We start from the raw sequence: 72,089 nt of genomic DNA, 5'->3' as shown, positions 1-72,089 counted from the left end.
GGGGTTTACAGGCATCCTAGACCCCCTAAAGTCCAGAAAATGTTGTTGGACCAAAAATGGTGTCAGAGAGCTCTGAAAGGGGCATTAACCTGCATCCTAGACCACTGAAATTCACAAAAATATTTTTGGCACGAAAAATGCATCCTACACCCCTGAAAGTTCAGAAAATGTTGGCAGCTCAAGAAAAGGCCTTAAAATGCATGTTAGGCCTTCAAAAATGTTGAAAACTTTGGAGGCCCAAAAAAGGGGTTTACAGGCATCCTAGACCCCCTAAAGTCCAGAAAATGTTGTTGGACCAAAAATGGTGTCAGAGAGCTCTGAATGTCCCAAAAACATTTGCAGCCTGAAAGGGCATTAACCCGCATCCTAGACCTCTGAAATTCTAAAAAATATTTTGTGCACAAAAAATGTATCCTATACCCCTGAAACTCAGAATATGTTAGCAGCCCAAAGAAGGCCTTAAAATGCATTTTAGGCCTACAAAAATTTAGAAAACTTTGGAGGCCCAAAAAAGGCGTTTACAGGCATCCTAGACCCCCTAAAGTCCAGAAAATGTTGTGGGACTAAAAATGGTGTCAGAGAGCTCCGAATGTCCCAAAAACATGTGCAACCTGAAAGGGGCATTAACCCGCATCCTAGACCACTGAAATTCCCAAAAATATTTTGCCACTAAAAATGCATCCTACACCCCTGAACGTTCATAAAATGTTAGCAGCCCAAAAAAGGCATTAAAATGCATTTTAGGCCTGCAAAAATTTAGAAAACTTTGGAGGCCCAAAAAAGGGGTTTACAGGCATCCTAGACCCCCTAAAGACCAGAAAATGTTGGTGGATCAAAAACGGTGTCAGAGAGCTCCGATGTCAGAGAGCTCCGAATGTCCCAAAAACATGTGCAACCTGAAAGGGGCATTAACCCACATCCTAGACCTCTGAAATTCCCAAAAATATTTTGTGCACGAAAAATTCATACTTCACCCTTGAAAGTTCAGAATATGTTAGCAGCCCAAAAAAGGCATTAAAATGCATTTTAGGCCTGCAAAAATTTAGAAAACTTTGGAGGCCCAAAAAGGGGTTTACAGGCATCCTAGACCCCCTAAAGTCCAGAAAATGTTGTTGGACCAAAAATGGTGTCAGAGAGCTCTGAATGTCCCAAAAACATTTGCAGCCACTGAAATTCCCAAAAATATTTTTGGCACGAAAAATGCATCCTACACCCCTGAAAGTTGAGAAAATGTTGGCAGCTCAAGAAAAGGCCTTAAAGCACATGTTAGGCCTTCAAAAATGTTGAAAACTTTGGAGGCCCAAAAAAGGGGTTTACAGGCATCCTAGACCCCCTAAAGTCCAGAAAATGTTGTTGGACCAATATCGGTGTCAGAGAGCTATGAATGTCCCAAAAACATTTGCAGCCTGAAAGGGGCATTAACCCGCATCCTAGACCACTGAAATTTCCCAAAATATTTTTGGCATGAAAAATGCATGCTACACCCCTGAAAGTTCAGAAAACACCCCAGAAATGTTGCCAGCTCAAGAAAGGCCTTAAAATGCATCTTAGACCTGCAAAAATGTTGAAAACTTTGAAGACCCAAAAAAGGGGTTTACAGGCATCCTAGACCCCCTAAAGTCCAGAAAATGTTGTTGGACCAAAATCGGTGTCAGAGAGCTCTGAAAGGGGCATTAACCCGCATCCTAGACCACTGAAATTCCCAAACATATTTTTGGCACGAAAAATGCATCCTACACCCCTGAAAGTTCAGAAAATGTTGTCAGCTCAAGAAAAGGCCTTAAAATGCATGTTAGGCCTTCAAAATGTTGAAAACTTTGGAGGCCCAAAAAAGGGGTTTACAGGCATCCTAGACCCCCTAAAGTCCAGAAAATGTTGTTGAACCAAAAATGGTGTCAGAGAGCTCTGAATGTCCCAAAAACATCTGCAGCCTGAAAGGGGCATTAACCCGCATCCTAGACCTCTGAAATTCCTAAAAATATTTTGTGCACGAAAAATGCATCCTATACCCCTGAAACTCAGAATATGTTAGCAGCCCAAAGAAGGCCTTAAAATGCATTTTAGGCCTACAAAAATTTAGAAAACTTTGGAGGCCCAAAAAAGGGGTTTACAGGCATCCTAGACCTCCTAAAGTCCAGAAAATGTTGTTGGATCAAAAATGGTGTCAGAGAGCTCTGAATGTCCCAAAAACATTTGCAGCCTGAAAGGGGCATTAACCCACATCCTAGACCTCTGAAATTCCCAAAAATATTTTGTGCACGAAAAATTCATACTACACCCTTGAAAGTTCAGAATATGTTAGCAGCCCAAAAAAGGCATTAAAATGCATTTTAGGCCTGCAAAAATTTAGAAAACTTTGGAGGCCCAAAAAAGGGGTTTACAGGCATCCTAGACCCCCTAAAGTCCAGAAAATGTTGTTGGACCAAAAATGGTGTCAGAGAGCTCTGAATGTCCCAAAAACATTTGCAGCCTGAAAGGGGCATTAACACGCATCCTAGACCACTGAAATTTCCCAAAATATTTTTGCCATGAAAAATGCATGCTACACCCCTGAAAGTTCAGAAAACACCCCAGAAATGTTGCCAGGTCAAAAAAGGCCTTGAAATGCATCCTAGACCTCTGAAATTCCAAAAAATATTTTGTGCACGAAAAATTCATACTACACCCCTGAAAGTTCAGAATATGTTAGCAGCCCAAAGAAGGCCTTAAAATGCATTTTAGGCCTACAAAAATTTAGAAAACTTTGGAGGCCCAAAAAAGGCGTTTACGGGCATCCTAGACCCCCTAAAGTCCAGAAAATGTTGTGGGACCAAAAATAGTGTCAGAGAGCTCTGAATGTCCCAAAAACATTTGCAGCCTGAAAGGGGCATTAACCGGCATCCTTGACCTCTGAAATTCCCAAAAATATTTTTTTCACGAAAAATGTATACTACCCCTAAAAGTTCAGAATATGTTAGAAGCCCAAAAAATGCATTCAAATGCATTTTAGGCCTGCAAAAATTTAGAAAACTTTGGAGGCCCAAAAAAGGGGTTTACAGGCATCCTAGACCCCCTAAAGTCCAGAAAATGTTGTTGGACCAAAATCGGTGTCAGAGAGCTCCGAATGTCCCAAAAACATGTGCAACCTGAAAGGGGCATTAACCCGCATCCTAGACCACTGAAATTCCCAAAAATATATTTGCCATGAAAAATGCATCCTACACCCCTGCAAGTTCAGAAAATGTTGGCAGCTCAAGAAAAGGCCTTAAAATGCATGTTAGGCCTTCAAAAATGTTGAAAACTTTGGAGGCACAAAATAGGGGTTTACAGGCATCCTAGACCTCCTAAAGTCCAGAAAATGTTGTTGGATCAAAAACGGTGTCAGAGAGCTCTGAATGTCCCAAAAACATTTGCAGCCACTAAAATTCCCAAAAATATTTTTGGCACGAAAAATGCATCCTACACCCCTGAAAGTTGAGAAAATGTTGGCAGCTCAAGAAAAGGCCTTAAAACACATGTTAGGCCTTCAAAAATGTTGAAAACTTTGGAGGCCCAAAAAAGGGGTTTACATGCATTCTAGACCCCCTAAGGTCCAGAAAATCTTGTTGGACCAAAAACGGTGTCAGAGAGCTCTGAATGTCCCAAAAACATGTGCAACCTGAAAGGGGCATTAACTCGCATCCCAGACCACTGAAATTCCCAAAAATATTTTTGGCACTAAAAATACATCCTACACCCCTGAAAGTTCAGAAAATGTTTGCAGCTCAAGAAAAGGCCTTAAAATGCATGTTCGGCCTTCAAAAATGTTGAAAACTTTGGAGGCCCAAAAAAGGGGTTTACAGGCATCCTAGACCCCCTAAAGTCCAGAAAATGTTGTTGGACCAGAATCGGTGTCAGAGAGCTCTGAATGTCCCAAAAACATTTGCAGCCTGAAAGGGGCATTAACCCACATCCTAGACCACTGAAATGCCCAAAAATATTTTTGCCCTGAAAAATGCATCCTACACCCCTGCAGGTTCAGAAAATGTTGGCAACTCCAAAAAAGGCCTTAAAATGCATGTTAGGCCTTCAAAAACGTTGAAAACTTTGGAGGCCCAAAAAAGGGATTTACAGGCATCCTAGACCCCCTAACGTCCAGAAAATGTTGTTGGATCAAAAACGGTGTCAGAAAGCTCTGAATGTCCCAAAAACATTTGCAGCCTGAAAGGGGCATTAACCCGCATTCTAGACCTCTGAAATTCCCAAAAATATTTTGTGCACAGAAAATTCATACTACACCCCTGAAAATTCAGAATATGTTAGCAGCCCAAAAAAGGCATTAAAATGCATTTTAGGCCTGCAAAAAATTAGAAAACTTTGGAGGCCCAAAAAAGGGGTTTACAGGCATCCTAGACCCCCTAAAGTCCAGAAAATGTTGTTGGACCAAAAATGGTGTCAGAGAGCTCTGAATGTCCCAAAAACATTTGCAGCCTGAAAGGGGCATTAACCCGCATCCTAGACCTCTGAAATTCCCAAAAATATTTTGTGCACGAAAAATGCATCCTATACCCCTGAAACTCAGAATATGTTAGCAGCCCAAAGAAGGCCTTAAAATGCATTTTAGGTCTAAAAAAATTTAGAAAAATTTGGAGGCCCAAAAAAGGCGTTTACAGGCATCCTAGACCCCCTAAAGTGCAGAAAATGTTGTTGGACCAAAAATGGTGTCAGAGAGCTCTGAATGTCCCAAAAACATCTGCAGCCTGAAAGGGGCATTAACCCGCATCCTAGACCACTGAAATTTCCCAAAATATTTTTACCATGAAAAATGCATGCTACACCCCTGAAAGTTCAGAAAACACCCAAGAAATGTTGTGAGCTCAAAAAAGGCCTTAACATGCATCTTAGGTCTGCAAAAATGTTGAAAACTTTGGAGACCCAAAAAAGGGGTTTACAGGCATCCTAGACCCCCTAAAGTCCAGAAAATGTTGGTGGATCAAAAACGGTGTCAGAGAGCTCCGAATGTCCCAAAAACATGTGCAACCTGAAAGGGGCATTAACCCGCATCCTAGACCACTGAAATTCCCAAAAATATTTTTGGCAATAAAAATGCATCCTACACCCCTGAAAGTTCAGAATATGTTAGCAGCCCAAAGAAGGCCTTAAAATGCATTTTAGGCCTACAAAAATTTAGAAAACTTTGGAGGCCCAAAAAAGGCGTTTACGGGCATCCTAGACCCCCTAAAGACCAGAAAATGTTGGTGGATCAAAAATGGTGTCAGAGAGCTCCGAATGTCCCAAAAACATGTGCAACCTGAAAGGGGCATTAACCCGCATCCTAGACCACTGAAATTCCCAAAAATATTTTGCCACTAAAAATGCATCCTACACCCCTGAACGTTCATAAAATGTTAGCAGCCCAAAAAAGGCATTAAAATGCATTTTAGGCCTGCAAAAATTTAGAAAACTTTGGAGGCCCAAAAAAGGGGTTTACAGGCATCCTAGACCCCCTAAAGACCAGAAAATGTTGGTGGATCAAAAACGGTGTCAGAGAGCTCCGAATGTCCCAAAAACATGTGCAACCTGAAAGGGGCATTAACCCACATCCTAGACCTCTGAAATTCCCAAAAATATTTTGTGCACGAAAAATTCATACTACACCCTTGAAAGTTCAGAATATGTTAGCAGCCCAAAAAAGGCATTAAAATGCATTTTAGGCCTGCAAAAATTTAGAAAACTTTGGAGGCCCAAAAAGGGGTTTACAGGCATCCTAGACCCCCTAAAGTCCAGAAACTGTTGTTGGACCAAAAATGGTGTCAGAGAGCTCTGAATGTCCCAAAAATATTTGCAGCCTGAAAGGGGCATTAACCCGCATCCTAGACCTCTGAAATTCCCAAAAATATTTTGTGCACGAAAAATGCATCCTATACCCCTGAAAGTTCAGAAAATGTTGGCAGCTCAAGAAAAGGCCTTAAAACGCATGTTAGGCCTTCAAAAATGTTGAAAACTTTGGAGACCCACAAAAGGGGTTTACAGGCATACTAGACCCCCTAAGGTCCAGAAAATGTTGTTGGATCAAAAACGGTGTCAGAGAGCTCTGAATGTCCCAAAAATATTTGCAGCCTGAAAGGGGCATTAACCCGCATCCTAGACCTCTGAAATTCCCAAAAATATTTTGTGCACGAAAAATGCATCCTATACCCCTGAAAGCTCAGAAAATGTTGGCAGCTCAAGAAAAGGCCTTAAAATGCATGTTAGGCCTTCAAAAATGTTGAAAACTTTGAAGGCCCAAAAAAGAGGTTTACAGGCATCCTAGACCCCCTAAAGTTTTGAAAATGTTGTTGGACCAAAAATGGTGTCAGAGAGCTCTGAATGTCCCAAAAACATTTGCAGCCTGAAAGGGGCATTAACCCGCATCATAGACCTCTGAAATTCCCAATAATATTTTGTGCACGAAAAATTCATACTACACCCCTGAAAGTTCAAAATATGTTAGCAGCCCAAAAAAGGCATTAAAATGCATTTTAGGCCTACAAAAATTTAGAAAACTTTGGAGGCCCAAAAAAGGGGTTTACAGGCATCCTAGACCCCCTAAAGTCCAGAAAATGTTGTTGGACCAAAAATGATGTCCGTGAGCTCTGAATGTCCCAAAAACATTTGCAGCCTGAAAGGGGCATTAACCCGCATCCTAGACCTCTGAAATTCCCAATAATATTTTGTGCACGAAAAATTCATACTACACCCCTGAAAGTTCAAAATATGTTAGCAGCCCAAAAAAGGAATTAAAATGCATTTTAGGCCTACAAAAATTTAGAAAACTTTGGAGGCCCAAAAAAGGCGTTTACAGGCATCCTAGACCCCCTAAAGTCCAGAAAATGTTGTTGGACCAAAAATGGTGTCAGAGAGCTCTGAATGTCCCAAAAACATTTGCAGCCACTTAAATTCCCAAAAGTATTTTTGGCACAAAAAATGCATCCTACACCCCTGAAAGTTGAGAAAATGTTGGCAGCTCAAGAAAAGGCCTTAAAACGAATGTTAGGCCTTCAAAAATGTTGAAAACTTTGGAGGCCCAAAAAAGGGGTTTACAGGCATTCTAAACCCCCTAAGGTCCAGAAAATGTTGTTGGATCAAAAACGGTGTCAGAGAGCTCTGAATGTCCCAAAAACATTTGCAGCCTGAAAGGGGCATTAACCCACATCCTAGACCTCTGAAATTCCCAAAAATATTTGGTGCACGAAAAATGCATACTACACCCCTGAAAGTTGAGAAAATGTTGGCAGCTCAAGAAAATGTTGTTGGACCAAAAATGGTGTCAGAGAGCTCTGAATGTCCCAAAAATATTTGCAGCCTGAAAGGGGCATTAACCCGCATCCTAGACCTCTGAAATTCCCAAAAATATTTTGTGCACGAAAAATGCATCCTATACCCCTGAAAGCTCAGAAAATGTTGGCAGCTCAAGAAAAGGCCTTAAAATGCATGTTAGGCCTTCAAAAATGTTGAAAACTTTGGAGGCCCAAAAAAGGCGTTTACAGGCATCCTAGACCCCCTAAAGTCCAGAAAATGTTGTTGGACCAAAAATGGTGTCAGAGAGCTCTGAATGTCCCAAAAACATTTGCAGCCACTTAAATTCCCCAAAATATTTTTGGCACAAAAAATGCATCCTACACCCCTGAAAGTTGAGAAAATGTTGGCAGCTCAAGAAAAGGCCTTAAAACGAATGTTAGGCCTTCAAAAATGTTGAAAACTTTGGAGGCCCAAAAAAGGGGTTTACAGGCATTCTAAACCCCCTAAGGTCCAGAAAATGTTGTTGGATCAAAAACAGTGTCAGAGAGCTCTGAATGTCCCAAAAACATTTGCAGCCTGAAAGGGGCATTAACCCACATCCTAGACCTCTGAAATTCCCAAAAATATTTTGTGCACGAAAAATGCATCCTATACCCCTGAAAGCTCAGAAAATGTTGGCAGCTCAAGAAAAGGCCTTAAAATGCATGTTAGGCCTTCAAAAATGTTGAAAACTTTGGAGGCCCAAAAAAGGCGTTTACAGGCATCCTAGACCCCCTAAAGTCCAGAAAATGTTGTTGGACCAAAAATGGTGTCAGAGAGCTCTGAATGTCCCAAAAACATTTGCAGCCTGAAAGGGGCATTAACCCACATCCTAGACCTCTGAAATTCCCAAAAATATTTTGTGCACGAAAAATTCATACTACACCCTTGAAAGTTCAGAATATGTTAGCAGCCCAAAAAAGGCATTAAAATGCATTTTAGGCCTGCAAAAATTTAGAAAACTTTGGAGGCCCAAAAAGGGGTTTACAGGCATCCTAGACCCCCTAAAGTCCAGAAAATGTTGTTGGACCAAAAATGGTGTCAGAGAGCTCTGAATGTCCCAAAAATATTTGCAGCCTGAAAGGGGCATTAACCCGCATCCTAGACCTCTGAAATTCCCAAAAATATTTTGTGCACGAAAAATGCATCCTATACCCCTGAAAGCTCAGAAAATGTTGGCAGCTCAAGAAAAGGCCTTAAAATGCATGTTAGGCCTTCAAAAATGTTGAAAACTTTGGAGGCCCAAAAAAGGGGTTTACAGGCATTCTAAACCCCCTAAGGTCCAGAAAATGTTGTTGGATCAAAAACAGTGTCAGAGAGCTCTGAATGTCCCAAAAACATTTGCAGCCTGAAAGGGGCATTAACCCACATCCTAGACCTCTGAAATCCCCAAAAATATTTTGTGCACGAAAAATTCATACTACACCCTTGAAAGTTCAGAATATGTTAGCAGCCCAAAAAAGGCATTAAAATGCATTTTAGGCCTGCAAAAATTTAGAAAACTTTGGAGGCCCAAAAAGGGGTTTACAGGCATCCTAGACCCCCTAAAGTCCAGAAAATGTTGTTGGACCAAAAATGGTGTCAGAGAGCTCTGAATGTCCCAAAAACATTTGCAGCCTGAAAGGGGCATTAACCCGCATCCTAGACCTCTGAAATTCCAAAAAATATTTTGTGCACAAAAAATGTATACTATACCCCTGAAACTCAGAATATGTTAGCAGCCCAAAGAAGGCCTTAAAATGCATTTTAGGTCTAAAAAAATTTAGAAAAATTTGGAGGCCCAAAAAAGGCGTTTACAGGCATCCTAGACCCCCTAAAGTGCAGAAAATGTTGTTGGACCAAAAATGGTGTCAGAGAGCTCTGAATGTCCCAAAAACATCTGCAGCCTGAAAGGGGCATTAACCCGCATCCTAGACCACTGAAATTTCCCAAAATATTTTTACCATGAAAAATGCATGCTACACCCCTGAAAGTTCAGAAAACACCCAAGAAATGTTGTGAGCTCAAAAAAGGCCTTAACATGCATCTTAGGTCTGCAAAAATGTTGAAAACTTTGGAGACCCAAAAAAGGGGTTTACAGGCATCCTAGACCCCCTAAAGTCCAGAAAATGTTGGTGGATCAAAAACGGTGTCAGAGAGCTCCGAATGTCCCAAAAACATGTGCAACCTGAAAGGGGCATTAACCCGCATCCTAGACCACTGAAATTCCCAAAAATATTTTTGGCAATAAAAATGCATCCTACACCCCTGAAAGTTCAGAAAATGTTGGCAGCTCAAGAAAAGGCCTTAAAATGCATGTTAGGCCTTCAAAAATGTTGAAAACTTTGGAGGCACAAAATAGGGGTTTACAGGCATCCTAGACCTCCTAAAGTCCAGAAAATGTTGTTGGATCAAAAACGGTGTCAGAGAGCTCTGAATGTCCCAAAAACATTTGCAGCCTGAAAGGGGCATTAACCCACATCCTAGACCTCTGAAATTCCCAAAAATATTTTGTGCACGAAAAATTCATACTACACCCTTGAAAGTTTAGAATATGTTAGCAGCCCAAAAAAGGCATTAAAATGCATTTTAGGCCTGCAAAAATTTAGAAAACTTTGGATGCCCAAAAAAGGGGTTTACAGGCATCCTAGAACCCCTAAAGTCCAGAAAATGTTGTTGGACCAAAAATGGTGTCAGAGAGCTCTGAATGTCCCAAAAACATTTGCAGCCTGAAAGGGGCATTAACCCGCATCCTAGACCTCTAAAATTCCCAAAAATATTTTGTGCACGAAAAATTCATACTACACCCCTGAAAGTTCAGAATATGTTAGCAGCCCAAAGAAGGCCTTAAAATGCATTTTAGGCCTACAAAAATTTAGAAAACTTTGGAGGCCCAAAAAAGGCGTTTACGGGCATCCTAGACCCCCTAAAGACCAGAAAATGTTGGTGGATCAAAAATGGTGTCAGAGAGCTCCGAATGTCCCAAAAACATGTGCAACCTGAAAGGGGCATTAACCCGCATCCTAGACCACTGAAATTCCCAAAAATATTTTGCCACTAAAAATGCATCCTACACCCCTGAACGTTCATAAAATGTTAGCAGCCCAAAAAAGGCATTAAAATGCATTTTAGGCCTGCAAAAATTTAGAAAACTTTGGAGGCCCAAAAAAGGGGTTTACAGGCATCCTAGACCCCCTAAAGACCAGAAAATGTTGGTGGATCAAAAACGGTGTCAGAGAGCTCCGAATGTCCCAAAAACATGTGCAACCTGAAAGGGGCATTAACCCACATCCTAGACCTCTGAAATTCCCAAAAATATTTTGTGCACGAAAAATTCATACTACACCCTTGAAAGTTCAGAATATGTTAGCAGCCCAAAAAAGGCATTAAAATGCATTTTAGGCCTGCAAAAATTTAGAAAACTTTGGAGGCCCAAAAAGGGGTTTACAGGCATCCTAGACCCCCTAAAGTCCAGAAACTGTTGTTGGACCAAAAATGGTGTCAGAGAGCTCTGAATGTCCCAAAAATATTTGCAGCCTGAAAGGGGCATTAACCCGCATCCTAGACCTCTGAAATTCCCAAAAATATTTTGTGCACGAAAAATGCATCCTATACCCCTGAAAGTTCAGAAAATGTTGGCAGCTCAAGAAAAGGCCTTAAAACGCATGTTAGGCCTTCAAAAATGTTGAAAACTTTGGAGACCCACAAAAGGGGTTTACAGGCATACTAGACCCCCTAAGGTCCAGAAAATGTTGTTGGATCAAAAACGGTGTCAGAGAGCTCTGAATGTCCCAAAAATATTTGCAGCCTGAAAGGGGCATTAACCCGCATCCTAGACCTCTGAAATTCCCAAAAATATTTTGTGCACGAAAAATGCATCCTATACCCCTGAAAGCTCAGAAAATGTTGGCAGCTCAAGAAAAGGCCTTAAAATGCATGTTAGGCCTTCAAAAATGTTGAAAACTTTGAAGGCCCAAAAAAGAGGTTTACAGGCATCCTAGACCCCCTAAAGTTTTGAAAATGTTGTTGGACCAAAAATGGTGTCAGAGAGCTCTGAATGTCCCAAAAACATTTGCAGCCTGAAAGGGGCATTAACCCGCATCATAGACCTCTGAAATTCCCAATAATATTTTGTGCACGAAAAATTCATACTACACCCCTGAAAGTTCAAAATATGTTAGCAGCCCAAAAAAGGCATTAAAATGCATTTTAGGCCTACAAAAATTTAGAAAACTTTGGAGGCCCAAAAAAGGGGTTTACAGGCATCCTAGACCCCCTAAAGTCCAGAAAATGTTGTTGGACCAAAAATGATGTCCGTGAGCTCTGAATGTCCCAAAAACATTTGCAGCCTGAAAGGGGCATTAACCCGCATCCTAGACCTCTGAAATTCCCAATAATATTTTGTGCACGAAAAATTCATACTACACCCCTGAAAGTTCAAAATATGTTAGCAGCCCAAAAAAGGAATTAAAATGCATTTTAGGCCTACAAAAATTTAGAAAACTTTGGAGGCCCAAAAAAGGCGTTTACAGGCATCCTAGACCCCCTAAAGTCCAGAAAATGTTGTTGGACCAAAAATGGTGTCAGAGAGCTCTGAATGTCCCAAAAACATTTGCAGCCACTTAAATTCCCAAAAGTATTTTTGGCACAAAAAATGCATCCTACACCCCTGAAAGTTGAGAAAATGTTGGCAGCTCAAGAAAAGGCCTTAAAACGAATGTTAGGCCTTCAAAAATGTTGAAAACTTTGGAGGCCCAAAAAAGGGGTTTACAGGCATTCTAAACCCCCTAAGGTCCAGAAAATGTTGTTGGATCAAAAACGGTGTCAGAGAGCTCTGAATGTCCCAAAAACATTTGCAGCCTGAAAGGGGCATTAACCCACATCCTAGACCTCTGAAATTCCCAAAAATATTTTGTGCACGAAAAATGCATACTACACCCCTGAAAGTTGAGAAAATGTTGGCAGCTCAAGAAAATGTTGTTGGACCAAAAATGGTGTCAGAGAGCTCTGAATGTCCCAAAAATATTTGCAGCCTGAAAGGGGCATTAACCCGCATCCTAGACCTCTGAAATTCCCAAAAATATTTTGTGCACGAAAAATGCATCCTATACCCCTGAAAGCTCAGAAAATGTTGGCAGCTCAAGAAAAGGCCTTAAAATGCATGTTAGGCCTTCAAAAATGTTGAAAACTTTGGAGGCCCAAAAAAGGCGTTTACAGGCATCCTAGACCCCCTAAAGTCCAGAAAATGTTGTTGGACCAAAAATGGTGTCAGAGAGCTCTGAATGTCCCAAAAACATTTGCAGCCACTTAAATTCCCCAAAATATTTTTGGCACAAAAAATGCATCCTACACCCCTGAAAGTTGAGAAAATGTTGGCAGCTCAAGAAAAGGCCTTAAAACGAATGTTAGGCCTTCAAAAATGTTGAAAACTTTGGAGGCCCAAAAAAGGGGTTTACAGGCATTCTAAACCCCCTAAGGTCCAGAAAATGTTGTTGGATCAAAAACAGTGTCAGAGAGCTCTGAATGTCCCAAAAACATTTGCAGCCTGAAAGGGGCATTAACCCACATCCTAGACCTCTGAAATTCCCAAAAATATTTTGTGCACGAAAAATGCATCCTATACCCCTGAAAGCTCAGAAAATGTTGGCAGCTCAAGAAAAGGCCTTAAAATGCATGTTAGGCCTTCAAAAATGTTGAAAACTTTGGAGGCCCAAAAAAGGCGTTTACAGGCATCCTAGACCCCCTAAAGTCCAGAAAATGTTGTTGGACCAAAAATGGTGTCAGAGAGCTCTGAATGTCCCAAAAACATTTGCAGCCTGAAAGGGGCATTAACCCACATCCTAGACCTCTGAAATTCCCAAAAATATTTTGTGCACGAAAAATTCATACTACACCCTTGAAAGTTCAGAATATGTTAGCAGCCCAAAAAAGGCATTAAAATGCATTTTAGGCCTGCAAAAATTTAGAAAACTTTGGAGGCCCAAAAAGGGGTTTACAGGCATCCTAGACCCCCTAAAGTCCAGAAAATGTTGTTGGACCAAAAATGGTGTCAGAGAGCTCTGAATGTCCCAAAAATATTTGCAGCCTGAAAGGGGCATTAACCCGCATCCTAGACCTCTGAAATTCCCAAAAATATTTTGTGCACGAAAAATGCATCCTATACCCCTGAAAGCTCAGAAAATGTTGGCAGCTCAAGAAAAGGCCTTAAAATGCATGTTAGGCCTTCAAAAATGTTGAAAACTTTGGAGGCCCAAAAAAGGCGTTTACAGGCATCCTAGACCCCCTAAAGTCCAGAAAATGTTGTTGGACCAAAAATGGTGTCAGAGAGCTCTGAATGTCCCAAAAACATTTGCAGCCACTTAAATTCCCCAAAATATTTTTGGCACAAAAAATGCATCCTACACCCCTGAAAGTTGAGAAAATGTTGGCAGCTCAAGAAAAGGCCTTAAAACGAATGTTAGGCCTTCAAAAATGTTGAAAACTTTGGAGGCCCAAAAAAGGGGTTTACAGGCATTCTAAACCCCCTAAGGTCCAGAAAATGTTGTTGGATCAAAAACAGTGTCAGAGAGCTCTGAATGTCCCAAAAACATTTGCAGCCTGAAAGGGGCATTAACCCACATCCTAGACCTCTGAAATCCCCAAAAATATTTTGTGCACGAAAAATTCATACTACACCCTTGAAAGTTCAGAATATGTTAGCAGCCCAAAAAAGGCATTAAAATGCATTTTAGGCCTGCAAAAATTTAGAAAACTTTGGAGGCCCAAAAAGGGGTTTACAGGCATCCTAGACCCCCTAAAGTCCAGAAAATGTTGTTGGACCAAAAATGGTGTCAGAGAGCTCTGAATGTCCCAAAAACATTTGCAGCCTGAAAGGGGCATTAACCCGCATCCTAGACCTCTGAAATTCCAAAAAATATTTTGTGCACAAAAAATGTATACTATACCCCTGAAACTCAGAATATGTTAGCAGCCCAAAGAAGGCCTTAAAATGCATTTTATGCCTACAAAAATTTAGAAAACTTTGGAGGCCCAAAAAAGGCGTTTACAGGCATCCTAGACCCCCTAAAGTCCAGAAAATGTTGTGGGAGTAAAAATGGTGTCAGAGAGCTCCGAATGTCCCAAAAACATGTGCAACCTGAAAGGGGCATTAACCCGCATCCTAGACCACTGAAATTCCCAAAAATATTTTGCCACTAAAAATGCATCCTACACCCCTGAACGTTCATAAAATGTTAGCAGCCCAAAAAAGGCATTAAAATGCATTTTAGGCCTGCAAAAATTTAGAAAACTTTGGAGGCCCAAAAAAGGGGTTTACAGGCATCCTAGACCCCCTAAAGTCCAGAAAATGTTGTTGGACCAAAAATGGTGTCAGAGAGCTCTGAATGTCCCAAAAACATCTGCAGCCTGAAAGGGGCATTAACCCGCATCCTAGACCTCTGAAATTCCTAAAAATATTTTGTGCACGAAAAATGCATCCTATACCCCTGAAACTCAGAATATGTTAGCAGCCCAAAGAAGGCCTTAAAATGCATTTTAGGTCTAAAAAAATTTAGAAAAATTTGGAGGCCCAAAAAAGGCGTTTACAGGCATCCTAGACCCCCTAAAGTCCAGAAAATGTTGTGGGACCAAAAATGGTGTCAGGGAGCTCTGAAAGGGGCATTAACCTGCATCCTAGACCACTGAAATTCCCAAAAATATTTTTGGCAATAAAAATGCATCCTACACCCCTGAAAGTTCAGAAAATGTTGGCAGCTCAAGAAAAGGCCTTAAAATGCATGTTAGGCCTTCAAAAATGTTGAAAACTTTGGAGGCCCAAAAAAGGGGTTTACAGGCATCCTAGACCCCCTAAAGTCCAGAAAATGTTGTTGGACCAAAAATGGTGTCAGAGAGCTCTGAATGTCCCAAAAACATTTGCAGCCTGAAAGGGCATTAACCCGCATCCTAGACCTCTGAAATTCTAAAAAATATTTTGTGCACAAAAAATGTATCCTATACCCCTGAAACTCAGAATATGTTAGCAGCCCAAAGAAGGCCTTAAAATGCATTTTAGGCCTACAAAAATTTAGAAAACTTTGGAGGCCCAAAAAAGGCGTTTACAGGCATCCTAGACCCCCTAAAGTCCAGAAAATGTTGTGGGACTAAAAATGGTGTCAGAGAGCTCCGAATGTCCCAAAAACATGTGCAACCTGAAAGGGGCATTAACCCGCATCCTAGACCACTGAAATTCCCAAAAATATTTTGCCACTAAAAATGCATCCTACACCCCTGAACGTTCATAAAATGTTAGCAGCCCAAAAAAGGCATTAAAATGCATTTTAGGCCTGCAAAAATTTAGAAAACTTTGGAGGCCCAAAAAAGGGGTTTACAGGCATCCTAGACCCCCTAAAGACCAGAAAATGTTGGTGGATCAAAAACGGTGTCAGAGAGCTCCGAATGTCCCAAAAACATGTGCAACCTGAAAGGGGCATTAACCCACATCCTAGACCTCTGAAATTCCCAAAAATATTTTGTGCACGAAAAATTCATACTTCACCCTTGAAAGTTCAGAATATGTTAGCAGCCCAAAAAAGGCATTAAAATGCATTTTAGGCCTGCAAAAATTTAGAAAACTTTGGAGGCCCAAAAAGGGGTTTACAGGCATCCTAGACCCCCTAAAGTCCAGAAAATGTTGTTGGACCAAAAATGGTGTCAGAGAGCTCTGAATGTCCCAAAAACATTTGCAGCCACTGAAATTCCCAAAAATATTTTTGGCACGAAAAATGCATCCTACACCCCTGAAAGTTGAGAAAATGTTGGCAGCTCAAGAAAAGGCCTTAAAGCACATGTTAGGCCTTCAAAAATGTTGAAAACTTTGGAGGCCCAAAAAAGGGGTTTACAGGCATCCTAGACCCCCTAAAGTCCAGAAAATGTTGTTGGACCAATATCGGTGTCAGAGAGCTATGAATGTCCCAAAAACATTTGCAGCCTGAAAGGGGCATTAACCCGCATCCTAGACCACTGAAATTTCCCAAAATATTTTTGGCATGAAAAATGCATGCTACACCCCTGAAAGTTCAGAAAACACCCCAGAAATGTTGCCAGCTCAAGAAAGGCCTTAAAATGCATCTTAGACCTGCAAAAATGTTGAAAACTTTGAAGACCCAAAAAAGGGGTTTACAGGCATCCTAGACCCCCTAAAGTCCAGAAAATGTTGTTGGACCAAAATCGGTGTCAGAGAGCTCTGAAAGGGGCATTAACCCGCATCCTAGACCACTGAAATTCCCAAACATATTTTTGGCACGAAAAATGCATCCTACACCCCTGAAAGTTCAGAAAATGTTGTCAGCTCAAGAAAAGGCCTTAAAATGCATGTTAGGCCTTCAAAATGTTGAAAACTTTGGAGGCCCAAAAAAGGGGTTTACAGGCATCCTAGACCCCCTAAAGTCCAGAAAATGTTGTTGAACCAAAAATGGTGTCAGAGAGCTCTGAATGTCCCAAAAACATCTGCAGCCTGAAAGGGGCATTAACCCGCATCCTAGACCTCTGAAATTCCTAAAAATATTTTGTGCACGAAAAATGCATCCTATACCCCTGAAACTCAGAATATGTTAGCAGCCCAAAGAAGGCCTTAAAATGCATTTTAGGCCTACAAAAATTTAGAAAACTTTGGAGGCCCAAAAAAGGGGTTTACAGGCATCCTAGACCTCCTAAAGTCCAGAAAATGTTGTTGGATCAAAAATGGTGTCAGAGAGCTCTGAATGTCCCAAAAACATTTGCAGCCTGAAAGGGGCATTAACCCACATCCTAGACCTCTGAAATTCCCAAAAATATTTTGTGCACGAAAAATTCATACTACACCCTTGAAAGTTCAGAATATGTTAGCAGCCCAAAAAAGGCATTAAAATGCATTTTAGGCCTGCAAAAATTTAGAAAACTTTGGAGGCCCAAAAAAGGGGTTTACAGGCATCCTAGACCCCCTAAAGTCCAGAAAATGTTGTTGGACCAAAAATGGTGTCAGAGAGCTCTGAATGTCCCAAAAACATTTGCAGCCTGAAAGGGGCATTAACACGCATCCTAGACCACTGAAATTTCCCAAAATATTTTTGCCATGAAAAATGCATGCTACACCCCTGAAAGTTCAGAAAACACCCCAGAAATGTTGCCTGGTCAAAAAAGGACTTGAAATGCATCCTAGACCTCTGAAATTCCAAAAAATATTTTGTGCACGAAAAATTCATACTACACCCCTGAAAGTTCAGAATATGTTAGCAGCCCAAAGAAGGCCTTAAAATGCATTTTAGGCCTACAAAAATTTAGAAAACTTTGGAGGCCCAAAAAAGGCGTTTACGGGCATCCTAGACCCCCTAAAGTCCAGAAAATGTTGTGGGACCAAAAATAGTGTCAGAGAGCTCTGAATGTCCCAAAAACATTTGCAGCCTGAAAGGGGCATTAACCGGCATCCTTGACCTCTGAAATTCCCAAAAATATTTTTTTCACGAAAAATGTATACTACCCCTAAAAGTTCAGAATATGTTAGAAGCCCAAAAAATGCATTCAAATGCATTTTAGGCCTGCAAAAATTTAGAAAACTTTGGAGGCCCAAAAAAGGGGTTTACAGGCATCCTAGACCCCCTAAAGTCCAGAAAATGTTGTTGGACCAAAATCGGTGTCAGAGAGCTCCGAATGTCCCAAAAACATGTGCAACCTGAAAGGGGCATTAACCCGCATCCTAGACCACTGAAATTCCCAAAAATATATTTGCCATGAAAAATGCATCCTACACCCCTGCAAGTTCAGAAAATGTTGGCAGCTCAAGAAAAGGCCTTAAAATGCATGTTAGGCCTTCAAAAATGTTGAAAACTTTGGAGGCACAAAATAGGGGTTTACAGGCATCCTAGACCTCCTAAAGTCCAGAAAATGTTGTTGGATCAAAAACGGTGTCAGAGAGCTCTGAATGTCCCAAAAACATTTGCAGCCACTAAAATTCCCAAAAATATTTTTGGCACGAAAAATGCATCCTACACCCCTGAAAGTTGAGAAAATGTTGGCAGCTCAAGAAAAGGCCTTAAAACACATGTTAGGCCTTCAAAAATGTTGAAAACTTTGGAGGCCCAAAAAAGGGGTTTACATGCATTCTAGACCCCCTAAGGTCCAGAAAATCTTGTTGGACCAAAAACGGTGTCAGAGAGCTCTGAATGTCCCAAAAACATGTGCAACCTGAAAGGGGCATTAACTCGCATCCCAGACCACTGAAATTCCCAAAAATATTTTTGGCACTAAAAATACATCCTACACCCCTGAAAGTTCAGAAAATGTTTGCAGCTCAAGAAAAGGCCTTAAAATGCATGTTCGGCCTTCAAAAATGTTGAAAACTTTGGAGGCCCAAAAAAGGGGTTTACAGGCATCCTAGACCCCCTAAAGTCCAGAAAATGTTGTTGGACCAGAATCGGTGTCAGAGAGCTCTGAATGTCCCAAAAACATTTGCAGCCTGAAAGGGGCATTAACCCACATCCTAGACCACTGAAATGCCCAAAAATATTTTTGCCCTGAAAAATGCATCCTACACCCCTGCAGGTTCAGAAAATGTTGGCAACTCCAAAAAAGGCCTTAAAATGCATGTTAGGCCTTCAAAAACGTTGAAAACTTTGGAGGCCCAAAAAAGGGATTTACAGGCATCCTAGACCCCCTAACGTCCAGAAAATGTTGTTGGATCAAAAACGGTGTCAGAAAGCTCTGAATGTCCCAAAAACATTTGCAGCCTGAAAGGGGCATTAACCCGCATTCTAGACCTCTGAAATTCCCAAAAATATTTTGTGCACAGAAAATTCATACTACACCCCTGAAAATTCAGAATATGTTAGCAGCCCAAAAAAGGCATTAAAATGCATTTTAGGCCTGCAAAAAATTAGAAAACTTTGGAGGCCCAAAAAAGGGGTTTACAGGCATCCTAGACCCCCTAAAGTCCAGAAAATGTTGTTGGACCAAAAATGGTGTCAGAGAGCTCTGAATGTCCCAAAAACATTTGCAGCCTGAAAGGGGCATTAACCCGCATCCTAGACCTCTGAAATTCCCAAAAATATTTTGTGCACGAAAAATGCATCCTATACCCCTGAAACTCAGAATATGTTAGCAGCCCAAAGAAGGCCTTAAAATGCATTTTAGGTCTAAAAAAATTTAGAAAAATTTGGAGGCCCAAAAAAGGCGTTTACAGGCATCCTAGACCCCCTAAAGTGCAGAAAATGTTGTTGGACCAAAAATGGTGTCAGAGAGCTCTGAATGTCCCAAAAACATCTGCAGCCTGAAAGGGGCATTAACCCGCATCCTAGACCACTGAAATTTCCCAAAATATTTTTACCATGAAAAATGCATGCTACACCCCTGAAAGTTCAGAAAACACCCAAGAAATGTTGTGAGCTCAAAAAAGGCCTTAACATGCATCTTAGGTCTGCAAAAATGTTGAAAACTTTGGAGACCCAAAAAAGGGGTTTACAGGCATCCTAGACCCCCTAAAGTCCAGAAAATGTTGGTGGATCAAAAACGGTGTCAGAGAGCTCCGAATGTCCCAAAAACATGTGCAACCTGAAAGGGGCATTAACCCGCATCCTAGACCACTGAAATTCCCAAAAATATTTTTGGCAATAAAAATGCATCCTACACCCCTGAAAGTTCAGAAAATGTTGGCAGCTCAAGAAAAGGCCTTAAAATGCATGTTAGGCCTTCAAAAATGTTGAAAACTTTGGAGGCACAAAATAGGGGTTTACAGGCATCCTACACCTCCTAAAGTCCAGAAAATGTTGTTGGATCAAAAACGGTGTCAGAGAGCTCTGAATGTCCCAAAAACATTTGCAGCCTGAAAGGGGCATTAACCCACATCCTAGACCTCTGAAATTCCCAAAAATATTTTGTGCACGAAAAATTCATACTACACCCTTGAAAGTTCAGAATATGTTAGCAGCCCAAAAAAGGCATTAAAATGCATTTTAGGCCTGCAAAAATTTAGAAAACTTTGGATGCCCAAAAAAGGGGTTTACAGGCATCCTAGAACCCCTAAAGTCCAGAAAATGTTGTTGGACCAAAAATGGTGTCAGAGAGCTCTGAATGTCCCAAAAACATTTGCAGCCTGAAAGGGGCATTAACCCGCATCCTAGACCTCTAAAATTCCCAAAAATATTTTGTGCACGAAAAATTCATACTACACCCCTGAAAGTTCAGAATATGTTAGCAGCCCAAAGAAGGCCTTAAAATGCATTTTAGGCCTACAAAAATTTAGAAAACTTTGGAGGCCCAAAAAAGGCGTTTACGGGCATCCTAGACCCCCTAAAGACCAGAAAATGTTGGTGGATCAAAAATGGTGTCAGAGAGCTCCGAATGTCCCAAAAACATGTGCAACCTGAAAGGGGCATTAACCCGCATCCTAGACCACTGAAATTCCCAAAAATATTTTGCCACTAAAAATGCATCCTACACCCCTGAACGTTCATAAAATGTTAGCAGCCCAAAAAAGGCATTAAAATGCATTTTAGGCCTGCAAAAATTTAGAAAACTTTGGAGGCCCAGAAAAGGGGTTTACAGGCATACTAGACCCCCTAAGGTCCAGAAAATGTTGTTGGATCAAAAACGGTGTCAGAGAGCTCTGAATGTCCCAAAAATATTTGCAGCCTGAAAGGGGCATTAACCCGCATCCTAGACCTCTGAAATTCCCAAAAATATTTTGTGCACGAAAAATGCATCCTATACCCCTGAAAGCTCAGAAAATGTTGGCAGCTCAAGAAAAGGCCTTAAAATGCATGTTAGGCCTTCAAAAATGTTGAAAACTTTGAAGGCCCAAAAAAGAGGTTTACAGGCATCCTAGACCCCCTAAAGTTTTGAAAATGTTGTTGGACCAAAAATGGTGTCAGAGAGCTCTGAATGTCCCAAAAACATTTGCAGCCTGAAAGGGGCATTAACCCGCATCATAGACCTCTGAAATTCCCAATAATATTTTGTGCACGAAAAATTCATACTACACCCCTGAAAGTTCAAAATATGTTAGCAGCCCAAAAAAGGCATTAAAATGCATTTTAGGCCTACAAAAATTTAGAAAACTTTGGAGGCCCAAAAAAGGGGTTTACAGGCATCCTAGACCCCCTAAAGTCCAGAAAATGTTGTTGGACCAAAAATGATGTCCGTGAGCTCTGAATGTCCCAAAAACATTTGCAGCCTGAAAGGGGCATTAACCCGCATCCTAGACCTCTGAAATTCCCAATAATATTTTGTGCACGAAAAATTCATACTACACCCCTGAAAGTTCAAAATATGTTAGCAGCCCAAAAAAGGAATTAAAATGCATTTTAGGCCTACAAAAATTTAGAAAACTTTGGAGGCCCAAAAAAGGCGTTTACAGGCATCCTAGACCCCCTAAAGTCCAGAAAATGTTGTTGGACCAAAAATGGTGTCAGAGAGCTCTGAATGTCCCAAAAACATTTGCAGCCACTTAAATTCCCAAAAGTATTTTTGGCACAAAAAATGCATCCTACACCCCTGAAAGTTGAGAAAATGTTGGCAGCTCAAGAAAAGGCCTTAAAACGAATGTTAGGCCTTCAAAAATGTTGAAAACTTTGGAGGCCCAAAAAAGGGGTTTACAGGCATTCTAAACCCCCTAAGGTCCAGAAAATGTTGTTGGATCAAAAACGGTGTCAGAGAGCTCTGAATGTCCCAAAAACATTTGCAGCCTGAAAGGGGCATTAACCCACATCCTAGACCTCTGAAATTCCCAAAAATATTTTGTGCACGAAAAATGCATACTACACCCCTGAAAGTTGAGAAAATGTTGGCAGCTCAAGAAAATGTTGTTGGACCAAAAATGGTGTCAGAGAGCTCTGAATGTCCCAAAAATATTTGCAGCCTGAAAGGGGCATTAACCCGCATCCTAGACCTCTGAAATTCCCAAAAATATTTTGTGCACGAAAAATGCATCCTATACCCCTGAAAGCTCAGAAAATGTTGGCAGCTCAAGAAAAGGCCTTAAAATGCATGTTAGGCCTTCAAAAATGTTGAAAACTTTGGAGGCCCAAAAAAGGCGTTTACAGGCATCCTAGACCCCCTAAAGTCCAGAAAATGTTGTTGGACCAAAAATGGTGTCAGAGAGCTCTGAATGTCCCAAAAACATTTGCAGCCACTTAAATTCCCCAAAATATTTTTGGCACAAAAAATGCATCCTACACCCCTGAAAGTTGAGAAAATGTTGGCAGCTCAAGAAAAGGCCTTAAAACGAATGTTAGGCCTTCAAAAATGTTGAAAACTTTGGAGGCCCAAAAAAGGGGTTTACAGGCATTCTAAACCCCCTAAGGTCCAGAAAATGTTGTTGGATCAAAAACAGTGTCAGAGAGCTCTGAATGTCCCAAAAACATTTGCAGCCTGAAAGGGGCATTAACCCACATCCTAGACCTCTGAAATTCCCAAAAATATTTTGTGCACGAAAAATGCATCCTATACCCCTGAAAGCTCAGAAAATGTTGGCAGCTCAAGAAAAGGCCTTAAAATGCATGTTAGGCCTTCAAAAATGTTGAAAACTTTGGAGGCCCAAAAAAGGCGTTTACAGGCATCCTAGACCCCCTAAAGTCCAGAAAATGTTGTTGGACCAAAAATGGTGTCAGAGAGCTCTGAATGTCCCAAAAACATTTGCAGCCTGAAAGGGGCATTAACCCACATCCTAGACCTCTGAAATTCCCAAAAATATTTTGTGCACGAAAAATTCATACTACACCCTTGAAAGTTCAGAATATGTTAGCAGCCCAAAAAAGGCATTAAAATGCATTTTAGGCCTGCAAAAATTTAGAAAACTTTGGAGGCCCAAAAAGGGGTTTACAGGCATCCTAGACCCCCTAAAGTCCAGAAAATGTTGTTGGACCAAAAATGGTGTCAGAGAGCTCTGAATGTCCCAAAAATATTTGCAGCCTGAAAGGGGCATTAACCCGCATCCTAGACCTCTGAAATTCCCAAAAATATTTTGTGCACGAAAAATGCATCCTATACCCCTGAAAGCTCAGAAAATGTTGGCAGCTCAAGAAAAGGCCTTAAAATGCATGTTAGGCCTTCAAAAATGTTGAAAACTTTGGAGGCCCAAAAAAGGCGTTTACAGGCATCCTAGACCCCCTAAAGTCCAGAAAATGTTGTTGGACCAAAAATGGTGTCAGAGAGCTCTGAATGTCCCAAAAACATTTGCAGCCACTTAAATTCCCCAAAATATTTTTGGCACAAAAAATGCATCCTACACCCCTGAAAGTTGAGAAAATGTTGGCAGCTCAAGAAAAGGCCTTAAAACGAATGTTAGGCCTTCAAAAATGTTGAAAACTTTGGAGGCCCAAAAAAGGGGTTTACAGGCATTCTAAACCCCCTAAGGTCCAGAAAATGTTGTTGGATCAAAAACAGTGTCAGAGAGCTCTGAATGTCCCAAAAACATTTGCAGCCTGAAAGGGGCATTAACCCACATCCTAGACCTCTGAAATCCCCAAAAATATTTTGTGCACGAAAAATTCATACTACACCCTTGAAAGTTCAGAATATGTTAGCAGCCCAAAAAAGGCATTAAAATGCATTTTAGGCCTGCAAAAATTTAGAAAACTTTGGAGGCCCAAAAAGGGGTTTACAGGCATCCTAGACCCCCTAAAGTCCAGAAAATGTTGTTGGACCAAAAATGGTGTCAGAGAGCTCTGAATGTCCCAAAAACATTTGCAGCCTGAAAGGGGCATTAACCCGCATCCTAGACCTCTGAAATTCCAAAAAATATTTTGTGCACAAAAAATGTATACTATACCCCTGAAACTCAGAATATGTTAGCAGCCCAAAGAAGGCCTTAAAATGCATTTTATGCCTACAAAAATTTAGAAAACTTTGGAGGCCCAAAAAAGGCGTTTACAGGCATCCTAGACCCCCTAAAGTCCAGAAAATGTTGTGGGAGTAAAAATGGTGTCAGAGAGCTCCGAATGTCCCAAAAACATGTGCAACCTGAAAGGGGCATTAACCCGCATCCTAGACCACTGAAATTCCCAAAAATATTTTGCCACTAAAAATGCATCCTACACCCCTGAACGTTCATAAAATGTTAGCAGCCCAAAAAAGGCATTAAAATGCATTTTAGGCCTGCAAAAATTTAGAAAACTTTGGAGGCCCAAAAAAGGGGTTTACAGGCATCCTAGACCCCCTAAAGTCCAGAAAATGTTGTTGGACCAAAAATGGTGTCAGAGAGCTCTGAATGTCCCAAAAACATCTGCAGCCTGAAAGGGGCATTAACCCGCATCCTAGACCTCTGAAATTCCTAAAAATATTTTGTGCACGAAAAATGCATCCTATACCCCTGAAACTCAGAATATGTTAGCAGCCCAAAGAAGGCCTTAAAATGCATTTTAGGTCTAAACAAATTTAGAAAAATTTGGAGGCCCAAAAAAGGCGTTTACAGGCATCCTAGACCCCCTAAAGTCCAGAAAATGTTGTGGGACCAAAAATGGTGTCAGGGAGCTCTGAAAGGGGCATTAACCTGCATCCTAGACCACTGAAATTCCCAAAAATATTTTTGGCAATAAAAATGCATCCTACACCCCTGAAAGTTCAGAAAATGTTGGCAGCTCAAGAAAAGGCCTTAAAATGCATGTTAGGCCTTCAAAAATGTTGAAAACTTTGGAGGCACAAAATAGGGGTTTACAGGCATCCTAGACCTCCTAAAGTCCAGAAAATGTTGTTGGATCAAAAACGGTGTCAGAGAGCTCTGAATGTCCCAAAAACATTTGCAGCCTGAAAGGGGCATTAACCCACATCCTAGACCTCTGAAATTCCCAAAAATATTTTGTGCACGAAAAATTCATACTACACCCTTGAAAGTTCAGAATATGTTAGCAGCCCAAAAAAGGCATTAAAATGCATTTTAGGCCTGCAAAAATTTAGAAAACTTTGGAGGCCCAAAAAAGGGGTTTACAGGCATCCTAGACCCCCTAAAGACCAGAAAATGTTGGTGGATCAAAAACGGTGTCAGAGAGCTCCGAATGTCCCAAAAACATGTGCAACCTGAAAGGGGCATTAACCCACATCCTAGACCTCTGAAATTCCCAAAAATATTTTGTGCACGAAAAATTCATACTACACCCTTGAAAGTTCAGAATATGTTAGCAGCCCAAAAAAGGCATTAAAATGCATTTTAGGCCTGCAAAAATTTAGAAAACTTTGGAGGCCCAAAAAGGGGTTTACAGGCATCCTAGACCCCCTAAAGTCCAGAAACTGTTGTTGGACCAAAAATGGTGTCAGAGAGCTCTGAATGTCCCAAAAATATTTGCAGCCTGAAAGGGGCATTAACCCGCATCCTAGACCTCTGAAATTCCCAAAAATATTTTGTGCACGAAAAATGCATCCTATACCCCTGAAAGTTCAGAAAATGTTGGCAGCTCAAAAAAGGCCTTAAAATGCATCTTAGACCTGCAAAAATGTTGAAAACTTTGAAGACCCAAAAAAGGGGTTTACAGGCATCCTAGACCCCCTAAAGTCAAGAAAATGTTGTTGGACCAAAAATGGTGTCAGAGAGCTCTGAATGTCCCAAAAACATTTGCAGCCTGAAAGGGGCATTAACACGCATCCTAGACCACTGAAATTTCCCAAAATATTTTTGCCATGAAAAATGCATGCTACACCCCTGAAAGTTCAGAAAACACCCCAGAAATGTTGCCAGGTCAAAAAAGGCCTTGAAATGCATCCTAGACCTCTGAAATTCCAAAAAATATTTTGTGCACGAAAAATTCATACTACACCCCTGAAAGTTCAGAATATGTTAGCAGCCCAAAAAAGGCATTAAAATGCATTTTAGGCCTGCAAAAATGTTGAAAACTTTGGAGGCGCAAAATAGGGGTTTACAGGCATCCTAGACCTCCTAAAGTCCAGAAAATGTTGTTGGATCAAAAACGGTGTCAGAGAGCTCTGAATGTCCCAAAAACATTTGCAGCCTGAAAGGGTCATTAACCCGCATCCTAGACCTCTAAAATTCCCAAAAATATTTTGTGCACGAAAAATTCATACTACACCCCTGAAAGTTCAGAATATGTTAGCAGCCCAAAGAAGGCCTTAAAAAGCATTTTAGGCCTACAAAAATTTAGAAAACTTTGGAGGCCCAAAAAAGGCGTTTACGGGCATCCTAGACCCCCTATAGTCCAGAAAATGTTGTGGGACCAAAAATAGTGTCAGAGAGCTCTGAATGTCCCAAAAACATTTGCAGCCTGAAAGGGGCATTAACCGGCATCCTTGACCTCTGAAATTCCCAAAAATATTTTTTGCACGAAAAATGTATACTACCCCTAAAAGTTCAGAATATGTTAGAAGCCCAAAAAATGCATTCAAATGCATTTTAGGCCTGCAAAAATTTAGAAAACTTTGGAGGCCCAAAAAAGGGGTTTACAGGCATCCTAGACCCCCTAAAGTCCAGAAAATGTTGTTGGACCAAAATCGGTGTCAGAGAGCTCCGAATGTCCCAAAGACATGTGCAACCTGAAAGGGGCATTAACCCGCATCCTAGACCACTGAAATTCCCAAAAATATATTTGCCATGAAAAATGCATCCTACACCCCTGCAAGTTCAGAAAATGTTGGCAGCTCAATAAAAGGCCTTAAAATGCATGTTAGGCCTTCAAAAATGTTGAAAACTTTGGAGGCACAAAATAGGGGTTTACAGGCATCCTAGACCTCCTAAAGTCCAGAAAATGTTGTTGGATCAAAAACGGTGTCAGAGAGCTCTGAATGTCCCAAAAACATTTGCAGCCACTGAAATTCCCAAAAATATTTTTGGCACGAAAAATGCATCCTACACCCCTGAAAGTTGAGAAAATGTTAGCAGCTCAAGAAAAGGCCTTAAAACACATGTTAGGCCTTCAAAAATGTTGAAAACTTTGGAGGCCCAAAAAAGGGGTTTACAGGCATTCTAGACCCCCTAAGGTCCAGAAAATCTTGTTGGACCAAAAACGGTGTCAGAGAGCTCTGAATGTCCCAAAAACATGTGCAACCTGAAAGGGGCATTAACTCGCATCCCAGACCACTGAAATTCCCAAAAATATTTTTGGCACTAAAAATACATCCTACACCCCTGAAAGTTCAGAAAATGTTTGCAGCTCAAGAAAAGGCCTTAAAATGCATGTTCGGCCTTCAAAAATGTTGAAAACTTTGGAGGCCCAAAAAAGGGGTTTACAGGCATCCTAGACCCCCTAAAGTCCAGAAAATGTTGTTGGACCAGAATCGGTGTCAGAGAGCTCTGAATGTCCCAAAAAACATTTGCAGCCTGAAAGGGGCATTAACCCGCATCCTAGACCACTGAAATTCCCAAAAATATTTTTGGCAATAAAAATGCATCCTACACCCCTGAAAGTTCAGAAAATGTTGGCAGCTCAAGAAAAGGCCTTAAAATGCATGTTAGGCCTTCAAAAATGTTGAAAACTTTGGAGGCACAAAATAGGGGTTTACAGGCATCCTAGACCCCCTAACGTCCAGAAAATGTTGTTGGATCAAAAACGGTGTCAGAGAGCTCTGAATGTCCCAAAAACATTTGCAGCCTGAAAGGGGCATTAACCCACATCCTAGACCTCTGAAATTCCCAAAAATATTTTGTGCACGAAAAATTCATACTACACCCTTGAAAGTTCAGAATATGTTAGCAGCCCAAAAAAGGCATTAAAATACATTTTAGGCCTGCAAAAATTTAGAAAACTTTGGATGCCCAAAAAAGGGGTTTACAGGCATCCTAGAACCCCTAAAGTCCAGAAAATGTTGTTGGACCAAAAATGGTGTCAGAGAGCTCTGAATGTCCCAAAAACATTTGCAGCCTGAAAGGGGCATTAACCCGCATCCTAGACCTCTAAAATTCCCAAAAATATTTTGTGCACGAAAAATTCATACTACACCCCTGAAAGTTCAGAATATGTTAGCAGCCCAAAGAAGGCCTTAAAATGCATTTTAGGCCTACAAAAATTTAGAAAACTTTGGAGGCCCAAAAAAGGCGTTTACGGGCATCCTAGACCCCCTAAAGACCAGAAAATGTTGGTCGATCAAAAATGGTGTCAGAGAGCTCCGAATGTCCCAAAAACATGTGCAACCTGAAAGGGGCATTAACCCGCATCCTAGACCACTGAAATTCCCAAAAATATTTTGCCACTAAAAATGCATCCTACACCCCTGAACGTTCATAAAATGTTAGCAGCCCAAAAAAGGCATTAAAATGCATTTTAGGCCTGCAAAAATTTAGAAAACTTTGGAGGCCCAAAAAAGGGGTTTACAGGCATTCTAGACCCCCTAAAGTCCAGAAAATGTTGTGGGACTAAAAATGGTGTCAGAGAGCTCCGAATGTCCCAAAAACATGTGCAACCTGAAAGGGGCATTAACCCGCATCCTAGACCACTGAAATTCCCAAAAATATTTTGCCACTAAAAATGCATCCTACACCCCTGAACGTTCATAAAATGTTAGCAGCCCAAAAAAGGCATTAAAATGCATTTTAGGCCTGCAAAAATTTAGAAAACTTTGGAGGCCCAAAAAAGGGGTTTACAGGCATCCTAGACCCCCTAAAGACCAGAAAATGTTGGTGGATCAAAAACGGTGTCAGAGAGCTCTGAAAGGGGCATTAACCTGCATCCTAGACCACTGAAATTCACAAAAATATTTTTCGCACGAAAAATGCATCCTACACCCCTGAAAGTTCAGAAAATGTTGGCAGCTCAAGAAAAGGCCTTAAAATGCATGTTAGGCCTTCAAAAATGTTGAAAACTTTGGAGGCCCAAAAAAGGGGTTTACAGGCATCCTAGACCCCCTAAAGTCCAGAAAATGTTGTTGGACCAATATCGGTGTCAGAGAGCTATGAATGTCCCAAAAACATTTGCAGCCTGAAAGGGGCATTAACCCGCATCCTAGACCACTGAAATTTCCCAAAATATTTTTGGCATGAAAAATGCATGCTACACCCCTGAAAGTTCAGAAAACACCCCAGACATGTTGCCAGCTCAAAAAAGGCCTTAAAATGCATCTTAGACCTGCAAACATGTTGAAAACTTTGAAGACCCAAAAAAGGGGTTTACAGGCATCCTAGACCCCCTAAAGTCAAGAAAATGTTGTTGGACCAAAAATGGTGTCAGAGAGCTCTGAATGTCCCAAAAACATTTGCAGCCTGAAAGGGGCATTAACACGCATCCTAGACCACTGAAATTTCCCAAAATATTTTTGCCATGAAAAATGCATGCTACACCCCTGAAAGTTCAGAAAACACCCCAGAAATGTTGCCAGGTCAAAAAAGGCCTTGAAATGCATCCTAGACCTCTGAAATTCCAAAAAATATTTTGTGCACGAAAAATTCATACTACACCCCTGAAAGTTCAGAATATGTTAGCAGCCCAAAGAAGGCCTTAAAATGCATTTTAGGCCTACAAAAATTTAGAAAACTTTGGAGGCCCAAAAAAGGCGTTTACGGGCATCCTAGACCCCCTAAAGTCCAGAAAATGTTGTGGGACCAAAAATAGTGTCAGAGAGCTCTGAATGTCCCAAAAACATTTGCAGCCTGAAAGGGGCATTAACCGGCATCCTTGACCTCTGAAATTCCCAAAAATATTTTTTGCACGAAAAATGTATACTACCCCTAAAAGTTCAGAATATGTTAGAAGCCCAAAAAATGCATTCAAATGCATTTTAGGCCTGCAAAAATTTAGAAAACTTTGGAGGCCCAAAAAAGGGGTTTACAGGCATCCTAGACCCCCTAAAGTCCAGAAAATGTTGTTGGACCAAAATCGGTGTCAGAGAGCTCCGAATGTCCCAAAAACATGTGCAACCTGAAAGGGGCATTAACCCGCATCCTAGACCACTGAAATTCCCAAAAATATATTTGCCATGAAAAATGCATCCTACACCCCTGCAAGTTCAGAAAATGTTGGCAGCTCAAGAAAAGGCCTTAAAATGCATGTTAGGCCTTCAAAAATGTTGAAAACTTTGGAGGCACAAAATAGGGCTTTACAGGCATCCTAGACCTCCTAAAGTCCAGAAAATGTTGTTGGATCAAAAACGGTGTCAGAGAGCTCTGAATGTCCCAAAAACATTTGCAGCCACTGAAATTCCCAAAAATATTTTTGGCACGAAAAATGCATCCTACACCCCTGAAAGTTGAGAAAATGTTGGCAGCTCAAGAAAAGGCCTTAAAACACATGTTAGGCCTTCAAAAATGTTGAAAACTTTGGAGGCCCAAAAAAGGGGTTTACAGGCATTCTAGACCCCCTAAGGTCCAGAAAATCTTGTTGGACCAAAAACGGTGTCAGAGAGCTCTGAATGTCCCAAAAACATGTGCAACCTGAAAGGGGCATTAACTCGCATCCCAGACCACTGAAATGCCCAAAAATATTTTTGGCACTAAAAATACATCCTACACCCCTGAAAGTTCAGAAAATGTTTGCAACTCCAAAAAAGGCCTTAAAATGCATGTTAGGCCTTCAAAAACGTTGAAAACTTTGGAGGCCCAAAAAAGGGATTTACAGGCATCCTAGACCCCCTAACGTCCAGAAAATGTTGTTGGATCAAAAACGGTGTCAGAAAGCTCTGAATGTCCCAAAAACATTTGCAGCCTGAAAGGGGCATTAACCCGCATTCTAGACCTCTGAAATTCCCAAAAATATTTTGTGCACAGAAAATTCATACTACACCCCTGAAAATTCAGAATATGTTAGCAGCCCAAAAAAGGCATTAAAATGCATTTTAGGCCTGCAAAAAATTAGAACACTTTGGAGGCCCAAAAAAGGGGTTTACAGGCATCCTAGACCCCCTAAAGTCCAGAAAATGTTGTGGGACCAAAAATGGTGTCAGGGAGCTCTGAAAGGGGCATTAACCTGCATCCTAGACCACTGAAATTCACAAAAATATTTTTGGCACGAAAAATGCATCCTACACCCCTGAAAGTTCAGAAAATGTTGGCAGCTCAAGAAAAGGCCTTAAAATGCATGTTAGGCCTTCAAAAATGTTGAAAACTTTGGAGGCCCAAAAAAGGGGTTTACAGGCATCCTAGACCCCCTAAAGTCCAGAAAATGTTGTTGGACCAAAAATGGTGTCAGAGAGCTCTGAATGTCCCAAAAACATTTGCAGCCTGAAAGGGGCATTAACGCGCATCCTAGACCTCTGAAATTCCCAAAAATATTTTGTGCACAAAAAATTTATCCTATACCCCTGAAACTCAGAATATGTTAGCAACCCAAAGAAGGCCTTAAAATGCATTTTAGGCCTACAAAAATTTAGAAAACTTTGGAGGCCCAAAAAAGGCGTTTACAGGCATCCTGGACCCCCTAAAGTCCAGAAAATGTTGTGGGACTAAAAATGGTGTCAGAGAATTCCGAATGTCCCAAAAACATGTGCAACCTGAAAGGGGTATTAACCCGCATCCTAGACCACTGAAATTCCCAAAAATATTTTGCCACTAAAAATGCATCCTACACCCCTGAACGTTCATAAAATGTTAGCAGCCCAAAAAAGGCATTAAAATGCATTTTAGGCCCTCAAAAATTTAGAAAACTTTGGAGGCCCAAAAAAGGGGTTTACAGGCATCCTAGACCCCCTAAAGACCAGAAAATGTTGGTGGATCAAAAACGGTGTCAGAGAGCTCCGAATGTCCCAAAAACATGTGCAACCTGAAAGGGGCATTAACCCACATCCTAGACCTCTGAAATTCCCAAAAATATTTTGTGCACGAAAAATTCATACTACACCCTTGAAAGTTCAGAATATGTTAGCAGCCCAAAAAAGGCATTAAAATGCATTTTAGGCCTGCAAAAATTTAGAAAACTTTGGAGGCCCAAAAAGGGGTTTACAGGCATCCTAGACCCCCTGAAGTCCAGAAAATGTTGTTGGACCAAAAATGGTGTCAGAGAGCTCTGAATGTCCCAAAAACATTTGCAGCCACTGAAATTCCCAAAAATATTTTTGGCACGAAAAATGCGTCCTACACCCCTGAAAGTTGAGAAAATGTTGGCAGCTCAAGAAAAGGCCTTAAAGCACATGTTAGGCCTTCAAAAATGTTGAAAACTTTGGAGGCCCAAAAAAGGGGTTTACAGGCATCCTAGACCCCCTAAAGTCCAGAAAATGTTGTTGGACCAGAATCGGTGTCAGAGAGCTCTGAATGTCCCAAAAACATTTGCAGCCTGAAAGGGGCATTAACCCACATCCTAGACCACTGAAATGCCCAAAAATATTTTTGCCCTGAAAAATGCATCCTACACCCCTGCAGGTTCAGAAAATGTTGGCAACTCCAAAAAAGGCCTTAAAATGCATGTTAGGCCTTCAAAAACGTTGAAAACTTTGGAGGCCCAAAAAAGGGATTTACAGGCATCCTAGACCCCCTAACGTCCAGAAAATGTTGTTGGATCAAAAACGGTGTCAGAAAGCTCTGAATGTCCCAAAAACATTTGCAGCCTGAAAGGGGCATTAACCCGCATTCTAGACCTCTGAAATTCCCAAAAATATTTTGTGCACAGAAAATTCATACTACATCCCTGAAAATTCAGAATATGTTAGCAGCCCAAAAAAGGCATTAAAATGCATTTTAGGCCTGCAAAAAATTAGAAAACTTTGGAGGCCCAAAAAAGGGGTTTACAGGCATCCTAGACCCCCTAAAGTCCAGAAAATGTTGTTGGACCAAAAATGGTGTCAGAGAGCTCTGAATGTCCCAAAAAACATTTGCAGCCTGAAAGGGGCATTAACCCGCATCCTAGACCTCTGAAATTCCCAAAAATATTTTGTGCACGAAAAATGCATCCTATACCCCTGAAACTCAGAATATGTTAGCAGCCCAAAGAAGGCCTTAAAATGCATTTTAGGTCTAAAAAAATTTAGAAAAATTTGGAGGCCCAAAAAAGGGGTTTACAGGCATCCTAGACCCCCTAAAGTCCAGAAAATGTTGGTGGATCAAAAACGGTGTCAGAGAGCTCCGAATGTCCCAAAAACATGTGCAACCTGAAAGGGGCATTAACCCGCATCCTAGACCACTGAAATTCCCAAAAATATTTTTGGCAATAAAAATGCATCCTACACCCCTGAAAGTTCAGAAAATGTTGGCAGCTCAAGAAAAGGCCTTAAAATGCATGTTAGGCCTTCAAAAATGTTAAAAACTTTGGAGGCACAAAATGGGGGTTTACAGGCATCCTAGACCTCCTAAAGTCCAGAAAATGTTGTTGGATCAAAAACGGTGTCAGAGAGCTCTGAATGTCCCAAAAACATTTGCAGCCTGAAAGGGGCATTAACCCACATCCTAGACCTCTGAAATTCCCAAAAATATTTTGTGCACGAAAAATTCATACTACACCCTTGAAAGTTCAGAATATGTTAGCAGCCCAAAAAAGGCATTAAAATGCATTTTAGGCCTGCAAAAATTTAGAAAACTTTGGAGGCCCAAAAAAGGGGTTTACAGGCATCCTAGACCCCTTCAGGTCCAGAAAATGTTGTTGGATAAAAAACGGTGTCAGAGAGCTCTGAATGTCCCAAAAACATTTGCAACCTGAAAGGGGCATTAACCCGCATCCTAGACCACTGAAATTTCCCAAAATATTTTTGCCATGAAAAATGCATGCTACACCCCTGAAAGTTCAGAAAACACCCCAGAAATGTTGGCAGCTCAAGTTAAAGGCCTTAAAATGCATGTTAGGCCTTCAAAAATGTTGAAAACTTTGGAGGCCCAAAAAAGGGGTTTACAGGCATCCTAGACCCCCTACAGTCCAGAAAATGTTGTTGGACCAAAATCGGTGTCAGAGAGCTCTGATTGTCCCCAAAACATTTGCAGCCTGAAAGGGGCATTAACCCGCATCCTAGACCACTGAAATTCCCAAAAATATTTTTGGCATGAAAAATGCATCCTACACCCCTGCAAGTTCAGAAAATGTTGGTAACTCTAAAAAAGGCCTTAAAATGCATGTTAGGCCTTCAAAAAAGTTGAAAACTTTGGAGGCCCAAAAATAGGGTTTACAGGCATCCTAGACCTCCTAAAGTCCAGAAAATGTTGTTGGATCAAAAACGGTGTCAGAGAGCTTTGAATGTCCCAAAAACATTTGCAGCCTGAAAGGGGCATTAACCCACATCCTAGACCTCTGAAATTCCAAAAAATATTTTGTGCACGAAAAATTCATACTACACCCCTGAAAGTTCAGAATATGTTAGCAGCCCAAAAAAGGCATTAAAATGCATTTTAGGCCTGCAAAAATTTAGAAAACTTTGGAGGCCCAAAAAAGGGGTTTACAGGCATCCTAGACCCCCTAAAGTCCAGAAAATGTTGTTGGACCAAAAATGGTGTCAGAGAGCTCTGAATGTCCCAAAAACATTTGCAGCCTGAAAGGGGCATTAACACGCATCCTAGACCACTGAAATTTCCCAAAATATTTTTGCCATGAAAAATGCATGCTACACCCCTGAAAGTTCAGAAAACACCCCAGAAATGTTGCCAGGTCAAAAAAGGCCTTGAAATGCATCCTAGACCTCTGAAATTCCAAAAAATATTTTGTGCACGAAAAATTCATACTACACCCCTGAAAGTTCAGAATATGTTAGCAGCCCAAAAAAGGCATTAAAATGCATTTTAGGCCTGCAAAAATGTTGAAAACTTTGGAGACGCAAAATAGGGGTTTACAGGCATCCTAGACCTCCTAAAGTCCAGAAAATGTTGTTGGATCAAAAACGGTGTCAGAGAGCTCTGAATGTCCCAAAAACATTTGCAGCCTGAAAGGGTCATTAACCCGTATCCTAGACCTCTAAAATTCCCAAAAATATTTTGTGCACGAAAAATTCATACTACACCCCTGAAAGTTCAGAATATGTTAGCAGCCCAAAGAAGGCCTTAAAATGCATTTTAGGCCTACAAAAATTTAGAAAACTTTGGAGGCCCAAAAAAGGCGTTTACGGGCATCCTAGACCCCCTAAAGTCCAGAAAATGTTGTGGGACCAAAAATAGTGTCAGAGAGCTCTGAATGTCCCAAAAACATTTGCAGCCTGAAAGGGGCATTAACCGGCATCCTTGACCTCTGAAATTCCCAAAAATATTTTTTGCACGAAAAATGTATACTACCCCTAAAAGTTCAGAATATGTTAGAAGCCCAAAAAATGCATTCAAATGCATTTTAGGCCTGCAAAAATTTAGAAAACTTTGGAGGCCCAAAAAAGGGGTTTACAGGCATCCTAGACCCCCTAAAGTCCAGAAAATGTTGTTGGACCAAAATCGGTGTCAGAGAGCTCTGAATGTCCCAAAAAGATGTGCAACCTGAAAGGGGCATTAACCCGCATCCTAGACCACTGAAATTCCCAAAAATATATTTGCCATGAAAAATGCATCCTACACCCCTGCAAGTTCAGAAAATGTTGGCAGCTCAAGAAAAGGCCTTAAAATGCATGTTAGGCCTTCAAAAATGTTGAAAACTTGGGAGGCACAAAATAGGGGTTTACAGGCATCCTAGACCTCCTAAAGTCCAGAAAATGTTGTTGGATCAAAAACGGTGTCAGAGAGCTCTGAATGTCCCAAAAACATTTGCAGCCACTGAAATTCCCAAAAATATTTTTGGCACGAAAAATGCATCCTACACCCCTGAAAGTTGAGAAAATGTTGGCAGCTCAAGAAAAGGCCTTAAAACACATGTTAGGCCTTCAAAAATGTTGAAAACTTTGGAGGCCCAAAAAAGGGGTTTACAGGCATTCTAGACCCCCTAAGGTCCAGAAAATCTTGTTGGACCAAAAACGGTGTCAAAGAGCTCTGAATGTCCCAAAAACATCTGCAGCCTGAAAGGGGCATTAACCCGCATCCTAGACCTCTGAAATTCCTAAAAATATTTTGTGCACGAAAAATGCATCCTATACCCCTGAAACTCAGAATATGTTAGCAGCCCAAAGAAGGCCTTAAAATGCATTTTAGGTCTAAAAAAATTTAGAAAAATTTGGAGGCCCAAAAAAGGCGTTTACAGGCATCCTAGACCCCCTAAAGTCCAGAAAATGTTGTGGGACCAAAAATGGTGTCAGGGAGCTCTGAAAGGGGCATTAACCTGCATCCTAGACCACTGAAATTCCCAAAAATATTTTTGGCAATAAAAATGCATCCTACACCCCTGAAAGTTCAGAAAATGTTGGCAGCTCAAGAAAAGGCCTTAAAATGCATGTTAGGCCTTCAAAAATGTTGAAAACTTTGGAGGCACAAAATAGGGGTTTACAGGCATCCTAGACCTCCTAAAGTCCAGAAAATGTTGTTGGATCAAAAACGGTGTCAGAGAGCTCTGAATGTCCCAAAAACATTTGCAGCCTGAAAGGGGCATTAACCCACATCCTAGACCTCTGAAATTCCCAAAAATATTTTGTGCACGAAAAATTCATACTACACCCTTGAAAGTTCAGAATATGTTAGCAGCCCAAAAAAGGCATTAAAATGCATTTTAGGCCTGCAAAAATTTAGAAAACTTTGGAGGCCCAAAAAAGGGGTTTACAGGCATCCTAGACCCCCTAAAGACCAGAAAATGTTGGTGGATCAAAAACGGTGTCAGAGAGCTCCGAATGTCCCAAAAACATGTGCAACCTGAAAGGGGCATTAACCCACATCCTAGACCTCTGAAATTCCCAAAAATATTTTGTGCACGAAAAATTCATACTACACCCTTGAAAGTTCAGAATATGTTAGCAGCCCAAAAAAGGCATTAAAATGCATTTTAGGCCTGCAAAAATTTAGAAAACTTTGGAGGCCCAAAAAGGGGTTTACAGGCATCCTAGACCCCCTAAAGTCCAGAAACTGTTGTTGGACCAAAAATGGTGTCAGAGAGCTCTGAATGTCCCAAAAATATTTGCAGCCTGAAAGGGGCATTAACCCGCATCCTAGACCTCTGAAATTCCCAAAAATATTTTGTGCACGAAAAATGCATCCTATACCCCTGAAAGTTCAGAAAATGTTGGCAGCTCAAAAAAGGCCTTAAAATGCATCTTAGACCTGCAAAAATGTTGAAAACTTTGAAGACCCAAAAAAGGGGTTTACAGGCATCCTAGACCCCCTAAAGTCAAGAAAATGTTGTTGGACCAAAAATGGTGTCAGAGAGCTCTGAATGTCCCAAAAACATTTGCAGCCTGAAAGGGGCATTAACACGCATCCTAGACCACTGAAATTTCCCAAAATATTTTTGCCATGAAAAATGCATGCTACACCCCTGAAAGTTCAGAAAACACCCCAGAAATGTTGCCAGGTCAAAAAAGGCCTTGAAATGCATCCTAGACCTCTGAAATTCCAAAAAATATTTTGTGCACGAAAAATTCATACTACACCCCTGAAAGTTCAGAATATGTTAGCAGCCCAAAAAAGGCATTAAAATGCATTTTAGGCCTGCAAAAATGTTGAAAACTTTGGAGGCGCAAAATAGGGGTTTACAGGCATCCTAGACCTACTAAAGTCCAGAAAATGTTGTTGGATCAAAAACGGTGTCAGAGAGCTCTGAATGTCCCAAAAACATTTGCAGCCTGAAAGGGTCATTAACCCGCATCCTAGACCTCTAAAATTCCCAAAAATATTTTGTGCACGAAAAATTCATACTACACCCCTGAAAGTTCAGAATATGTTAGCAGCCCAAAGAAGGCCTTAAAAAGCATTTTAGGCCTACAAAAATTTAGAAAACTTTGGAGGCCCAAAAAAGGCGTTTACGGGCATCCTAGACCCCCTATAGTCCAGAAAATGTTGTGGGACCAAAAATAGTGTCAGAGAGCTCTGAATGTCCCAAAAACATTTGCAGCCTGAAAGGGGCATTAACCGGCATCCTTGACCTCTGAAATTCCCAAAAATATTTTTTGCACGAAAAATGTATACTACCCCTAAAAGTTCAGAATATGTTAGAAGCCCAAAAAATGCATTCAAATGCATTTTAGGCCTGCAAAAATTTAGAAAACTTTGGAGGCCCAAAAAAGGGGTTTACAGGCATCCTAGACCCCCTAAAGTCCAGAAAATGTTGTTGGACCAAAATCGGTGTCAGAGAGCTCCGAATGTCCCAAAGACATGTGCAACCTGAAAGGGGCATTAACCCGCATCCTAGACCACTGAAATTCCCAAAAATATATTTGCCATGAAAAATGCATCCTACACCCCTGCAAGTTCAGAAAATGTTGGCAGCTCAATAAAAGGCCTTAAAATGCATGTTAGGCCTTCAAAAATGTTGAAAACTTTGGAGGCACAAAATAGGGGTTTACAGGCATCCTAGACCTCCTAAAGTCCAGAAAATGTTGTTGGATCAAAAACGGTGTCAGAGAGCTCTGAATGTCCCAAAAACATTTGCAGCCACTGAAATTCCCAAAAATATTTTTGGCACGAAAAATGCATCCTACACCCCTGAAAGTTGAGAAAATGTTAGCAGCTCAAGAAAAGGCCTTAAAACACATGTTAGGCCTTCAAAAATGTTGAAAACTTTGGAGGCCCAAAAAAGGGGTTTACAGGCATTCTAGACCCCCTAAGGTCCAGAAAATCTTGTTGGACCAAAAACGGTGTCAGAGAGCTCTGAATGTCCCAAAAACATGTGCAACCTGAAAGGGGCATTAACTCGCATCCCAGACCACTGAAATTCCCAAAAATATTTTTGGCACTAAAAATACATCCTACACCCCTGAAAGTTCAGAAAATGTTTGCAGCTCAAGAAAAGGCCTTAAAATGCATGTTCGGCCTTCAAAAATGTTGAAAACTTTGGAGGCCCAAAAAAGGGGTTTACAGGCATCCTAGACCCCCTAAAGTCCAGAAAATGTTGTTGGACCAGAATCGGTGTCAGAGAGCTCTGAATGTCCCAAAAAACATTTGCAGCCTGAAAGGGGCATTAACCCGCATCCTAGACCACTGAAATTCCCAAAAATATTTTTGGCAATAAAAATGCATCCTACACCCCTGAAAGTTCAGAAAATGTTGGCAGCTCAAGAAAAGGCCTTAAAATGCATGTTAGGCCTTCAAAAATGTTGAAAACTTTGGAGGCACAAAATAGGGGTTTACAGGCATCCTAGACCCCCTAACGTCCAGAAAATGTTGTTGGATCAAAAACGGTGTCAGAGAGCTCTGAATGTCCCAAAAACATTTGCAGCCTGAAAGGGGCATTAACCCACATCCTAGACCTCTGAAATTCCCAAAAATATTTTGTGCACGAAAAATTCATACTACACCCTTGAAAGTTCAGAATATGTTAGCAGCCCAAAAAAGGCATTAAAATACATTTTAGGCCTGCAAAAATTTAGAAAACTTTGGATGCCCAAAAAAGGGGTTTACAGGCATCCTAGAACCCCTAAAGTCCAGAAAATGTTGTTGGACCAAAAATGGTGTCAGAGAGCTCTGAATGTCCCAAAAACATTTGCAGCCTGAAAGGGGCATTAACCCGCATCCTAGACCTCTAAAATTCCCAAAAATATTTTGTGCACGAAAAATTCATACTACACCCCTGAAAGTTCAGAATATGTTAGCAGCCCAAAGAAGGCCTTAAAATGCATTTTAGGCCTACAAAAATTTAGAAAACTTTGGAGGCCCAAAAAAGGCGTTTACGGGCATCCTAGACCCCCTAAAGACCAGAAAATGTTGGTCGATCAAAAATGGTGTCAGAGAGCTCCGAATGTCCCAAAAACATGTGCAACCTGAAAGGGGCATTAACCCGCATCCTAGACCACTGAAATTCCCAAAAATATTTTGCCACTAAAAATGCATCCTACACCCCTGAACGTTCATAAAATGTTAGCAGCCCAAAAAAGGCATTAAAATGCATTTTAGGCCTGCAAAAATTTAGAAAACTTTGGAGGCCCAAAAAAGGGGTTTACAGGCATCCTAGACCCCCTAAAGTCCAGAAAATGTTGTGGGACTAAAAATGGTGTCAGAGAGCTCCGAATGTCCCAAAAACATGTGCAACCTGAAAGGGGCATTAACCCGCATCCTAGACCACTGAAATTCCCAAAAATATTTTGCCACTAAAAATGCATCCTACACCCCTGAACGTTCATAAAATGTTAGCAGCCCAAAAAAGGCATTAAAATGCATTTTAGGCCTGCAAAAATTTAGAAAACTTTGGAGGCCCAAAAAAGGGGTTTACAGGCATCCTAGACCCCCTAAAGACCAGAAAATGTTGGTGGATCAAAAACGGTGTCAGAGAGCTCTGAAAGGGGCATTAACCTGCATCCTAGACCACTGAAATTCACAAAAATATTTTTCGCACGAAAAATGCATCCTACACCCCTGAAAGTTCAGAAAATGTTGGCAGCTCAAGAAAAGGCCTTAAAATGCATGTTAGGCCTTCAAAAATGTTGAAAACTTTGGAGGCCCAAAAAAGGGGTTTACAGGCATCCTAGACCCCCTAAAGTCCAGAAAATGTTGTTGGACCAATATCGGTGTCAGAGAGCTATGAATGTCCCAAAAACATTTGCAGCCTGAAAGGGGCATTAACCCGCATCCTAGACCACTGAAATTTCCCAAAATATTTTTGGCATGAAAAATGCATGCTACACCCCTGAAAGTTCAGAAAACACCCCAGACATGTTGCCAGCTCAAAAAAGGCCTTAAAATGCATCTTAGACCTGCAAACATGTTGAAAACTTTGAAGACCCAAAAAAGGGGTTTACAGGCATCCTAGACCCCCTAAAGTCAAGAAAATGTTGTTGGACCAAAAATGGTGTCAGAGAGCTCTGAATGTCCCAAAAACATTTGCAGCCTGAAAGGGGCATTAACACGCATCCTAGACCACTGAAATTTCCCAAAATATTTTTGCCATGAAAAATGCATGCTACACCCCTGAAAGTTCAGAAAACACCCCAGAAATGTTGCCAGGTCAAAAAAGGCCTTGAAATGCATCCTAGACCTCTGAAATTCCAAAAAATATTTTGTGCACGAAAAATTCATACTACACCCCTGAAAGTTCAGAATATGTTAGCAGCCCAAAGAAGGCCTTAAAATGCATTTTAGGCCTACAAAAATTTAGAAAACTTTGGAGGCCCAAAAAAGGCGTTTACGGGCATCCTAGACCCCCTAAAGTCCAGAAAATGTTGTGGGACCAAAAATAGTGTCAGAGAGCTCTGAATGTCCCAAAAACATTTGCAGCCTGAAAGGGGCATTAACCGGCATCCTTGACCTCTGAAATTCCCAAAAATATTTTTTGCACGAAAAATGTATACTACCCCTAAAAGTTCAGAATATGTTAGAAGCCCAAAAAATGCATTCAAATGCATTTTAGGCCTGCAAAAATTTAGAAAACTTTGGAGGCCCAAAAAAGGGGTTTACAGGCATCCTAGACCCCCTAAAGTCCAGAAAATGTTGTTGGACCAAAATCGGTGTCAGAGAGCTCCGAATGTCCCAAAAACATGTGCAACCTGAAAGGGGCATTAACCCGCATCCTAGACCACTGAAATTCCCAAAAATATATTTGCCATGAAAAATGCATCCTACACCCCTGCAAGTTCAGAAAATGTTGGCAGCTCAAGAAAAGGCCTTAAAATGCATGTTAGGCCTTCAAAAATGTTGAAAACTTTGGAGGCACAAAATAGGGCTTTACAGGCATCCTAGACCTCCTAAAGTCCAGAAAATGTTGTTGGATCAAAAACGGTGTCAGAGAGCTCTGAATGTCCCAAAAACATTTGCAGCCACTGAAATTCCCAAAAATATTTTTGGCACGAAAAATGCATCCTACACCCCTGAAAGTTGAGAAAATGTTGGCAGCTCAAGAAAAGGCCTTAAAACACATGTTAGGCCTTCAAAAATGTTGAAAACTTTGGAGGCCCAAAAAAGGGGTTTACAGGCATTCTAGACCCCCTAAGGTCCAGAAAATCTTGTTGGACCAAAAACGGTGTCAGAGAGCTCTGAATGTCCCAAAAACATGTGCAACCTGAAAGGGGCATTAACTCGCATCCCAGACCACTGAAATGCCCAAAAATATTTTTGGCACTAAAAATACATCCTACACCCCTGAAAGTTCAGAAAATGTTTGCAACTCCAAAAAAGGCCTTAAAATGCATGTTAGGCCTTCAAAAACGTTGAAAACTTTGGAGGCCCAAAAAAGGGATTTACAGGCATCCTAGACCCCCTAACGTCCAGAAAATGTTGTTGGATCAAAAACGGTGTCAGAAAGCTCTGAATGTCCCAAAAACATTTGCAGCCTGAAAGGGGCATTAACCCGCATTCTAGACCTCTGAAATTCCCAAAAATATTTTGTGCACAGAAAATTCATACTACACCCCTGAAAATTCAGAATATGTTAGCAGCCCAAAAAAGGCATTAAAATGCATTTTAGGCCTGCAAAAAATTAGAACACTTTGGAGGCCCAAAAAAGGGGTTTACAGGCATCCTAGACCCCCTAAAGTCCAGAAAATGTTGTGGGACCAAAAATGGTGTCAGGGAGCTCTGAAAGGGGCATTAACCTGCATCCTAGACCACTGAAATTCACAAAAATATTTTTGGCACGAAAAATGCATCCTACACCCCTGAAAGTTCAGAAAATGTTGGCAGCTCAAGAAAAGGCCTTAAAATGCATGTTAGGCCTTCAAAAATGTTGAAAACTTTGGAGGCCCAAAAAAGGGGTTTACAGGCATCCTAGACCCCCTAAAGTCCAGAAAATGTTGTTGGACCAAAAATGGTGTCAGAGAGCTCTGAATGTCCCAAAAACATTTGCAGCCTGAAAGGGGCATTAACGCGCATCCTAGACCTCTGAAATTCCCAAAAATATTTTGTGCACAAAAAATGTATCCTATACCCCTGAAACTCAGAATATGTTAGCAACCCAAAGAAGGCCTTAAAATGCATTTTAGGCCTACAAAAATTTAGAAAACTTTGGAGGCCCAAAAAAGGCGTTTACAGGCATCCTGGACCCCCTAAAGTCCAGAAAATGTTGTGGGACTAAAAATGGTGTCAGAGAATTCCGAATGTCCCAAAAACATGTGCAACCTGAAAGGGGTATTAACCCGCATCCTAGACCACTGAAATTCCCAAAAATATTTTGCCACTAAAAATGCATCCTACACCCCTGAACGTTCATAAAATGTTAGCAGCCCAAAAAAGGCATTAAAATGCATTTTAGGCCCTCAAAAATTTAGAAAACTTTGGAGGCCCAAAAAAGGGGTTTACAGGCATCCTAGACCCCCTAAAGACCAGAAAATGTTGGTGGATCAAAAACGGTGTCAGAGAGCTCCGAATGTCCCAAAAACATGTGCAACCTGAAAGGGGCATTAACCCACATCCTAGACCTCTGAAATTCCCAAAAATATTTTGTGCACGAAAAATTCATACTACACCCTTGAAAGTTCAGAATATGTTAGCAGCCCAAAAAAGGCATTAAAATGCATTTTAGGCCTGCAAAAATTTAGAAAACTTTGGAGGCCCAAAAAGGGGTTTACAGGCATCCTAGACCCCCTGAAGTCCAGAAAATGTTGTTGGACCAAAAATGGTGTCAGAGAGCTCTGAATGTCCCAAAAACATTTGCAGCCACTGAAATTCCCAAAAATATTTTTGGCACGAAAAATGCGTCCTACACCCCTGAAAGTTGAGAAAATGTTGGCAGCTCAAGAAAAGGCCTTAAAGCACATGTTAGGCCTTCAAAAATGTTGAAAACTTTGGAGGCCCAAAAAAGGGGTTTACAGGCATCCTAGACCCCCTAAAGTCCAGAAAATGTTGTTGGACCAGAATCGGTGTCAGAGAGCTCTGAATGTCCCAAAAACATTTGCAGCCTGAAAGGGGCATTAACCCACATCCTAGACCACTGAAATGCCCAAAAATATTTTTGCCCTGAAAAATGCATCCTACACCCCTGCAGGTTCAGAAAATGTTGGCAACTCCAAAAAAGGCCTTAAAATGCATGTTAGGCCTTCAAAAACGTTGAAAACTTTGGAGGCCCAAAAAAGGGATTTACAGGCATCCTAGACCCCCTAACGTCCAGAAAATGTTGTTGGATCAAAAACGGTGTCAGAAAGCTCTGAATGTCCCAAAAACATTTGCAGCCTGAAAGGGGCATTAACCCGCATTCTAGACCTCTGAAATTCCCAAAAATATTTTGTGCACAGAAAATTCATACTACATCCCTGAAAATTCAGAATATGTTAGCAGCCCAAAAAAGGCATTAAAATGCATTTTAGGCCTGCAAAAAATTAGAAAACTTTGGAGGCCCAAAAAAGGGGTTTACAGGCATCCTAGACCCCCTAAAGTCCAGAAAATGTTGTTGGACCAAAAATGGTGTCAGAGAGCTCTGAATGTCCCAAAAAACATTTGCAGCCTGAAAGGGGCATTAACCCGCATCCTAGACCTCTGAAATTCCCAAAAATATTTTGTGCACGAAAAATGCATCCTATACCCCTGAAACTCAGAATATGTTAGCAGCCCAAAGAAGGCCTTAAAATGCATTTTAGGTCTAAAAAAATTTAGAAAAATTTGGAGGCCCAAAAAAGGGGTTTACAGGCATCCTAGACCCCCTAAAGTCCAGAAAATGTTGGTGGATCAAAAACGGTGTCAGAGAGCTCCGAATGTCCCAAAAACATGTGCAACCTGAAAGGGGCATTAACCCGCATCCTAGACCACTGAAATTCCCAAAAATATTTTTGGCAATAAAAATGCATCCTACACCCCTGAAAGTTCAGAAAATGTTGGCAGCTCAAGAAAAGGCCTTAAAATGCATGTTAGGCCTTCAAAAATGTTAAAAACTTTGGAGGCACAAAATGGGGGTTTACAGGCATCCTAGACCTCCTAAAGTCCAGAAAATGTTGTTGGATCAAAAACGGTGTCAGAGAGCTCTGAATGTCCCAAAAACATTTGCAGCCTGAAAGGGGCATTAACCCACATCCTAGACCTCTGAAATTCCCAAAAATATTTTGTGCACGAAAAATTCATACTACACCCTTGAAAGTTCAGAATATGTTAGCAGCCCAAAAAAGGCATTAAAATGCATTTTAGGCCTGCAAAAATTTAGAAAACTTTGGAGGCCCAAAAAAGGGGTTTACAGGCATCCTAGACCCCTTCAGGTCCAGAAAATGTTGTTGGATAAAAAACGGTGTCAGAGAGCTCTGAATGTCCCAAAAACATTTGCAACCTGAAAGGGGCATTAACCCGCATCCTAGACCACTGAAATTTCCCAAAATATTTTTGCCATGAAAAATGCATGCTACACCCCTGAAAGTTCAGAAAACACCCCAGAAATGTTGGCAGCTCAAGTTAAAGGCCTTAAAATGCATGTTAGGCCTTCAAAAATGTTGAAAACTTTGGAGGCCCAAAAAAGGGGTTTACAGGCATCCTAGACCCCCTACAGTCCAGAAAATGTTGTTGGACCAAAATCGGTGTCAGAGAGCTCTGATTGTCCCCAAAACATTTGCAGCCTGAAAGGGGCATTAACCCGCATCCTAGACCACTGAAATTCCCAAAAATATTTTTGGCATGAAAAATGCATCCTACACCCCTGCAAGTTCAGAAAATGTTGGTAACTCTAAAAAAGGCCTTAAAATGCATGTTAGGCCTTCAAAAAAGTTGAAAACTTTGGAGGCCCAAAAATAGGGTTTACAGGCATCCTAGACCTCCTAAAGTCCAGAAAATGTTGTTGGATCAAAAACGGTGTCAGAGAGCTTTGAATGTCCCAAAAACATTTGCAGCCTGAAAGGGGCATTAACCCACATCCTAGACCTCTGAAATTCCAAAAAATATTTTGTGCACGAAAAATTCATACTACACCCCTGAAAGTTCAGAATATGTTAGCAGCCCAAAAAAGGCATTAAAATGCATTTTAGGCCTGCAAAAATTTAGAAAACTTTGGAGGCCCAAAAAAGGGGTTTACAGGCATCCTAGACCCCCTAAAGTCCAGAAAATGTTGTTGGACCAAAAATGGTGTCAGAGAGCTCTGAATGTCCCAAAAACATTTGCAGCCTGAAAGGGGCATTAACACGCATCCTAGACCACTGAAATTTCCCAAAATATTTTTGCCATGAAAAATGCATGCTACACCCCTGAAAGTTCAGAAAACACCCCAGAAATGTTGCCAGGTCAAAAAAGGCCTTGAAATGCATCCTAGACCTCTGAAATTCCAAAAAATATTTTGTGCACGAAAAATTCATACTACACCCCTGAAAGTTCAGAATATGTTAGCAGCCCAAAAAAGGCATTAAAATGCATTTTAGGCCTGCAAAAATGTTGAAAACTTTGGAGACGCAAAATAGGGGTTTACAGGCATCCTAGACCTCCTAAAGTCCAGAAAATGTTGTTGGATCAAAAACGGTGTCAGAGAGCTCTGAATGTCCCAAAAACATTTGCAGCCTGAAAGGGTCATTAACCCGTATCCTAGACCTCTAAAATTCCCAAAAATATTTTGTGCACGAAAAATTCATACTACACCCCTGAAAGTTCAGAATATGTTAGCAGCCCAAAGAAGGCCTTAAAATGCATTTTAGGCCTACAAAAATTTAGAAAACTTTGGAGGCCCAAAAAAGGCGTTTACGGGCATCCTAGACCCCCTAAAGTCCAGAAAATGTTGTGGGACCAAAAATAGTGTCAGAGAGCTCTGAATGTCCCAAAAACATTTGCAGCCTGAAAGGGGCATTAACCGGCATCCTTGACCTCTGAAATTCCCAAAAATATTTTTTGCACGAAAAATGTATACTACCCCTAAAAGTTCAGAATATGTTAGAAGCCCAAAAAATGCATTCAAATGCATTTTAGGCCTGCAAAAATTTAGAAAACTTTGGAGGCCCAAAAAAGGGGTTTACAGGCATCCTAGACCCCCTAAAGTCCAGAAAATGTTGTTGGACCAAAATCGGTGTCAGAGAGCTCTGAATGTCCCAAAAAGATGTGCAACCTGAAAGGGGCATTAACCCGCATCCTAGACCACTGAAATTCCCAAAAATATATTTGCCATGAAAAATGCATCCTACACCCCTGCAAGTTCAGAAAATGTTGGCAGCTCAAGAAAAGGCCTTAAAATGCATGTTAGGCCTTCAAAAATGTTGAAAACTTGGGAGGCACAAAATAGGGGTTTACAGGCATCCTAGACCTCCTAAAGTCCAGAAAATGTTGTTGGATCAAAAACGGTGTCAGAGAGCTCTGAATGTCCCAAAAACATTTGCAGCCACTGAAATTCCCAAAAATATTTTTGGCACGAAAAATGCATCCTACACCCCTGAAAGTTGAGAAAATGTTGGCAGCTCAAGAAAAGGCCTTAAAACACATGTTAGGCCTTCAAAAATGTTGAAAACTTTGGAGGCCCAAAAAAGGGGTTTACAGGCATTCTAGACCCCCTAAGGTCCAGAAAATCTTGTTGGACCAAAAACGGTGTCAAAGAGCTCTGAATGTCCCAAAAACATGTGCAACCTGAAAGGGGCATTAACTCGCATCCCAGACCACTGAAATTCCCAAAAATATTTTTGGCACTAAAAATACATCCTACACCCCTGAAAGTTCAGAAAATGTTTGCAGCTCAAGAAAAGGCCTTAAAATGCATGTTCGGCCTTCAAAAATGTTGAAAACTTTGGAGGCCCAAAAAAGGGGTTTACAGGCATCCTAGACCCCCTAAAGTCCAGAAAATGTTGTTGGACCAGAATCGGTGTCAGAGAGCTCTGAATGTCCCAAAAACATTTGCACCCTGAAAGGGGCATTAACCCACATCCTAGACCACTGAAATGCCCAAAAATATTTTTGCCCTGAAAAATGCATCCTACACCCCTGCAGGTTCAGAAAATGTTGGCAACTCCAAAAAAGGCCTTAAAATGCATGTTAGGCCTTCAAAAACGTTGAAAACTTTGGAGGCCCAAAAAAGGGATTTACAGGCATCCTAGACCCCTAACGTCCAGAAAATGTTGTTGGATCAAAAACGGTGTCAGAAAGCTCTGAATGTCCCAAAAACATTTGCAGCCTGAAAGGGGCATTAACCCGCATTCTAGACCTCTGAAATTCCCAAAAATATTTTGTGCACAGAAAATTCATACTACATCCCTGAAAATTCAGAATATGTTAGCAGCCCAAAAAAGGCATTAAAATGCATTTTAGGCCTGCAAAAAATTAGAAAACTTTGGAGGCCCAAAAAAGGGGTTTACAGGCATCCTAGACCCCCTAAAGTCCAGAAAATGTTGTTGGACCAAAAATGGTGTCAGAGAGCTCTGAATGTCCCAAAAAACATTTGCAGCCTGAAAGGGGCATTAACCCGCATCCTAGACCTCTGAAATTCCCAAAAATATTTTGTGCACGAAAAATGCATCCTATACCCCTGAAACTCAGAATATGTTAGCAGCCCAAAGAAGGCCTTAAAATGCATTTTAGGTCTAAAAAAATTTAGAAAAATTTGGAGGCCCAAAAAAGGGGTTTACAGGCATCCTAGACCCCCTAAAGTCCAGAAAATGTTGGTGGATCAAAAACGGTGTCAGAGAGCTCCGAATGTCCCAAAAACATGTGCAACCTGAAAGGGGCATTAACCCGCATCCTAGACCACTGAAATTCCCAAAAATATTTTTGGCAATAAAAATGCATCCTACACCCCTGAAAGTTCAGAAAATGTTGGCAGCTCAAGAAAAGGCCTTAAAATGCATGTTAGGCCTTCAAAAATGTTAAAAACTTTGGAGGCACAAAATGGGGGTTTACAGGCATCCTAGACCTCCTAAAGTCCAGAAAATGTTGTTGGATCAAAAACGGTGTCAGAGAGCTCTGAATGTCCCAAAAACATTTGCAGCCTGAAAGGGGCATTAACCCACATCCTAGACCTCTGAAATTCCCAAAAATATTTTGTGCACGAAAAATTCATACTACACCCTTGAAAGTTCAGAATATGTTAGCAGCCCAAAAAAGGCATTAAAATGCATTTTAGGCCTGCAAAAATTTAGAAAACTTTGGAGGCCCAAAAAGGGGTTTACAGGCATCCTAGACCCCCTGAAGTCCAGAAAATGTTGTTGGACCAAAAATGGTGTCAGAGAGCTCTGAATGTCCCAAAAACATTTGCAGCCACTGAAATTCCCAAAAATATTTTTGGCACGAAAAATGCGTCCTACACCCCTGAAAGTTGAGAAAATGTTGGCAGCTCAAGAAAAGGCCTTAAAGCACATGTTAGGCCTTCAAAAATGTTGAAAACTTTGGAGGCCCAAAAAAGGGGTTTACAGGCATCCTAGACCCCCTAAAGTCCAGAAAATGTTGTTGGACCAGAATCGGTGTCAGAGAGCTCTGAATGTCCCAAAAACATTTGCAGCCTGAAAGGGGCATTAACCCACATCCTAGACCACTGAAATGCCCAAAAATATTTTTGCCCTGAAAAATGCATCCTACACCCCTGCAGGTTCAGAAAATGTTGGCAACTCCAAAAAAGGCCTTAAAATGCATGTTAGGCCTTCAAAAACGTTGAAAACTTTGGAGGCCCAAAAAAGGGATTTACAGGCATCCTAGACCCCCTAACGTCCAGAAAATGTTGTTGGATCAAAAACGGTGTCAGAAAGCTCTGAATGTCCCAAAAACATTTGCAGCCTGAAAGGGGCATTAACCCGCATTCTAGACCTCTGAAATTCCCAAAAATATTTTGTGCACAGAAAATTCATACTACATCCCTGAAAATTCAGAATATGTTAGCAGCCCAAAAAAGGCATTAAAATGCATTTTAGGCCTGCAAAAAATTAGAAAACTTTGGAGGCCCAAAAAAGGGGTTTACAGGCATCCTAGACCCCCTAAAGTCCAGAAAATGTTGTTGGACCAAAAATGGTGTCAGAGAGCTCTGAATGTCCCAAAAAACATTTGCAGCCTGAAAGGGGCATTAACCCGCATCCTAGACCTCTGAAATTCCCAAAAATATTTTGTGCACGAAAAATGCATCCTATACCCCTGAAACTCAGAATATGTTAGCAGCCCAAAGAAGGCCTTAAAATGCATTTTAGGTCTAAAAAAATTTAGAAAAATTTGGAGGCCCAAAAAAGGGGTTTACAGGCATCCTAGACCCCCTAAAGTCCAGAAAATGTTGGTGGATCAAAAACGGTGTCAGAGAGCTCCGAATGTCCCAAAAACATGTGCAACCTGAAAGGGGCATTAACCCGCATCCTAGACCACTGAAATTCCCAAAAATATTTTTGGCAATAAAAATGCATCCTACACCCCTGAAAGTTCAGAAAATGTTGGCAGCTCAAGAAAAGGCCTTAAAATGCATGTTAGGCCTTCAAAAATGTTAAAAACTTTGGAGGCACAAAATGGGGGTTTACAGGCATCCTAGACCTCCTAAAGTCCAGAAAATGTTGTTGGATCAAAAACGGTGTCAGAGAGCTCTGAATGTCCCAAAAACATTTGCAGCCTGAAAGGGGCATTAACCCACATCCTAGACCTCTGAAATTCCCAAAAATATTTTGTGCACGAAAAATTCATACTACACCCTTGAAAGTTCAGAATATGTTAGCAGCCCAAAAAAGGCATTAAAATGCATTTTAGGCCTGCAAAAATTTAGAAAACTTTGGAGGCCCAAAAAAGGGGTTTACAGGCATCCTAGACCCCTTCAGGTCCAGAAAATGTTGTTGGATCAAAAACGGTGTCAGAGAGCTCTGAATGTCCCAAAAACATTTGCAACCTGAAAGGGGCATTAACCCGCATCCTAGACCACTGAAATTTCCCAAAATATTTTTGCCATGAAAAATGCATGCTACACCCCTGAAAGTTCAGAAAACACCCCAGAAATGTTGGCAGCTCAAGTTAAAGGCCTTAAAATGCATGTTAGGCCTTCAAAAATGTTGAAAACTTTGGAGGCCCAAAAAAGGGGTTTACAGGCATCCTAGACCCCCTACAGTCCAGAAAATGTTGTTGGACCAAAATCGGTGTCAGAGAGCTCTGATTGTCTCCAAAACATTTGCAGCCTGAAAGGGGCATTAACCCGCATCCTAGACCACTGAAATTCCCAAAAATATTTTTGGCATGAAAAATGCATCCTACACCCCTGCAAGTTCAGAAAATGTTGGTAACTCTAAAAAAGGCCTTAAAATGCATGTTAGGCCTTCAAAAATGTTGAAAACTTTGGAGGCCCAAAAAAGGGGTTTACAGGCATCCTAGACCCCCTAAAGTCCAGAAAATGTTGTTGGACCAGAATCGGTGTCAGAGAGCTCTGAATGTCCCAAAAACATTTGCAGCCTGAAAGGGGCATTAACCCACATCCTAGACCACTGAAATGCCCAAAAATATTTTTGCCCTGAAAAATGCATCCTACACCCCTGCAGGTTCAGAAAATGTTGGCAACTCCAAAAAAGGCCTTAAAATGCATGTTAGGCCTTCAAAAACGTTGAAAACTTTGGAGGCCCAAAAAAGGGATTTACAGGCATCCTAGACCCCCTAACGTCCAGAAAATGTTGTTGGATCAAAAACGGTGTCAGAAAGCTCTGAATGTCCCAAAAACATTTGCAGCCTGAAAGGGGCATTAACCCGCATTCTAGACCTCTGAAATTCCCAAAAATATTTTGTGCACAGAAAATTCATACTACACCCCTGAAAATTCAGAATATGTTAGCAGCCCAAAAAAGGCATTAAAATACATTTTAGGCCTGCAAAAAATTAGAAAACTTTGGAGGCCCAAAAAAGGGGTTTACAGGCATCCTAGACCCCCTAAAGTCCAGAAAATGTTGTTGGACCAAAAATGGTGTCAGAGAGCTCTGAATGTCCCAAAAACATTTGCAGCCTGAAAGGGGCATTAACCCGCATCCTAGACCTCTGAAATTCCCAAAAATATTTTGTGCACGAAAAATGCATCCTATACCCCTGAAACTCAGAATATGTTAGCAGCCCAAAGAAGGCCTTAAAATGCATTTTAGGTCTAAAAAAATTTAGAAAAATTTGGAGGCCCAAAAAAGGCGTTTACAGGCATCCTAGACCCCCTAAAGTGCAGAAAATGTTGGTGGATCAAAAACGGTGTCAGAGAGCTCCGAATGTCCCAAAAACATGTGCAACCTGAAAGGGGCATTAACCCGCATCCTAGACCACTGAAATTCCCAAAAATATTTTTGGCAATAAAAATGCATCCTACACCCCTGAAAGTTCAGAAAATGTTGGCAGCTCAAGAAAAGGCCTTAAAATGCATGTTAGGCCTTCAAAAATGTTGAAAACTTTGGAGGCACAAAATAGGGGTTTACAGGCATCCTAGACCTCCTAAAGTCCAGAAAATGTTGTTGGATCAAAAACGGTGTCAGAGAGCTCTGAATGTCCCAAAAACATTTGCAGCCTGAAAGGGGCATTAACCCACATCCTAGACCTCTGAAATTCCCAAAAATATTTTGTGCACGAAAAATTCATACTACACCCTTGAAAGTTCAGAATATGTTAGCAGCCCAAAAAAGGCATTAAAATGCATTTTAGGCCTGCAAAAATTTAGAAAACTTTGGATGCCCAAAAAAGGGGTTTACAGGCATCCTAGAACCCCTAAAGTCCAGAAAATGTTGTTGGACCAAAAATGGTGTCAGAGAGCTCTGAATGTCCCAAAAACATTTGCAGCCTGAAAGGGGCATTAACCCGCATCCTAGACCTCTAAAATTCCCAAAAATATTTTGTGCACGAAAAATTCATACTACACCCCTGAAAGTTCAGAATATGTTAGCAGCCCAAAGAAGGCCTTAAAATGCATTTTAGGCCTACAAAAATTTAGAAAACTTTGGAGGCCCAAAAAAGGCGTTTACGGGCATCCTAGACCCCCTAAAGACCAGAAAATGTTGGTGGATCAAAAATGGTGTCAGAGAGCTCCGAATGTCCCAAAAACATGTGCAACCTGAAAGGGGCATTAACCCGCATCCTAGACCACTGAAATTCCCAAAAATATTTTGCCACTAAAAATGCATCCTACACCCCTGAACGTTCATAAAATGTTAGCAGCCCAAAAAAGGCATTAAAATGCATTTTAGGCCTGCAAAAATTTAGAAAACTTTGGAGGCCCAAAAAAGGGGTTTACAGGCATCCTAGACCCCCTAAAGACCAGAAAATGTTGGTGGATCAAAAACGGTGTCAGAGAGCTCCGAATGTCCCAAAAACATGTGCAACCTGAAAGGGGCATTAACCCACATCCTAGACCTCTGAAATTCCCAAAAATATTTTGTGCACGAAAAATTCATACTACACCCTTGAAAGTTCAGAATATGTTAGCAGCCCAAAAAAGGCATTAAAATGCATTTTAGGCCTGCAAAAATTTAGAAAACTTTGGAGGCCCAAAAAGGGGTTTACAGGCATCCTAGACCCCCTAAAGTCCAGAAAATGTTGTTGGACCAAAAATGGTGTCAGAGAGCTCTGAATGTCCCAAAAACATTTGCAGCCTGAAAGGGGCATTAACCCGCATCCTAGACCTCTGAAATTCCAAAAAATATTTTGTGCACAAAAAATGTATACTATACCCCTGAAACTCAGAATATGTTAGCAGCCCAAAGAAGGCCTTAAAATGAATTTTAGGCCTACAAAAATTTAGAAAACTTTGGAGGCCCAAAAAAGGCGTTTACAGGCATCCTAGACCCCCTAAAGTCCAGAAAATGTTGTGGGACTAAAAATGGTGTCAGAGAGCTCCGAATGTCCCAAAAACATGTGCAACCTGAAAGGGGCATTAACCCGCATCCTAGACCACTGAAATTCCCAAAAATATTTTGCCACTAAAAATGCATCCTACACCCCTGAAAGTTCAGAAAATGTTGGCAGCTCAAGAAAAGGCCTTAAAATGCATGTTAGGCCTTCAAAATGTTGAAAACTTTGGAGGCCCAAAAAAGGGGTTTACAGGCATCCTAGACCCCCTAAAGTCCAGAAAATGTTGTTGGACCAAAAATGGTGTCAGAGAGCTCTGAATGTCCCAAAAACATCTGCAGCCTGAAAGGGGCATTAACCCGCATCCTAGACCTCTGAAATTCCTAAAAATATTTTGTGCACGAAAAATGCATCCTATACCCCTGAAACTCAGAATATGTTAGCAGCCCAAAGAAGGCCTTAAAATGCATTTTAGGCCTACAAAAATTTAGAAAACTTTGGAGGCCCAAAAAAGGGGTTTACAGGCATCCTAGACCCGCTAAAGTCCAGAAAATGTTGTGGGACCAAAAATGGTGTCAGGGAGCTCTGAAAGGGGCATTAACCTGCATCCTAGACCACTGAAATTCACAAAAATATTTTTGGCACGAAAAATGCATCCTACACCCCTGAAAGTTCAGAAAATGTTGGCAGCTCAAGAAAAGGCCTTAAAATGCATGTTAGGCCTTCAAAAATGTTGAAAACTTTGGAGGCCCAAAAAAGGGGTTTACAGGCATCCTAGACCCCCTAAAGTCCAGAAAATGTTGTTGGACCAAAAATGGTGTCAGAGAGCTCTGAATGTCCCAAAAACATTTGCAGCCTGAAAGGGCATTAACCCCGCATCCTAGACCTCTGAAATTCCAAAAAATATTTTGTGCACAAAAAATGTATCCTATACCCCTGAAACTCAGAATATGTTAGCAGCCCAAAGAAGGCCTTAAAATGCATTTTAGGCCTACAAAAATTTAGAAAACTTTGGAGGCCCAAAAAAGGGGTTTACAGGCATCCTAGACCCCCTAAAGACCAGAAAATGTTGGTGGATCAAAAACGGTGTCAGAGAGCTCCGAATGTCCCAAAAACATGTGCAACCTGAAAGGGGCATTAACCCACATCCTAGACCTCTGAAATTCCCAAAAATATTTTGTGCACGAAAAATTCATACTACACCCTTGAAAGTTCAGAATATGTTAGCAGCCCAAAAAAGGCATTAAAATGCATTTTAGGCCTGCAAAAATTTAGAAAACTTTGGAGGCCCAAAAAAGGCGTTTACAGGCATCCTAGACCCCCTAAAGTCCAGAAAATGTTGTTGGACCAAAAATGGTGTCAGAGAGCTCTGAATGTCCCAAAAACATTTGCAGCCACTGAAATTCCCAAAAATATTTTTGGCACGAAAAATGCGTCCTACACCCCTGAAAGTTGAGAAAATGTTGGCAGCTCAAGAAAAGGCCTTAAAGCACATGTTAGGCCTTCAAAAATGTTGAAAACTTTGGAGGCCCAAAAAAGGGGTTTACAGGCATCCTAGACCCCCTAAAGTCCAGAAAATGTTGTTGGACCAGAATCGGTGTCAGAGAGCTCTGAATGTCCCAAAAACATTTGCAGCCTGAAAGGGGCATTAACCCACATCCTAGACCACTGAAATGCCCAAAAATATTTTTGCCCTGAAAAATGCATCCTACACCCCTGCAGGTTCAGAAAATGTTGGCAACTCCAAAAAAGGCCTTAAAATGCATGTTAGGCCTTCAAAAACGTTGAAAACTTTGGAGGCCCAAAAAAGGGATTTACAGGCATCCTAGACCCCCTAACGTCCAGAAAATGTTGTTGGATCAAAAACGGTGTCAGAAAGCTCTGAATGTCCCAAAAACATTTGCAGCCTGAAAGGGGCATTAACCCGCATTCTAGACCTCTGAAATTCCCAAAAATATTTTGTGCACAGAAAATTCATACTACATCCCTGAAAATTCAGAATATGTTAGCAGCCCAAAAAAGGCATTAAAATGCATTTTAGGCCTGCAAAAAATTAGAAAACTTTGGAGGCCCAAAAAAGGGGTTTACAGGCATCCTAGACCCCCTAAAGTCCAGAAAATGTTGTTGGACCAAAAATGGTGTCAGAGAGCTCTGAATGTCCCAAAAAACATTTGCAGCCTGAAAGGGGCATTAACCCGCATCCTAGACCTCTGAAATTCCCAAAAATATTTTGTGCACGAAAAATGCATCCTATACCCCTGAAACTCAGAATATGTTAGCAGCCCAAAGAAGGCCTTAAAATGCATTTTAGGTCTAAAAAAATTTAGAAAAATTTGGAGGCCCAAAAAAGGGGTTTACAGGCATCCTAGACCCCCTAAAGTCCAGAAAATGTTGGTGGATCAAAAACGGTGTCAGAGAGCTCCGAATGTCCCAAAAACATGTGCAACCTGAAAGGGGCATTAACCCGCATCCTAGACCACTGAAATTCCCAAAAATATTTTTGGCAATAAAAATGCATCCTACACCCCTGAAAGTTCAGAAAATGTTGGCAGCTCAAGAAAAGGCCTTAAAATGCATGTTAGGCCTTCAAAAATGTTAAAAACTTTGGAGGCACAAAATGGGGGTTTACAGGCATCCTAGACCTCCTAAAGTCCAGAAAATGTTGTTGGATCAAAAACGGTGTCAGAGAGCTCTGAATGTCCCAAAAACATTTGCAGCCTGAAAGGGGCATTAACCCACATCCTAGACCTCTGAAATTCCCAAAAATATTTTGTGCACGAAAAATTCATACTACACCCTTGAAAGTTCAGAATATGTTAGCAGCCCAAAAAAGGCATTAAAATGCATTTTAGGCCTGCAAAAATTTAGAAAACTTTGGAGGCCCAAAAAAGGGGTTTACAGGCATCCTAGACCCCTTCAGGTCCAGAAAATGTTGTTGGATCAAAAACGGTGTCAGAGAGCTCTGAATGTCCCAAAAACATTTGCAACCTGAAAGGGGCATTAACCCGCATCCTAGACCACTGAAATTTCCCAAAATATTTTTGCCATGAAAAATGCATGCTACACCCCTGAAAGTTCAGAAAACACCCCAGAAATGTTGGCAGCTCAAGTTAAAGGCCTTAAAATGCATGTTAGGCCTTCAAAAATGTTGAAAACTTTGGAGGCCCAAAAAAGGGGTTTACAGGCATCCTAGACCCCCTACAGTCCAGAAAATGTTGTTGGACCAAAATCGGTGTCAGAGAGCTCTGATTGTCTCCAAAACATTTGCAGCCTGAAAGGGGCATTAACCCGCATCCTAGACCACTGAAATTCCCAAAAATATTTTTGGCATGAAAAATGCATCCTACACCCCTGCAAGTTCAGAAAATGTTGGTAACTCTAAAAAAGGCCTTAAAATGCATGTTAGGCCTTCAAAAATGTTGAAAACTTTGGAGGCCCAAAAATAGGGTTTACAGGCATCCTAGACCTCCTAAAGTCCAGAAAATGTTGTTGGATCAAAAACGGTGTCAGAGAGCTTTGAATGTCCCAAAAACATTTGCAGCCTGAAAGGGGCATTAACCCACATCCTAGACCTCTGAAATTCCCAAAAATATTTTGTGCACGAAAAATTCATACTACACCCCTGAAAGTTCAGAATATGTTAGCAGCCCAAAAAAGGCATTAAAATGCATTTTAGGCCTGCAAAAATTTAGAAAACTTTGGAGGCCCAAAAAAGGGGTTTACAGGCATCCTAGACCCCCTAAAGTCCAGAAAATGTTGTTGGACCAAAAATGGTGTCAGAGAGCTCTGAATGTCCCAAAAACATTTGCAGCCTGAAAGGGGCATTAACACGCATCCTAGACCACTGAAATTTCCCAAAATATTTTTGCCATGAAAAATGCATGCTACACCCCTGAAAGTTCAGAAAACACCCCAGAAATGTTGCCAGGTCAAAAAAGGCCTTGAAATGCATCCTAGACCTCTGAAATTCCAAAAAATATTTTGTGCACGAAAAATTCATACTACACCCCTGAAAGTTCAGAATATGTTAGCAGCCCAAAAAAGGCATTAAAATGCATTTTAGGCCTGCAAAAATGTTGAAAACTTTGGAGGCGCAAAATAGGGGTTTACAGGCATCCTAGACCTCCTAAAGTCCAGAAAATGTTGTTGGATCAAAAACGGTGTCAGAGAGCTCTGAATGTCCCAAAAACATTTGCAGCCTGAAAGGGTCATTAACCCGTATCCTAGACCTCTAAAATTCCCAAAAATATTTTGTGCACGAAAAATTCATACTACACCCCTGAAAGTTCAGAATATGTTAGCAGCCCAAAGAAGGCCTTAAAATGCATTTTAGGCCTACAAAAATTTAGAAAACTTTGGAGGCCCAAAAAAGGCGTTTACGGGCATCCTAGACCCCCTAAAGTCCAGAAAATGTTGTGGGACCAAAAATAGTGTCAGAGAGCTCTGAATGTCCCAAAAACATTTGCAGCCTGAAAGGGGCATTAACCGGCATCCTTGACCTCTGAAATTCCCAAACATATTTTTTGCACGAAAAATGTATACTACCCCTAAAAGTTCAGAATATGTTAGAAGCCCAAAAAATGCATTCAAATGCATTTTAGGCCTGCAAAAATTTAGAAAACTTTGGAGGCCCAAAAAAGGGGTTTACAGGCATCCTAGACCCCCTAAAGTCCAGAAAATGTTGTTGGACCAAAATCGGTGTCAGAGAGCTCTGAATGTCCCAAAAAGATGTGCAACCTGAAAGGGGCATTAACCCGCATCCTAGACCACTGAAATTCCCAAAAATATATTTGCCATGAAAAATGCATCCTACACCCCTGCAAGTTCAGAAAATGTTGGCAGCTCAAGAAAAGGCCTTAAAATGCATGTTAGGCCTTCAAAAATGTTGAAAACTTGGGAGGCACAAAATAGGGGTTTACAGGCATCCTAGACCTCCTAAAGTCCAGAAAATGTTGTTGGATCAAAAACGGTGTCAGAGAGCTCTGAATGTCCCAAAACATTTGCAGCCACTGAAATTCCCAAAAATATTTTTGGCACGAAAAATGCATCCTACACCCCTGAAAGTTGAGAAAATGTTGGCAGCTCAAGAAAAGGCCCTAAAACACATGTTAGGCCTTCAAAAATGTTGAAAACTTTGGAGGCCCAAAAAAGGGGTTTACAGGCATTCTAGACCCCCTAAGGTCCAGAAAATCTTGTTGGACCAAAAACGGTGTCAAAGAGCTCTGAATGTCCCAAAAACATGTGCAACCTGAAAGGGGCATTAACTCGCATCCCAGACCACTGAAATTCCCAAAAATATTTTTGGCACTAAAAATACATCCTACACCCCTGAAAGTTCAGAAAATGTTTGCAGCTCAAGAAAAGGCCTTAAAATGCATGTTCGGCCTTCAAAAATGTTGAAAACTTTGGAGGCCCAAAAAAGGGGTTTACAGGCATCCTAGACCCCCTAAAGTCCAAAAAATGTTGTTGGACCAGAATCGGTGTCAGAGAGCTCTGAATGTCCCAAAAACATTTGCAGCCTGAAAGGGGCATTAACCCACATCCTAGACCACTGAAATGCCCAAAAATATTTTTGCCCTGAAAAATGCATCCTACACCCCTGCAGGTTCAGAAAATGTTGGCAACTCCAAAAAAGGCCTTAAAATGCATGTTAGGCCTTCAAAAACGTTGAAAACTTTGGAGGCCCAAAAAAGGGATTTACAGGCATCCTAGACCCCCTAACGTCCAGAAAATGTTGTTGGATCAAAAACGGTGTCAGAAAGCTCTGAATGTCCCAAAAACATTTGCAGCCTGAAAGGGGCATTAACCCGCATTCTAGACCTCTGAAATTCCCAAAAATATTTTGTGCACAGAAAATTCATACTACACCCCTGAAAATTCAGAATATGTTAGCAGCCCAAAAAAGGCATTAAAATACATTTTAGGCCTGCAAAAAATTAGAAAACTTTGGAGGCCCAAAAAAGGGGTTTACAGGCATCCTAGACCCCCTAAAGTCCAGAAAATGTTGTTGGACCAAAAATGGTGTCAGAGAGCTCTGAATGTCCCAAAAACATTTGCAGCCTGAAAGGGGCATTAACCCGCATCCTAGACCTCTGAAATTCCCAAAAATATTTTGTGCACGAAAAATGCATCCTATACCCCTGAAACTCAGAATATGTTAGCAGCCCAAAGAAGGCCTTAAAATGCATTTTAGGTCTAAAAAAATTTAGAAAAATTTGGAGGCCCAAAAAAGGCGTTTACAGGCATCCTAGACCCCCTAAAGTGCAGAAAATGTTGGTGGATCAAAAACGGTGTCAGAGAGCTCCGAATGTCCCAAAAACATGTGCAACCTGAAAGGGGCATTAACCCGCATCCTAGACCACTGAAATTCCCAAAAATATTTTTGGCAATAAAAATGCATCCTACACCCCTGAAAGTTCAGAAAATGTTGGCAGCTCAAGAAAAGGCCTTAAAATGCATGTTAGGCCTTCAAAAATGTTGAAAACTTTGGAGGCACAAAATAGGGGTTTACAGGCATCCTAGACCTCCTAAAGTCCAGAAAATGTTGTTGGATCAAAAACGGTGTCAGAGAGCTCTGAATGTCCCAAAAACATTTGCAGCCTGAAAGGGGCATTAACCCACATCCTAGACCTCTGAAATTCCCAAAAATATTTTGTGCACGAAAAATTCATACTACACCCTTGAAAGTTCAGAATATGTTAGCAGCCCAAAAAAGGCATTAAAATGCATTTTAGGCCTGCAAAAATTTAGAAAACTTTGGATGCCCAAAAAAGGGGTTTACAGGCATCCTAGAACCCCTAAAGTCCAGAAAATGTTGTTGGACCAAAAATGGTGTCAGAGAGCTCTGAATGTCCCAAAAACATTTGCAGCCTGAAAGGGGCATTAACCCGCATCCTAGACCTCTAAAATTCCCAAAAATATTTTGTGCACGAAAAATTCATACTACACCCCTGAAAGTTCAGAATATGTTAGCAGCCCAAAGAAGGCCTTAAAATGCATTTTAGGCCTACAAAAATTTAGAAAACTTTGGAGGCCCAAAAAAGGCGTTTACGGGCATCCTAGACCCCCTAAAGACCAGAAAATGTTGGTGGATCAAAAATGGTGTCAGAGAGCTCCGAATGTCCCAAAAACATGTGCAACCTGAAAGGGGCATTAACCCGCATCCTAGACCACTGAAATTCCCAAAAATATTTTGCCACTAAAAATGCATCCTACACCCCTGAACGTTCATAAAATGTTAGCAGCCCAAAAAAGGCATTAAAATGCATTTTAGGCCTGCAAAAATTTAGAAAACTTTGGAGGCCCAAAAAAGGGGTTTACAGGCATCCTAGACCCCCTAAAGACCAGAAAATGTTGGTGGATCAAAAACGGTGTCAGAGAGCTCCGAATGTCCCAAAAACATGTGCAACCTGAAAGGGGCATTAACCCACATCCTAGACCTCTGAAATTCCCAAAAATATTTTGTGCACGAAAAATTCATACTACACCCTTGAAAGTTCAGAATATGTTAGCAGCCCAAAAAAGGCATTAAAATGCATTTTAGGCCTGCAAAAATTTAGAAAACTTTGGAGGCCCAAAAAGGGGTTTACAGGCATCCTAGACCCCCTAAAGTCCAGAAAATGTTGTTGGACCAAAAATGGTGTCAGAGAGCTCTGAATGTCCCAAAAACATTTGCAGCCTGAAAGGGGCATTAACCCGCATCCTAGACCTCTGAAATTCCAAAAAATATTTTGTGCACAAAAAATGTATACTATACCCCTGAAACTCAGAATATGTTAGCAGCCCAAAGAAGGCCTTAAAATGAATTTTAGGCCTACAAAAATTTAGAAAACTTTGGAGGCCCAAAAAAGGCGTTTACAGGCATCCTAGACCCCCTAAAGTCCAGAAAATGTTGTGGGACTAAAAATGGTGTCAGAGAGCTCCGAATGTCCCAAAAACATGTGCAACCTGAAAGGGGCATTAACCCGCATCCTAGACCACTGAAATTCCCAAAAATATTTTGCCACTAAAAATGCATCCTACACCCCTGAAAGTTCAGAAAATGTTGGCAGCTCAAGAAAAGGCCTTAAAATGCATGTTAGGCCTTCAAAATGTTGAAAACTTTGGAGGCCCAAAAAAGGGGTTTACAGGCATCCTAGACCCCCTAAAGTCCAGAAAATGTTGTTGGACCAAAAATGGTGTCAGAGAGCTCTGAATGTCCCAAAAACATCTGCAGCCTGAAAGGGGCATTAACCCGCATCCTAGACCTCTGAAATTCCTAAAAATATTTTGTGCACGAAAAATGCATCCTATACCCCTGAAACTCAGAATATGTTAGCAGCCCAAAGAAGGCCTTAAAATGCATTTTAGGCCTACAAAAATTTAGAAAACTTTGGAGGCCCAAAAAAGGGGTTTACAGGCATCCTAGACCCGCTAAAGTCCAGAAAATGTTGTGGGACCAAAAATGGTGTCAGGGAGCTCTGAAAGGGGCATTAACCTGCATCCTAGACCACTGAAATTCACAAAAATATTTTTGGCACGAAAAATGCATCCTACACCCCTGAAAGTTCAGAAAATGTTGGCAGCTCAAGAAAAGGCCTTAAAATGCATGTTAGGCCTTCAAAAATGTTGAAAACTTTGGAGGCCCAAAAAAGGGGTTTACAGGCATCCTAGACCCCCTAAAGTCCAGAAAATGTTGTTGGACCAAAAATGGTGTCAGAGAGCTCTGAATGTCCCAAAAACATTTGCAGCCTGAAAGGGCATTAACCCCGCATCCTAGACCTCTGAAATTCCAAAAAATATTTTGTGCACAAAAAATGTATCCTATACCCCTGAAACTCAGAATATGTTAGCAGCCCAAAGAAGGCCTTAAAATGCATTTTAGGCCTACAAAAATTTAGAAAACTTTGGAGGCCCAAAAAAGGGGTTTACAGGCATCCTAGACCCCCTAAAGACCAGAAAATGTTGGTGGATCAAAAACGGTGTCAGAGAGCTCCGAATGTCCCAAAAACATGTGCAACCTGAAAGGGGCATTAACCCACATCCTAGACCTCTGAAATTCCCAAAAATATTTTGTGCACGAAAAATTCATACTACACCCTTGAAAGTTCAGAATATGTTAGCAGCCCAAAAAAGGCATTAAAATGCATTTTAGGCCTGCAAAAATTTAGAAAACTTTGGAGGCCCAAAAAAGGCGTTTACAGGCATCCTAGACCCCCTAAAGTCCAGAAAATGTTGTTGGACCAAAAATGGTGTCAGAGAGCTCTGAATGTCCCAAAAACATTTGCAGCCACTGAAATTCCCAAAAATATTTTTGGCACGAAAAATGCATCCTACACCCCTGAAAGTTGAGAAAATGTTGGCAGCTCAAGAAAAGGCCTTAAAGCACATGTTAGGCCTTCAAAAATGTTGAAAACTTTGGAGGCCCAAAAAAGGGGTTTACAGGCATCCTAGACTCCCTAAAGTCCAGAAAATGTTGTTGGACCAATATCGGTGTCAGAGAGCTATGAATGTCCCAAAAAAATTTGCAGCCTGAAAGGGGCATTAACCCGCATCCTAGACCACTGAAATTTCCCAAAATATTTTTGGCATGAAAAATGCATGCTACACCCCTGAAAGTTCAGAAAACACCCCAGAAATGTTGCCAGCTCAAAAAAGGCCTTAAAATGCATCTTAGACCTGCAAAAATGTTGAAAACTTTGAAGACCCAAAAAAGGGGTTTACAGGCATCCTAGACCCCCTAAAGTCCAGAAAATGTTGTTGGACCAAAATCGGTGTCAGAGAGCTCTGAAAGGGGCATTAACCCGCATCCTAGACCACTGAAATTCCCAAACATATTTTTGGCACGGAAAATGCATCCTACACCCCTGAAAGTTCAGAAAATGTTGGCAGCTCAAGAAAAGGCCTTAAAGTGCATGTTAGGCCTTCAAAATGTTGAAAACTTTGGAGTCCCAAAAAAGGGGTTTACAGGCATCCTAGACCTCCTAAAGTCCAGAAAATGTTGTTGGATCAAAAACGGTGTCAGAGAGCTCTGAATGTCCCAAAAACATTTGCAGCCTGAAAGGGGCATTAACCCACATCCTAGACCTCTGAAATTCCCAAAAATATTTTGTGCACGAAAAATTCATACTACACCCTTGAAAGTTCAGAATATGTTAGCAGCCCAAAAAAGGCATTAAAATGCATTTTAGGCCTGCAAAAATTTAGAAAACTTTGGAGGCCCAAAAAAGGGGTTTACAGGCATCCTAGACCCCTTCAGGTCCAGAAAATGTTGTTGGATCAAAAACGGTGTCAGAGAGCTCTGAATGTCCCAAAAACATTTGCAACCTGAAAGGGGCATTAACCCGCATCCTAGACCACTGAAATTTCCCAAAATATTTTTGCCATGAAAAATGCATGCTACACCCCTGAAAGTTCAGAAAACACCCCAGAAATGTTGGCAGCTCAAGTAAAGGCCTTAAAATGCATGTTAGGCCTTCAAAAATGTTGAAAACTTTAGAGGCCCAAAAAAGGGGTTTACAGGCATCCTAGACCCCCTAAAGTCCAGAAAATGTTGTTGGACCAAAATCGGTGTCAGAGAGCTCTGATTGTCCCCAAAACATTTGCAGCCTGAAAGGGGCATTAACCCGCATCCTAGACCACTGAAATTCCCAAAAATATTTTTGGCATGAAAAATGCATCCTACACCCCTGCAAGTTAAGAAAATGTTGGTAACTGTAAAAAAGGCCTTAAAATGCATGTTAGGCCTTCAAAAATGTTGAAAACTTTGGAGGCCCAAAAATAGGGTTTACAGGCATCCTAGACCTCCTAAAGTCCAGAAAATGTTGTTGGATCAAAAACGGTGTCAGAGAGCTTTGAATGTCCCAAAAACATTTGCAGCCTGAAAGGGGCATTAACCCGCATCCTAGACCTCTGAAATTCCTAAAAATATTTTGTGCACGAAAAATGCATCCTATACCCCTGAAACTCAGAATATGTTAGTAGCCCAAAGAAGGCCTTAAAATGCATTTTAGGCCTACAAAAATTTAGAACACTTTGGAGGCCCAAAAAAGGGGTTTACAGGCATCCTAGACCCCCTAAAGTCCAGAAAATGTTGTGGGACCAAAAATGGTGTCAGGGAGCTCTGAAAGGGGCATTAACCTGCATCCTAGACCACTGAAATTCACAAAAATATTTTTGGCACGAAAAATGCATCCTACACCCCTGAAAGTTCAGAAAATGTTGGCAGCTCAAGAAAAGGCCTTAAAATGCATGTTAGGCCTTCAAAAATGTTGAAAACTTTGGAGGCCCAAAAAAGGGGTTTACAGGCATCCTAGACCCCCTAAAGTCCAGAAAATGTTGTTGGACCAAAAATGGTGTCAGAGAGCTCTGAATGTCCCAAAAACATTTGCAGCCTGAAAGGGGCATTAACCCGCATCCTAGACCTCTGAAATTCCAAAAAATATTTTGTGCACAAAAAATGTATCCTATACCCCTGAAACTCAGAATATGTTAGCAGCCCAAAGAAGGCCTTAAAATGCATTTTAGGCCTACAAAAATTTAGAAAACTTTGGAGGCCCAAAAAAGGCGTTTACAGGCATCCTGGACCCCCTAAAGTCCAGAAAATGTTGTGGGACTAAAAATGGTGTCAGAGAACTCCGAATGTCCCAAAAACATGTGCAACCTGAAAGGGGTATTAACCCGCATCCTAGACCACTGAAATTCCCAAAAATATTTTGCCACTAAAAATGCATCCTACACCCCTGAACGTTCATAAAATGTTAGCAGCCCAAAAAAGGCATTAAAATGCATTTTAGGCCTGCAAAAATTTAGAAAACTTTGGAGGCCCAAAAAAAGGGTTTACAGGCATCCTAGACCCCCTAAAGACCAGAAAATGTTGGTGGATCAAAAACGGTGTCAGAGAGCTCCGAATGTCCCAAAAACATGTGCAACCTGAAAGGGGCATTAACCCACATCCTAGACCTCTGAAATTCCCAAAAATATTTTGTGCACGAAAAATTCATACTACACCCTTGAAAGTTCAGAATATGTTAGCAGCCCAAAAAAAGGCATTAAAATGCATTTTAGGCCTGTAAAAATTTAGAAAACTTTGGAGGCCCAAAAAGGGGTTTACAGGCATCCTAGAGCCCCTAAAGTCCAGAAAATGTTGTTGGACCAAAAATGGTGTCAGAGAGCTCTGAATGTCCCAAAAACATTTGCAGCCACTGAAATTCCCAAAAATATTATTGGCACGAAAAATGCATCCTACACCCCTGAAAGTTGAGAAAATGTTGGCAGCTCAAGAAAAGGCCTTAAAGCACATGTTAGGCCTTCAAAAATGTTGAAAACTTTGGAGGCCCAAAAAAGGGGTTTACAGGCATCCTAGACCCCCTAAAGTCCAGAAAATGTTGTTGGACCAATATCGGTGTCAGAGAGCTATGAATGTCCCAAAAACATTTGCAGCCTGAAAGGGGCATTAACCCGCATCCTAGACCACTGAAATTTCCCAAAATATTTTTGGCATGAAAAATGCATGCTACACCCCTGAAAGTTCAGAAAACACCCCAGAAATGTTGCCAGCTCAAAAAAGGCCTTAAAATGCATCTTAGACCTGCAAAAATGTTGAAAACTTTGAAGACCCAAAAAAGGGGTTTACAGGCATCCTAGACCCCCTAAAGTCCAGAAAATGTTGTTGGACCAAAAATGGTGTCAGAGAGCTCTGAATGTCCCAAAAACATTTGCAGCCTGAAAGGGGCATTAACACGCATCCTAGACCACTGAAATTTCCCAAAATATTTTTGCCATGAAAAATGCATGCTACACCCCTGAAAGTTCAGAAAACACCCCAGAAATGTTGCCAGGTCAAAAAAGGCCTTGAAATGCATCCTAGACCTCTGAAATTCCAAAAAATATTTTGTGCACGAAAAATTCATACTACACCCCTGAAAGTTCAGAATATGTTAGCAGCCCAAAGAAGGCCTTAAAATGCATTTTAGGCCTACAAAAATTTAGAAAACTTTGGAGGCCCAAAAAAGGCGTTTACGGGCATCCTAGACCCCCTAAAGTCCAGAAAATGTTGTGGGACCAAAAATAGTGTCAGAGAGCTCTGAATGTCCCAAAAACATTTGCAGCCTGAAAGGGGCATTAACCGGCATCCTTGACCTCTGAAATTCCCAAAAATATTTTTTTCACGAAAAATGTATACTACCCCTAAAAGTTCAGAATATGTTAGAAGCCCAAAAAATGCATTCAAATGCATTTTAGGCCTGCAAAAATTTAGAAAACTTTGGAGGCCCAAAAAAGGGGTTTACAGGCATCCTAGACCCCCTAAAGTCCAGAAAATGTTGTTGGACCAAAATCGGTGTCAGAGAGCTCCGAATGTCCCAAAAACATGTGCAACCTGAAAGGGGCATTAACCCGCATCCTAGACCACTGAAATTCCCAAAAATATATTTGCCATGAAAAATGCATCCTACACCCCTGCAAGTTCAGAAAATGTTGGCAGCTCAAGAAAAGGCCTTAAAATGCATGTTAGGCCTTCAAAAATGTTGAAAACTTTGGAGGCACAAAATAGGGGTTTACAGGCATCCTAGACCTCCTAAAGTCCAGAAAATGTTGTTGGATCAAAAACGGTGTCAGAGAGCTCTGAATGTCCCAAAAACATTTGCAGCCACTAAAATTCCCAAAAATATTTTTGGCACGAAAAATGCATCCTACACCCCTGAAAGTTGAGAAAATGTTGGCAGCTCAAGAAAAGGCCTTAAAACACATGTTAGGCCTTCAAAAATGTTGAAAACTTTGGAGGCCCAAAAAAGGGGTTTACATGCATTCTAGACCCCCTAAGGTCCAGAAAATCTTGTTGGACCAAAAACGGTGTCAGAGAGCTCTGAATGTCCCAAAAACATGTGCAACCTGAAAGGGGCATTAACTCGCATCCCAGACCACTGAAATTCCCAAAAATATTTTTGGCACTAAAAATACATCCTACACCCCTGAAAGTTCAGAAAATGTTTGCAGCTCAAGAAAAGGCCTTAAAATGCATGTTCGGCCTTCAAAAATGTTGAAAACTTTGGAGGCCCAAAAAAGGGGTTTACAGGCATCCTAGACCCCCTAAAGTCCAGAAAATGTTGTTGGACCAGAATCGGTGTCAGAGAGCTCTGAATGTCCCAAAAACATTTGCAGCCTGAAAGGGGCATTAACCCACATCCTAGACCACTGAAATGCCCAAAAATATTTTTGCCCTGAAAAATGCATCCTACACCCCTGCAGGTTCAGAAAATGTTGGCAACTCCAAAAAAGGCCTTAAAATGCATGTTAGGCCTTCAAAAACGTTGAAAACTTTGGAGGCCCAAAAAAGGGATTTACAGGCATCCTAGACCCCCTAACGTCCAGAAAATGTTGTTGGATCAAAAACGGTGTCAGAAAGCTCTGAATGTCCCAAAAACATTTGCAGCCTGAAAGGGGCATTAACCCGCATTCTAGACCTCTGAAATTCCCAAAAATATTTTGTGCACAGAAAATTCATACTACACCCCTGAAAATTCAGAATATGTTAGCAGCCCAAAAAAGGCATTAAAATGCATTTTAGGCCTGCAAAAAATTAGAAAACTTTGGAGGCCCAAAAAAGGGGTTTACAGGCATCCTAGACCCCCTAAAGTCCAGAAAATGTTGTTGGACCAAAAATGGTGTCAGAGAGCTCTGAATGTCCCAAAAACATTTGCAGCCTGAAAGGGGCATTAACCCGCATCCTAGACCTCTGAAATTCCCAAAAATATTTTGTGCACGAAAAATGCATCCTATACCCCTGAAACTCAGAATATGTTAGCAGCCCAAAGAAGGCCTTAAAATGCATTTTAGGTCTAAAAAAATTTGGAGGCCCAAAAAAGGCGTTTACAGGCATCCTAGACCCCCTAAAGTGCAGAAAATGTTGTTGGACCAAAAATGGTGTCAGAGAGCTCTGAATGTCCCAAAAACATCTGCAGCCTGAAAGGGGCATTAACCCGCATCCTAGACCACTGAAATTTCCCAAAATATTTTTACCATGAAAAATGCATGCTACACCCCTGAAAGTTCAGAAAACACCCAAGAAATGTTGTGAGCTCAAAAAAGGCCTTAACATGCATCTTAGGTCTGCAAAAATGTTGAAAACTTTGGAGACCCAAAAAAGGGGTTTACAGGCATCCTAGACCCCCTAAAGTCCAGAAAATGTTGGTGGATCAAAAACGGTGTCAGAGAGCTCCGAATGTCCCAAAAACATGTGCAACCTGAAAGGGGCATTAACCCGCATCCTAGACCACTGAAATTCCCAAAAATATTTTTGGCAATAAAAATGCATCCTACACCCCTGAAAGTTCAGAAAATGTTGGCAGCTCAAGAAAAGGCCTTAAAATGCATTTTAGGCCTGCAAAAATTTAGAAAACTTTGGAGGCCCAAAAAAGGGGTTTACAGGCATCCTAGACCCCCTAAAGTCCAGAAAATGTTGTTGGACCAAAAATGGTGTCAGAGAGCTCTGAATGTCCCAAAAACATCTGCAGCCTGAAAGGGGCATTAACCCGCATCCTAGACCACTGAAATTTCCCAAAATATTTTTGCCATGAAAAATGCATGCTACACCCATGAAAGTTCAGAAAACACCCCAGAAATGTTGTGAGCTCAAAAAAGGCCTTAACATGCATCTTAGGTCTGCAAAAATGTTGAAAACTTTGGAGACCCAAAAAAGGGGTTTACAGGCATCCTAGACCCCCTAAAGTCCAGAAAATGTTGTTGGACCAAAAATGGTGTCAGAGAGCTCTGAATGTCCCAAAAATATTTGCAGCCTGAAAGGGGCATTAACCCGCATCCTAGACCTCTGAAATTCCCAAAAATATTTTGTGCACGAAAAATGCATCCTATACCCCTGAAAGCTCAGAATATGTTAGTAGCCCAAAGAAGGCCTTAAAATGCATTTTAGGCCTACAAACATTTAGAACACTTGGAGGCCCAAAAAAAGGGGTTTACAGGCATCCTAGACCCCCTAAAGTCCAGAAAATGTTGTGGGACCAAAAATGGTGTCAGGGAGCTCTGAAAGGGGCATTAACCTGCATCCTAGACCACTGAAATTCACAAAAATATTTTTGGCACGAAAAATGCATCCTACACCCCTGAAAGTTCAGAAAATGTTGGCAGCTCAAGAAAAGGCCTTAAAATGCATGTTAGGCCTTCAAAAATGTTGAAAACTTTGGAGGCCCAAAAAAGGGGTTTACAGGCATCCTAGAACCCCTAAAGTCCAGAAAATGTTGTTGGACCAATATCGGTGTCAGAGAGCTATGAATGTCCCAAAAACATTTGCAGCCTGAAAGGGGCATTAACCCGCATCCTAGACCACTGAAATTTCCCAAAATATTTTTGGCATGAAAAATGCATGCTACACCCCTGAAAGTTCAGAAAACACCCCAGAAATGTTGCCAGCTCAAAAAAGGCCTTAAAATGCATCTTAGACCTGCAAAAATGTTGAAAACTTTGAAGACCCAAAAAAGGGGTTTACAGGCATCCTAGACCCCCTAAAGTCAAGAAAATGTTGTTGGACCAAAAATGGTGTCAGAGAGCTCTGAATGTCCCAAAAACATTTGCAGCCTGAAAGGGGCATTAACACGCATCCTAGACCACTGAAATTTCCCAAAATATTTTTGCCATGAAAAATGCATGCTACACCCCTGAAAGTTCAGAAAACACCCCAGAAATGTTGCCAGGTCAAAAAAGGCCTGAAATGCATCCTAGACCTCTGAAATTCCAAAAAATATTTTGTGCACGAAAAATTCATACTACACCCCTGAAAGTTCAGAATATGTTAGCAGCCCAAAAAAGGCATTAAAATGCATTTTAGGCCTGCAAAAATGTTGAAAACTTTGGAGGCGCAAAATAGGGGTTTACAGGCATCCTAGACCTCCTAAAGACCAGAAAATGTTGGTGGATCAAAAATGGTGTCAGAGAGCTCCGAATGTCCCAAAAACATGTGCAACCTGAAAGGGGCATTAACCCGCATCCTAGACCACTGAAATTCCCAAAAATATTTTGCCACTAAAAATGCATCCTACACCCCTGAACGTTCATAAAATGTTAGCAGCCCAAAAAAGGCATTAAAATGCATTTTAGGCCTGCAAAAATTTAGAAAACTTTGGAGGCCCAAAAAGGGGTTTACAGGCATCCTAGACCCCCTAAAGTCCAGAAACTGTTGTTGGACCAAAAATGGTGTCAGAGAGCTCTGAATGTCCCAAAAATATTTGCAGCCTGAAAGGGGCATTAACCCGCATCCTAGACCTCTGAAATTCCCAAAAATATTTTGTGCACGAAAAATGCATCCTATACCCCTGAAAGTTCAGAAAATGTTGGCAGCTCAAAAAAGGCCTTAAAATGCATCTTAGACCTGCAAAAATGTTGAAAACTTTGAAGACCCAAAAAAGGGGTTTACAGGCATCCTAGACCCCCTAAAGTCAAGAAAATGTTGTTGGACCAAAAATGGTGTCAGAGAGCTCTGAATGTCCCAAAAACATTTGCAGCCTGAAAGGGGCATTAACACGCATCCTAGACCACTGAAATTTCCCAAAATATTTTTGCCATGAAAAATGCATGCTACACCCCTGAAAGTTCAGAAAACACCCCAGAAATGTTGCCAGGTCAAAAAAGGCCTTGAAATGCATCCTAGACCACTGAAATTCCCAAAAATATTTTTGGCAAGAAAAATGCATCCTACACCCCTGCAAGTTCAGAAAATGTTGGTAACTCTAAAAAAGGCCTTAAAATGCATGTTAGGCCTTCAAAAATGTTGAAAACTTTGGAGGCCCAAAAAAGGGGTTTACAGGCATCCTAGACCCCCTAAAGTCCAGAAAATGTTGTTGGACCAAAAATGGTGTCAGAGAGCTCTGAATGTCCCAAAAACATTTGCAGCCACTTAAATTCCCAAAAGTATTTTTGGCACAAAAAATGCATCCTACACCCCTGAAAGTTGAGAAAATGTTGGCAGCTCAAGAAAAGGCCTTAAAACGAATGTTAGGCCTTCAAAAATGTTGAAAACTTTGGAGGCCCAAAAAAGGGGTTTACAGGCATTCTAAACCCCCTAAGGTCCAGAAAATGTTGTTGGATCAAAAACGGTGTCAGAGAGCTCTGAATGTCCCAAAAACATTTGCAGCCTGAAAGGGGCATTAACCCACATCCTAGACCTCTGAAATTCCCAAAAATATTTTGTGCACGAAAAATGCATACTACACCCCTGAAAGTTGAGAAAATGTTGGCAGCTCAAGAAAATGTTGTTGGACCAAAAATGGTGTCAGAGAGCTCTGAATGTCCCAAAAACATTTGCAGCCTGAAAGGGGCATTAACCCACATCCTAGACCTCTGAAATTCCCAAAAATATTTTGTGCACGAAAAATTCATACTACACCCTTGAAAGTTCAGAATATGTTAGCAGCCCAAAAAAGGCATTAAAATGCATTTTAGGCCT

Source organism: Ambystoma mexicanum, chromosome 9 (assembly GCF_040938575.1).
Source record: "Ambystoma mexicanum isolate Mex_15411 chromosome 9, UKY_AmexF1_1, whole genome shotgun sequence".
Classification (NCBI taxonomy): Eukaryota; Metazoa; Chordata; class Amphibia; order Caudata; family Ambystomatidae; genus Ambystoma; species Ambystoma mexicanum.
The sequence above is the reverse complement of the archived record's forward strand: the minus strand, read 5'-3'. Positions refer to the sequence as shown.